This window comes from Herpailurus yagouaroundi, unplaced genomic scaffold (genome assembly GCF_014898765.1).
Source record: "Herpailurus yagouaroundi ecotype Mexico unplaced genomic scaffold, PumYag 77, whole genome shotgun sequence".
Taxonomy (NCBI): Eukaryota; Metazoa; Chordata; class Mammalia; order Carnivora; family Felidae; genus Herpailurus; species Herpailurus yagouaroundi.
In genome coordinates, this window is record NW_024412388.1 from 93,108,799 (window position 1) to 93,180,887 (window position 72,089).

The 72,089-nt window shown below is 36.8% G+C and overlaps 1 protein-coding gene across 1 annotated transcript; it reads right to left on the bottom strand.

Annotated features, from left to right (window-relative positions):
• Positions 1–10,016: 10,016 nt before the first annotated feature.
• Positions 10,017–50,843, bottom strand: LOC121017919 (calcium-binding mitochondrial carrier protein SCaMC-1-like). The gene is given in 7 exon segments (XM_040456413.1): positions 10,017–10,180; positions 14,517–14,634; positions 17,256–17,414; positions 24,694–24,805; positions 26,056–26,143; positions 32,089–32,221; positions 50,610–50,843. Coding segments are annotated over 7 exon segments (957 nt in total). The 5' UTR covers positions 50,793–50,843.
• Between the last annotated feature and the right edge of the window lie 21,246 nt (positions 50,844–72,089).

The window sequence follows — 72,089 nt, forward strand, 5'->3', positions numbered from 1 at the left end:
AAGTGGGACTTCTCTGATGTTTTTCTCATGATTATGGGATTATGGGTTTTTGGAAGGAAGAAACAGAGGTAAAGAGCCATTCTCATAACATTATGTCAATAGTATATATTATCAATATAACTTGGCCCATATTGACTTGACCTGGCTGGGGCATGTTTGTTATATTTCTCCAATAAACCTACTCCTTTTCCAAACCCTTTCCATATTGTACTCTTTGGAAGTTACTATGCCTACACCACACTTAGTGAGTGGAGAGTTGAAGGAGAAGTATCTACATTATTATTTAGAATTCTGCACAGGATATCTGTCTATTCTCTCACATTGATTTATTTATTCAATCATTTGTTTACATCGGTACAGACTTACAGATATTTATTTTATATGTTGGGTTATAATTCAACACTCCTTCATTAATTTAATTGCTCAAATTGTTCCACTTTTGCCGATCGGGAGCTCTTTCAGCTAACTCCTGTGTCCCTTTTACATATCACCATTAATGTGTGTATGTGTGTGGGTTTTGGTTTTGAATTTATGATCACTTCCTTACTTTCTGGCACTACAAGATGCTTCAAGCTCATCATATATATATTTACTTCCTCAGTCCTAGAATCAATTATTTCTCCAAGGAGTCTTTTATTAGAGAATATCACAAACCAAGATCTGGGCATTAGGTGTGCTGGTTGCCACTGGAGTGTTTTCTTTTAGGTGTTATTCTCTCAACTGACCAAAGAAATATGTGTATAATAACCTGTGTAAAATACACCTAACTACAAAAAATCCCCTATATGTGACCATCTATATCTATATTTTAAGATAAACATGAGTTCTTATTGATGTCTCCAACACTAATCCTCACCACATGGATCATTCCAGCCTCCTGCTCTTATCTGTAACCACCCCCACCCCTAGCAGTGAGAAACCTGGCTCCCACCATCTGCCATCATTCGTGTAATTTAGCTCTTATTTCAAAATCTCAATTACAAAGAAAATCATCTAAATATTCAATTGGATATATTTTGTCTTACTTAGAGTTCTGGGTTCCATTGGAATGAGGTAGAAACTAAATTCTGAATTGCACTATTTCTTCTAGAAACCAGAGAAATGGGAGGAGAAAGAAAAATCCCTCAAACTACATTTCAGTGAATACAGGAGACAGGGAAAATCTGAAAACTCAAAACTGGGCATAAGCACTACCAAAGGTAGGGTCGCTAAGAAGCCTGCATAGGAGTTTGTGATGCATGTCTTAGAGAAGAACAGAGGGCCCGGCAGTGGAAGATCTCAGAGATTTCCACAAATGTTACATTCTATAAAGAGAGGATCCTATGTGGAAAAGAAACCATTGTGAACAAGACTGAAGTCTGACAGGATACCAGTGGAGAGGGGCAAAGAGAAATGCTCAGAAAATGCTGGAAGATGGAATGCTGAAGGGGCAGATTTCACAAAGTTCCCACCAACTTTGAAAAGTACATCCTCTTGGAAGGTGATTACTGTGTTTCTTGGTAATGGCAACATACAAAGAATCTGTGGAAGTCCAGGGTCCCTAAACTAGGCTGGGTCCCGAGAACCATGGGAGATAGGACTATATCCACAAAGGCAGCTGTTTTGTTTCCCTGAACTATGAAGCTTGGAAAGCTATCCTGGCTTCCCAACAAACTCCACAGAAACTTCTAATTCTAATCCAGAAATTTCCCTCTCATTCAACTATGATTAATAAAAATGAATATGCTCAGCATCTAGACTAAGGCAGTATAAGAAAAAAATAGAGTACCAATTTTTCCTATAAATAAAAACTCCCACACACAAAATGCCTACTGCAGGTAGATGAAAATTCCAAGCTAATATTCCTATATATATATTTTAAAAAGAAAAAATATAACAGAGCAATTACAACTGTGGAGGAAGACCATAAAACAGACATAAAAAAATGGAAAAGGGATAGCCAAACAATGAAGATTATGACTAGATAACATGAAAATGTGAAGTGGGAAATGACATAACTCAAGAAAGCAACAAAAGAGAAAAACAGTTTGGAGTTTTAATTTCAAGCCAGTGTTAAATCAATGAAGAGTTTTATGAATGCTTTCAAGATTTATCTTTGGTTTTTGGTGATTTCGCTGTTATGTGCTCAGGTATGGTTTGTATTTATCTTGCTTAAAGTTCCCTGACCTTCAGTCTACCTCTATTTTTCATGACCATTGTTCCTTCAAATATTTTTTTTTATATCCTACTTTCTCTCTCCTCTTCTCCTGGGCTTTAATTGCATGTATGTTAGACCTTTCAATATCATGTCACAGACCACTGAAGCTCATCTGTCCACCAATTATTTTTTCTGTTCTTCAAAGTAGATCATGGCTACTGACCTATCTTTAGCTCTTCCTTCAGTCATCTCTAATTTGCCATTAACTGCATCCAGTTCATTTTTTCCCAGACATTTTTCAGTGCTATAATTTCAATTTAGTTCTTTCATAGTTTTCATTTCTCTGCCAAAATTCTCCATCTTTGACGTCCTTAAATCCTTTAACTTATTTATAGTAGCTGTCCTCCGCTAATTCCAACACTTATGTCGCCTGTGAGTCTGCTTCTATACTCAAGTTTTTCCTCTTGATTATGAGTAATCCTTTCCTGCTTCTTTACCTGCAGTGTTTTTTTGTTTTTGTTTTTTTTTGTATTTTGTTTTTTGGTATACTGGTCATTACTGATAATACATTGATGCAATTCTGGATTTTGTTCTGTCTGCTAAAAAATGATGTGTTTTTGGGGTGCCTGGGTGGCTCAGTAGGTTAAGCGTCTGGCTTCAGCTCAGGTCATGATCTCACAGTCCGTGAGTTCGAGACCCACGTCAGGCTTTTAGCCCCACGACAGCTCAGAGGCTGGAGCCTGCTTTGGATTCTGTGTCTCCCTCTCTCTCTGCACCTCCCCTGCTCATGCTCTGTCTCTCTCTGTCTCAAAAATAAATAAAACTATTTTAAAAAATGATGCATTTTGTTCTGGTGATTTAAAATTATTGTCAGATAACCTTGATCCTGTCTATGGGGACCAGTCTTTACATTTTGTTAGGGGAGGTTTATTTTAGCCCTTAGTCCTAAAGTTCCAGACTTACTTTTAAGGCACAGCTCTTTGGGGATTTTAATATGAAGTCCAAGGAGTTTATCCAAACCCTGTCAACTTGGCAAGATTTGAATTTCAAACTCCTAGACTTTCTTCAAACTTTACAGATTTCCTGACTGGAAATGTTATAAACAAAAAATTGTCTTGGAACAAATGATAAGCTGCTTAGCCTCATTCTGTCTCATGTAGTATTGTTCTAAGAGGCTGAGACAGTCCCCCAAGACTTAAGATCATTATACTATTGGGGAAAAAGCATTAATTTTTTTATCAGAAGAACTCAATTTGAATTACTGTGTCCTCTTGGATAAATTACCTGAGTCTGTCTCATCTGTAAAACAGTGGTGATCTATTTTATAGAAATCTTCAGAGAATTAAATGAGACAAAGTATATAAAAAACCTGGTGGGGCTGCAATAAATTGCAATGACCTTACAGTTTACAAAGAAGCAAAAATTACAAAGAAACATGTTTAGTCTATTTAGAGTCAAAACTTAGTTATTTGTGATAAGTGAGCTCAGACTAACAATTTATTTCCCTCAGTCTTTGGGACATTTTAGGACCTCTGTCCAAACTAACTGCTGTCTTGATACATGAGAAGAAACAAAAGAAAAACAGGGGGCCCCTAAGCCCAAGCCTTAGACCTCAGCTGGAAAGAACCTTGAAGAAGCTGAAAGAGACACAAAGGTCAGGCTTGAATACTCTGCCGGCAGAGCAGTCCTGATGACACTGGGACCTTCAGAGTGCTCTGACTCCAGTACAGGTCTCCCCTGGGAACACCAGACTCCTTCCTTGCTAGACAACAGCATACCAGGGGGAGACCACCTTTGTACATTATATAAATGATCTGGATTGTAACCAACATTACAGTTTCCTATTTTTGAAGTCTAAGCATATCTTACAAAGTCCACATGTATTCTCTCCAAACTGAATGGATTAATAAACTAAGGCTATTTATAATGGCTATTCATATATTATGAAGCAGTTTCATATCCCTTATCTCATTTGGTTCTGACAACAATCTTGTAAATAAGGTTTACAAAAGGCAAGATTATTGTCCCCACTTTAAAAATACAGAAACTGAGACTCCAAGATTAACTGACCGTCCACAAATTTCAAATACAATGAACGCTAAAGACAGAACTGGAAGTCTTTCTGAATCAAAGTACCCTTACTCTCTACCTTACCACAAACATACTATTTACCCTAAAAATTATAATATTCTCACATAAAGCTTGTGGTTTTTAGAATACTTTCACATCCATCATCTCATTTGAGCTTCATAATAGCAGGCAATGGTCACACAGGAAAAGGATATGAGACCTTGGATCTAGATTGGGTAAAGGGCTAGAACTGTGACTTGTGCATAAAACTGTAAACCTCACAGGACTGTATTTGAAGATGCAGAGACAGGTTCAACTTATACCTATCTCTCTGAAATAAAGTCACAAGTTTAAGAGGAGAAAGAAAGGCTATCAGATTTTCTACAAGCACAGTAGGTCCCAGGTAGTTAGCTGAAGCACAGGACTGGTCTCTTCCCAGCTGCCAGAGCAGAGGGGAGCTACATAGGCAGACTACTCCCTCATGTTGCACCACTCCCATAGTGGTACATGGTGGATAGCTGTCAGCTTAGAGAGCTATTGTGTAAACGCTAAGACTTCTGTTGCTCTTTAGACACCTGGCTTAGCATAGTACCTGGCACATACATGTTGAACTATAAACCGAATGTGAGCCCTGGTGAGAGCCTGGTGTTATTGGGGAAAATATTTTAGTTGTTCTGCTAGTCATTCTGCCAGTCTGGACTCCTTTTGTTCTGGGGCACAGTGAGACCACTCATACAAGGCCAGTGATCACTTGACAACATGTAAGGTGGGATTAGAACATGGCAGAGATGGACACTCTAAGAACAGCTTCAGGGAAAGTTCACTACTCCATTTCTATCAGTCCACCATGATCATCCTTAAGGATACCCATTCCTATATGAAAAATGGAGGTAAAGAAGTGTGCACTGATTAGTGGATTCATTAGTTCCCTCTACAATTAAAGTGCTTTATTCAAGATTTTTTCTACACACCTGCAACAGATTAATATCTGAAAATTGATCATTGAGAAAATTATACACTAATCTAGAAATGAGAGGAATAGAAATAGTCTGTTTCCTGAAATATTATGAACCCTGAGAACCCACAGATGCTTGTTGGTTTTTGCAAGGATTATAACCAGCCTTCAGCATGTTATGATTAACATGCTGGGATTTTCTCAACTGCTCTCTCCAAAGTGAATAGATTAATAAACTGGTTTTTGAATATGCAGTCTGGGCAATAAGAATATCCAGAAATTCTGCACTGCCCTCAGGAACACAGGGTTTGCATGCAGCTAGAGAAATGAGTGCTCTACAAGAGGCCTCTGGAGATCTGAGGGCTTACTGTTTTGCTCCAGTGGACTGCCAACTTAATTCCTGAAAGGCCTCTGTGATTTCTGGAGAGTCCTTTACCTTTCTGTGTGAAGTCCAGAGATTTCTTGGGGTCAAAAATTCAATAGGCACTTAATCCCAAGTGTCTCCAGATCATCACTTCTGCTATGGTCCTTCTTTATCTTTAATTCATCACACTAAGTGTTTTCTATAACCCACTCTAACCTATCCAAAAATCTTAGTTATATGGTGTAACATGCTACTAACCCTCTGGAGACCATGAATTTCACTAGTTTGTATCACAGTTCTGCAAGGTAACCCACAAAGGGTGTGATCTTTAAGCTCTAACGGTATCTGAAAAACTACGCAGAGGGTGCCTTGGTGTTAAATTGAACTTCTGATACCACAGATCTTATAATATTGTCCAGTTATTTATCCTATGGCATTCAGACAGGGTCTCTGGTGTTTCTTCAAGATTAACTCCAGCTCCCAAGTTTCAATGTTCAAGTAACATTATGATAACCACTTCTAAATAAAAGTTACCATTCAGACATCTCAGTACCTAAGAGCAGGCTTAGATCCAATCTCAGAAAATTGAGAGGCTGTACCCCAAGGACAGAGAGCTAAGTTATCACTTTAAGATATTTTACAAAATATCCGTCACTTCTCCAAGGATCTGGCTGAAGGTAGGCCTTCATGTAGAATGGAGGCCCTGAAGGTCAGGGATGAGCACAATCTTTACTGAGAGAGGAAAGTGTTAGATCTGTTCAAGGCGCTTCTCTCTATAAACTTAATTTCCTCATTTGGAAATTGGGAAAATCTCAACCTTCTAACTCCAAATAGCCGAAGCAATCTTGAGAAAGAAGAACAAAGTTAGAGGCATCACACTCCCTGATTTCAAACTATATTACAAAGCTTTTATAATTAAAGCACTGTGGTATTTGGTATAAAAACAGACATATAACGAAACAGATTAGACAGCCCAGAAATAAATCCATGCATATATGGTCAATTAACGTACAACACAGGAGCCAACAATATACAACAGGGAAAGGACAGTCTCTTCAATAAATGGTGTTGGAGGGGTGCCTGAGTAGCTCAGTTGGTTAAGTATCCGATTTTGGTTCAGGTCATGATCTCACAGTTCATGGGTTCGAGCCCCACATCAGGCTCTGTGCTGACAGCTTAGAGCCTGGAGCCGACTTCAGATTCTGTGTCTCTGTCTCTCTCTGCCCCTCCCCCACTCGTTCTGTTTCTCTCTGTCTCTCAAGAATAAATAAACAACATTAAAATTTTTAAAAATAAATAAATGGTGTTGGAAAAACTAGACAGCTACATTCAAAAGAGTGAAACTGGACCACTACCTTACACCATACATAAAAATTAACTCAAACTGTATTAAAGACTTGAATGTAAGACCAGAAACCATAAAACAGAAGCAGTAAGCTCCCTGACACAGGTCTTGGCAATTATTTTTTTAAATCTGACACCAAAAGCAAAACCAACAAAAGCGAAAACAAACAAGTAAGATTATATCAAACCAAAAGTTTCTACACAGATACATGAAAAGATGTTCAACATTAATCATCATCAGGGAAACGCAAATCAAAACTACAATAAGATATCACTTCACACCTGTCAGAATGACTAAAATCAGCAACACAAGAAACAACAATACAAGGTGTTGATGGGGATAAGGAGAAAGGGGAACTTTCTTGCACTGTTGGTGGAAATGCAAACAGGTGTAGCCACTGTGGAAACCAGTATAGAGATTCCTCAAAAACATAAAAACAGAACTACCCTATGATCCAGCAGTAGCACTACCAGGTATTTACCCAAAGAATACAAAAATACTCATTCAAAGGGATACAAGCACCCTGGTGTTTATAGCAGCATTATCTACAATAACCAATGGAAATAGCCCAAGTGTCCACTGATTAATGAATGGATAAAGAAGATGTGGGTATATGTACACAATGAAATATTACTCAGCTGTAAAAAATGATAAAATTGCAACAATACAGATGGAGATGGAGAGTATTACAGTAAGTGAACGAAGTCAGAGAAAGACAAATACCATATGATTTCACTCATATGTGGAATTTAAGAAACAAAAGAACGGAGTAAAGGGGAAGAAGAGAGAGAGAGAGGGAAGAGACAAACCAAGAAACAGACTCTTAACTATAGAGAACAAACTGATGGTTACCAGAGGGGAGATAGGTAGGGGGATGGGTGAAATAGGTGATGGGGATTAAGGAATGCACTAGTGATGAGGACCAGGTGTTGCCTGTAAGTGCTGAATCACTAAATTGTACACCTGATATGGGGGGGGGGGGGGAAAGAGGGAAGCAAACCATGAGACTCTTAAATATAGATGAGGGTTGATGGAGGGAGGTGGGTTGGAGATGGGCTAGAGGGGTGATGGATATTAAGGAGGGCACTTGTTATGATGAGCACTAGGTGTTGTACCTAAGTGATGAATCACTGAATTATTCTCCTGACACCAATACTGCACTGTATATTAACTAGAATTTAAATACAAATTTGAAAAAAAGAAAATAAATAAAATAAAATAAATTGTACGTCAAAACTAGTATTAAACTGTATGTTAACTAACTGGAATTTAAATAAAAACTTTAAAAAAATTTTTAAGTTTCTGCACAGCAAAGAAATCATCAACAAAAAGACAACTTACGTAATGTGAAAAAATAATTGTAAATAATTTCCATGTATCTGAAAATGGACTAATATCCAAAACATATAAAGAAGTCATACAACTCAACAGAATAAAAAAAGTCCAATTAAAAAAGGGGCAGAAGATCTGAATAGACATTTTTCCAAAGAAGACATGCAGATGCCCAACAAGTATGTGAAAGATGCTCAACATCATTAATCATCAGGGAAATGTAAATCAAAACCACAATGAGATACCACCTCACAGCTGTCAGAATGGCTAGTATCAAAAAGATAAGAGATAGCAAGTTTTGCTGAGGTTTGGAGAAAAGGGAACTATTATGCACTGTTAGTGGGACTGTAAATTGGTGTAACCTCTGTGGAAAGTTCCTCAAAAAATTAAAAGTAGAACTGCCATATAATTTAGCAATTCCACTTCTGGCTATTTATCCAAATAAAACAAAAACACTAATTCAAAAAGATATATACTCCCCATGCTTATTGCAGCCTTATTTAAAATATTCAAGATATGGAAACAACCTAAGTGTATGGAAACAACAATCAGTGCATGAATGGATAAAAAAAATTGTGGTCTATATACAATGGAATATTATTCAGCTGTAAAAGAGAAGGAAATCTGGCTGTGACAACACTGATGGACCTCGAGGGCATTATGCTAAGTGTAATAAGTAAGACAAAGACCAATACTGTATGATCTCTTTTATATGTGGAATTTAAAACACACATAAGCTTACAGATACAGAAAATAGATTGGGGGTTGCAAGAGGCAGGATATGGGGGTGGGAGAAAGGGATGAACCGTTTTGTTCTATTTACATAAATTGAATAAAAATTTTAAAAAATAATCTCAACTTCCTGTTAGAATTAAGAGAACCTTTAAAAGTGTCCTGAAATAATTCCTAGCACATAACAGGAACTTGATAAAATAAATCATACTTTGACTTGTATACCTATTCTGAAGAAAAGCTTACTCAGAAGCCAGCATTTAATAATTATGGCTATGGGAAAAACCCTAATTGGTCTCACTGGCTCTACTACCTCCTCTTTCAATGGTTTCTTCTTTTGTCAAAGTTGCCTTCTTATACCAGACAGAGCATGTCAGCATCACATATAATTCAAAGCTCTCCATGACCCATCACGAACCTACAGCAGTAGCCTTATATTTCACTGTATCTTCCTATTCACCACACATTTCCAAATGACCAGGCTACTTGTGATTTCCCTAATGCTCCACAAACCCTCTCCCCACAACCCCACCACCATTTCCATGTTACCACTCAAGCTATCTCATCGATTTGGAATGCTTTGTAAAAGTCTATCTACACAATTATCACCATTACTTGCTGTTCACACACCCTCCTGGACTTCAGATGAGATTTGCCTTCCTCCCCTCTGGTGATCTGTGGTTTTAGTCTAGCTAAAGTTTCACAATCCTCTCCTCTCTCCCACTCCTCAACTACTCTTCCTTGTTCACAAGCTCCTACCTCTTCCCACCTTAACTGGGATAGGTCTGAGTAAAACAGTCCTCTCTTTGTTCTCATTCTACATCAATCTTCTCATGATTTATTTGTGGTTTCCCAGATACCCTGATACCAGGAGACTGTGCCCAGGAGAAGGGATGAAAGTATTCTGGTCAGTGGAAAGTATAAAGTCCACTACACACTAATACTTTTGCATTGTGATACCTCTAGATCTCGTGAGTAATTTTAATTAATCTATCACCAAGGAACTGATCACCTTGACGAAATTAATAAAGTCAAATTTTGGAATCAGCAAGGCCAGGTCTCCAAGCCTGGATCAGTCAGTCTAGTGAGGCAGTTCTTCATTCGAAGCTTGTTGTGGCCAACCGGCCCCTTGCCATTGTCTTGCCACACTCTCATTCAGTTTCAGCAGGGAACAGGATTCGTTGTTCCATAAAAGCAAGGAGAAGTATTCAGGATTTTCCACGGTTGACTCAATCAACTCATAAGCTAAAATAAGAATTGCTTCAACAAGTATGAAATAATGGATTTAATCTTTAAAATTCTTCCTCTCAAATGTTTTTCAACCAGAAGGTAAAAAGAAAATTTGTCCAATGCCAACCGGTTCTCAATACTGACCTCCTTATAACAGCTGAAAATATCAAGAATAAAAATGAACGAAGAGTGTTTGTATTTACAAATAAAATAGCTGGAGAAATCAGAAATATGTTGTTGTGTTATTATTCCATCTACCATCTGATAGAAGGAACTATGAAGGAATTAGGAAACCAATGTTCCATTTTGGCTTAAAAAAGAGAAATAAACCATGATCATTTGCTGCAACATTAATTCTAAATGCAGTGATTTTTGTTAAAGTGTATAAAATATTTTCAAGCTCAGATTTGCAAACAATTGTTTAAATAGAAAAAGGTTAACACAAGCTTCTACCAAATGTAGAACATATAAACATATAAATGTTAAAACCAAATACCATGGTATGTATACCCAAACCCAATAAAAACAAGTTTAAAGTTAGGATTCAATGGAGAGTAGTAGAAAACACAAATAGATTTCTGTGGATATTGAGGATTTTAAATTATTAAAGAACTTTACCAAAATGATTATTTAATTTATAGATTTTATAATAAAAAAATGTTTTAACAATTATTTGGTATGTGTTTCCTTTTAGAAAAGGACAGATTTCTCTTTACCACCCAGGTATTATCTTACAATTAAGTGATTCTGGTTATGACAATAATTTGACATTTCACTTTTAAATTAATCCCATATGTTGTATCACTTTTTCATAAGCTGCACAGCTGATGATTACTGCAGGAAGCACCTTTATGATGTTTGGGGTGAGACCCCTGAAAAATCCCTTTTTTCCTTCATTGTTATGTATCTCTTGATTGAGGTGAATCATAGAAGTTGTTGTTCCTTTTTCCTCCAGTGCTGTAAATTGAAAAAAAAAATCAGTGTAATTCAATATTTAGTCTTTATACATTAAGATAGTCCAATGATTAATGAGAATTTACAGAAGCTAAAATTACTCTAGAATTTACACAAGCTAAAATAGAACTCTCTCCCTACCTCTAGAATAATCTTGTGCTATCCAGTACAGTAGACCCCAGAAACCTGTGTCTATTTAAACTTAAATTAATTAAAATTAATTAAAACTAAAAATCCAGTTTCTTAGTTGCATTAGCAATATTTCAAGTGCCTGACTAGTGGCTTTCATACTGGACAACACAGAGATAAAATATTTCTATCACTGCAGAAAGTTCTTTTGGGCAGCACTTGAATGTCTTTCATAAGGGACCTCAACAACGCATTTGGAATTGGGTATGACACAGTTTGATAGGGCAATGGATGGGTGATTGGATGGATAGAGAGATTCCCCACCTGGATTGCAATCTAAATTAAATCTGAAAATCTTACCAACAAGAGGAGAAAACAAATGTAAAAGAATATCACTTGCCACATGACTCCTTAAATAATTTACTGAGGAATATAAAAATAGAATTAGATAAGGTTTCTTTTTCTTTTTGTAAAGTGATAAAGGTATTTTCTTAAAATCTAAATTGCTAACATTTCACTTGAGAGGAAAAAACCAGACAACCTCCCTTCCACCCAATCTCTCCTTGCTAAGGGGATTATAATTACTTAGTAATTATAATTATTACTTAGTAATTATAATTACTAAGATTCATAGTCATGGTGGGTTGGGATGAGATATTCATAGGCAGCAAGGCATTATATTATGCAGTTGCCCTAATACTTGAACAGCACAGGGAAAATTACAAGATTGTAGAGGTGGCTGGCTCTAATTCACTGTCTTAGAAACTTTGTTTTTTGGGGTTTTTGTGTTTTTTCTTATTTTCTTTTTCCTTCCAAGATTTTACTTAAATTCAAGTTAGCTAACATATAGTGTGGTATTATTTTCAGGTGTAGAGTTTAGTGATTCATCATGTCTTAGATCCTTTTTTTTTTAATTATTTATTTTTGAGAGAGAGACAGAGAGAGAGAGAGTGCAAGTGTGAGAAGGGCAGAGAGAGAGGGCAACACAGAATCCAGCACAGAGCCTGATATGGGGCTCAAACCCACAAACCATGAGATCATGACCTGAGCTGAAGTCGGATGCTTAATCGTCTGAGCCACCCAGGCACCCCATGTCTTAGATACTTTGAAGGAAGATAATGTCAAGGTTAGATCAGCTGATTGTCACCTTAAATCATATTATGAACACCGTAAGGCCTTCATATAAGCATTTAAAGAGAGTCTCATGGATAACTACAAATCAGGCCCAGGATATAAATGTAAAGGTAACAGTTACTAAGGAAACCATGTAGAGTCTCAAAAGGTCTCCTATGGTAAAGTGAAGACCCTCGCTGGGGAGGAGTAAGACCCTGACACATGGGATGGGGACATTTGGATGTATATGCCTAGAAAATGTAGTCTCTAGCACCCTCCAATTTGGCAAAAAGTTGCCTCCTTCCTAATTCTAGAGCAGAGAAGCTTCTCTTTGTCCAGAGGCAATGTAAAGGCCTCAAAAAGGCAGATACCTAACAAGAGGATGTTTGCTTTTCCCACAGTCTGTCCCACCTATGATTGCCTCTTACTGCCTCTCAACCAATAACTTATATAGGGTCAGTCCTCAGACAGCCCAAGGACCTGGCTACTATGGGCTGGAAGGAACCAAGGGAATGGTGTGAGAGTGGATCACAAGACTACTGACCGGGGGGATATGAGAGGTGGGATGTAATGCTGGATAGAGAAGACTTTACTGATGTGGAACACTCTCTCATGACACAGGACTCCTAAAGCCGGTTGGAATATGCTACTGGGACTGCTCTTTAAAGCTTGGACACAACTACAGCTGGCAGAAAATGAGATAGAGATGTTAAAGTCTTGACAGATTGTTGAGGAAGGGGTCAGTAGACTCAGGAAGGTAGAAATATTACAATGAATTTTATCATGGCTGGAGAACCTACCAGTAGACTATGTTTCTAAGAGAAGAAGGGAGTCCTTGTTGAAAGACCCAAAGATGACTGTCTCAGTGTTGACAGCAGGGGGCTATAGCTGCCATAGATTCCTCTGACAGATCTACAGAAAGTAAACAGAAAACCTTCGGGAAATGATTCACCTTTCCAGATGTCATTAAGAATTTTCATGATTCATGGGAAGAGGTCAAAATATAAATTAATCAATTAATAGGAGTTTGGAAGAAGGGGCTCCAGACTTCAGTGCAGGAAGTAACTGCAGATGTGATGGAAACAGCAAGAAAACTAGAATCAGAAGTGGAGCCTGAAGATGGGACTGAACTGCTGTAATTTCATTAGAAAACTTTCACAGATAAAGTTTCTTCTGATAGAAGAACAAAAAAAAGTGTTTCCTTGCGATGGAATCTACTCCTGGTGAAGATGCTGTGAAGTCTGTTAAAATGACAACAAAGGATTTAGACTATTATATAAAGTTAGTTGATAAAGCAGTGGCAAGTTTGACAGGATTGACTCTAACTTCAAAAAAAGTTCTACTGTGGGTAAAATGCTAATAAACAGCATCACATGCTACATAGAAAATGTTCATGAAAAGAAGAGTTCATCAATGGGGCAAACTTCATTGCTGTCTTATTTCAAGAAATTGCCACAGCCACCCCAACCTTCAGCAACCACCACCCTAATCAGTTAGCAACCATACCCATAAAAGCAAGACCTTCCATTTGCAAAAAGATTAGAACTCACTAAAAGTTCAGATGATGCTTATAAAGTACTTTTACTTAGAGTAAATACATAGTTGTTTTTTTTTGTTTGTTTTTGTTTTTTATTTTTGTTTTAGATACAATGCTATTGCACACTAAATAGACCACATAACTTTCATATGCACCGGGAAACCAAAAACATATTTGACTCCCTTTATTGCAGTGATCCAGAACCAAACCCACAATATCTTCAAGGTATCATTTACACAATGATATCTACTGCTTGTGCACATGCCACTTTTCTCTCTCATGAAAGTCTAAATTTTTTAATTAAATTTAAAACCTGATCTTTATCATAAAATTCCACAAGAAGTAACATTTTACCTGTTCATAGGCCCCAATCTTGAGTGTTGTCTCAGGTGCAATTTTAATTTTTTTTTTCAACATTTATTTATTTTTGCGACAGAGAGAGACAGAGCATGAACGGGGGAGGGGCAGAGAGAGAGGGAGACACAGAATCGGAAACAGGCTCCAGGCTCTGAGCCATCAGCCCAGAGCCTGACGCGGGGCTCGAACTCCCGGACCGCGAGATCGTGACCTGGCTGAAGTCGGACGCTTAACTGACTGCGCCACCCAGGCGCCCCTCAGGTGCAATTTTAAAAACATTTACACCATTCCCCCGCCAAAGAGAATGAATTCCTCCTTCTTTTGCCATCTGCTCAAACCCACCAATCAATCTCAGTCTCCTTGACTTTAAACTATGAACCTAGAAATGAACAGGAAATTTATTTTTTAATTGATTTTGTTGGTAATATGACAATGATGTTATTATTGCTAATAAAATAATGATACATAAATATAAATATCAATATGATATTCAATACCATTTTCATTTTTGTTTGGAGACATACAAAATTGATATATTAATTCTTTTGTTTTACCAAATACATACTTTAATCTCATATATCAAAGAAAAGAACAACTTAAAGAAAACAGGAATGACTTACCAGAAAATTTTTACACACACAAAATGTGTTGCTGCTAATATATCACAAGATTATTAAAAAGTACACTGAAATATGCACTGAAAAAGGAATGGATGAGAATATGTCAAACTTTCAAAAGTGGATACTTCTGGGTAGCAAGGTATTGTGGGATGAACTGCGTCCCCCTAAAATTTATATGTTGAAGTCCTAATGCCCATTACCTCAGAATGTGACCTTATTTGAAGACAGGGTCTTTACACAGATAATCAAATTAAAGTAAGGTCTTAAAGCGGGCTCTAAAATCTAATATGATTAGTATCCTTATAAAATGAGGAAATTTGGACACAGAAATATGTAGGGAGGGAAGACAATGTGAAGAGACACAGAGAAAAGACAGTCATCTCCAAGCCAAGGAGAAAGGCCTGGAACAGATCCTTTCCTCAGTGCCCTCAGAAGGTGCCAACACCTTGATCTCAGATTTCTAGCCTCCAAAACTGTGAGACAATAAAATTTGGTTGTGTAAGCCAGTCAGTATGTGATATTTTGTTACAGCATCCCTGGCAGACTAATACACAAGGATTACAGGTCATTTTAATGTCCCCCTTTATACTTTTCTTTATTTTCCCATTTTCCTAATGTTTTATTTTATAATAAGAAAAATGTTATTTTTAATAGAGTGAAAACTAAAACAGTAAAATACCCTCCTGGCTCTGATATAAGAGAATAATAATGGGAGAGCAGGGTGAAATGGGTATTCTCACCTCCTATGGGAAGAAGTCTGGAAAAGAATTTAACATTAAGCATATGCACCCACACAGCTTCAAATCATTACTTAATTTCCAGGAACTATTTCTAAATAAATAATCCTAAATATGATAAAAATATTCATAAACAATGATGTTAATCATTATGAACTATTATGAATTATAATTTTAAAAGAATTTTAAAACCACCTACATGTCCAAGAATAGGAAAAAAAACAAAAATAATAGGACATATCCACTTGAAATAATACAGTCATTAAAACCTGTATTTGAAGAATACACAAATATTTGAAATATTTGAAGAATATATGAAATAACATGAAAACATGCTCACATTATTCTGTTCATTACAAGAACAAAAAACAGTATATAAATTATTCATATATACTGCTACTTAGTAAGAGGCATTCCTGCTATAGATGCAGAAGAGCTGGAGAAAGAAAGTGCAAATATGTTCAGGGTTGCATTGTGGATACAGATCTGAGTGTTCTAAACTTGGTTATTGTGAAAAAATGGGAGAAGGATATTCCTAGGCTGCTACTACTGTGCCTCTTCACCTAGCACCCATAAGAGGTAGCAGGATCTGCAAACTTTTCATTCTCTCTGTAGAAGATGATGTCCCCCAACATGTTGTCAGAAAGCCCCTGAACCTTTGTTCAGGGCTGGCATGAAACCCAGGACCCAAGTGCCTGAGATTCAGTTATCTCATTGTTCCATGTGTCCTGCAACACAAATGATGGCTCTGAAGAGATAGCATACTAAGAAAAATAAGGAAGAGGCCATAGAATATGGTAAACATTTGGCAAGAGAAGGAAGGAAGCCAAAGGAAAATAGCAGGAATAGATTGTCAGGAGATGGGAGCTATCCCCTCTGAGAGCTCCCAACGTGTACATCTGAGTCTGTCAGAAATAAGATTTTCTAAGAGTAACAAGATCAGCCATCAACCAAAAAACACTATTCATAATCCATTACCAAATGTCACCAATGTTACCAAAAAAACAAAAGACAAAACAACATCCAGTATGTAAGTTTAATTACAAATTTAAACTCACTAGACTGTGAATTATAAATTTTTATATCCTTGCAAAGAAAGTATTCTGCAAATATTAAATTTGAATTATGATAGTTAACAGACTAAACTATGCACTACTTTAAAACTATCATTGACAATCCCTACTCGGTAAAATAAAAATAATTTGACATTACCTCTAGTGAAGTATCAGCCACTAGTAAACTTTAAGTAACTTATTTTCCAGTTCTTAGAAATATGCCTAACACTTCATTAGTAGAATACAACCGTGTTATTATGTAGGTGCTAGAGTCTAAAGATAACCAATAAATAAGACTAGTGGTGTCTTATCACTTCTTTGGTAGATTTAGTTATATTTCTGGGGAAAAAAAAACCTCTAACAGAGTGTTCTATTATTATTTCCAATAAAAACTAATTCAAATAGCACACAAGCATCTGTAAGAAAATTAAGAAATCTTTTAATATTGAAATAAGAAAATTTACATTTTCAGAAAAAGTAAAACTTTAATGGGAAATAGGATGAAATGTGCCAAAATATTTCCTTTTGAAAATTAAGGAGGGTTTTTCAAGTTATGTTAATGCTTAAGGGGTAAAGTGTGCAATCTACCTGCATCATGACTTTCAAGCGGTCAAAAGGTGCCGTGCATGTCCTTGCAACTGTCCCGGCTATACCTGCTGCCACCAAATGCCTCCACCAATCTCCAGAACGCTTCTCTTGCTCAGTAAATTCATCTGGAATAGATATACTCTCCCCTATGTCAATTATCTGATACGATATAAATATGAATTACATAATAAGGAAATGATAAATTAAAAAGATAACTTTTTACAAAGACCAAAAACCCAAAGTTTTTTTTTCATATCTCACCACCTGTTAATGAAGACTGACAATTTTCTCAGCGCTTGTACTAGACCAAATGATTTTTAATAATACATTCACATATAGGTTTAAAATCTGTAAAATCAATTACCATTACAGTTATTAATTTTAAATTATCAAACTATTCCATGAAAAATGTAAATAATCAGTGCAGTGACCACGTCCTAGTAACACACCACAGTGCCTGCCACACAATAGGTAAGGAATAAATGCTTAATTAAGTTTCTTTACTTTATTTAAAATTCTCTCAAATTCCACTGTGTACTTACCTAAGTCAGAATTCAAGAGCAGCATTTTATATGCTTTAATTTCTTTATTACTGACATCAATTCTTTCCTCAAATGACAATTTTCTTTTTAAAAATCTGAACTCTGACAAGTTTTGCATTTCACTTTCTTTTCAGTAATCATACATGCTTTTGCTAAGCTTGTCCGTTTCTGCTAAATGTTGAGGCAGTGTGACTCTCTGGAAAGAGCATCACACTGGACTCAGGGGATCTAGGTTCCATTACTTGTCAATCACGGTGGACAAGTCACTTCTCTGGTTCTTAGTTTTCCCACCTTCAGTTTATTCATTCATTGAATGCCCCCTTTACAAACACCATTCCACCTCAAAACCATTGTACTTGATCTCCCCTCTACCTAGAACAATCCTCTGTCGCTCTTTCCATGAATTCTTCTCTAACACTTACTATTTTTAATTAGTTCATTTCTATCTATTGGTTGCTTCCTCCTTTAGAAATTAATCCTGATAAGAGCTGCAAACTAGTCTTTCTTGCTCACTGTTGTCAACCTTGCACCTTGGTCTATGTAGATAAGTATGCTCAGTAAATAGGTGTTGAATTAATAAATTAACATGCCACGTGCTGGGCTGTGCATTCATAATATTATGGTTCAAAAGTTACTTTCTTCCCTCTGGGAGTTTATAGTATAATGAGAAAAACAGGAAAGGAAACAAGCAATTATAATACAGAGGAATAAGTACAATAATAAGAGTAGCAAAAAAAAATGTCTTAAGAACATAATACAGGGGTGCCTGGGTGGCTCAGTCAGTTAAGTGTCCAACTTTAGCTCAGGTCATGATCTCACAGTTTGTGGGTTTAAGCCCCATGTTGGGCTCTGTGCTGACAGCTCAGAGCCTGAAGCCTGCTTCAGATTCTGTGTCTCTCTCTCTGTCTGCCACTCCCCTGCTCACACACACACTCTCTCTCAAAATAAATAAATAAACATTAAAAAAATAACATAATATAGAGACACTGAATAGAGTATAGAATTTTTTTTTGGCAGGGGGGAGAGATGAGTGGAACTGTCAGGGAACATTTTCCACACAAAGTGACTTAGAAGTAGCAAAGCAATATGAATCCAGGTATTCTGACCTCAAAGGTTAACTTCTTGTCTATCACACTCTACTATCTCCCTATAGAAGTAGGCATTAACCTAGGGAATGTTCTAGGCAAAGGAAATAATTTCTTCAAAGATACTGCATATTCTAAGAACTGCAAGACTGTATACAGGGATGGAAGGAGGATAAAGAAAAGCTCAAGACCTCAGAATAATGTTGACATTTCTGGTTTGGGCAACTAGGAAGTTAATGACACCATTCAGCGAAATGGAAAAAGAAGGTCTAGGGAACAGATGATGTTGTGTTTATGTTTGAGGTGTCTCAATTGATGTCCAATGAATGCTTGTACATGCAGAAGGAAGGTATGCTCTAGATGGAAGAGTAAGTGGGACTGCCTAGGAAAGAAAATGTACAGAATGAGACGTAAAGAAAGCTTAAAATAGAATATAGAAGAAAACATATAAGAAACAAACTGTGGAAGAAGATCCTCAAGAGATATGGAAAAGTAACGATAGAGAAGTGGGAAGAAAACCAGGAGAATGCAGTGTCAAGGAAGCCAGCTGAAGAGAACATTTAAAAAGAGAGAGTGGTAAGATCTAGAAAATATACATTGAACTAACATTTGGGAGACTGGCTTGGTAAAATAATTTTTATAAAGCGTTAAAAGCAAAGCCAGTTAGTTGAGAAGTAAATGGAAAGTATAGCCATGAAGACTGTAAAAAAGATAAGGTAGCTAGAGGGAACATCAGTAGGATTATACTTTTTTTTAAATGATACTGACTTAAATATGTTAAATGTTTAAATGCAGGATATTTAAATACAAAAAATAAAGGAGATAAGGAAGAGAATAAGGCCTCTGAATGGGTCAAAGATTAAATCAAAGGGGAAATCAAAACAATATCTTGAGACAAATGAAAATGGAAACACAACATACCAAAACTTATGGCATGCAACAGAAGCAGTTCTTAGAGGGAAGTTCATAGTGATACAGGCCTACCTCAAGAAACAGGAAAAACCTCAATGTAAATTTATACCTTAAGGAACTAGAAAAAGAAAAACAAACTAAGACAAAAGTTATAAGAAGGAAAGAAATAATAAAGACCATAGCAGAAATGAAGGAAATAGAGACCAAAAACAAAGCAAAAAAAAAAAAAAAAAAAAATCACCAAAACTAATAGCTGGTTATTTTGAAAAGATAAACAAAATTGGGAAACCTTTAGCTAAACTAAAAAAAGAGAGAAAACCCAAATAAAATCAGAAGCAAAAGAGGAGATAATATAAAGGATACCACAGAAATACAATGGGTCGTAAGACACTACTCTGCACAATTATACACCTATAAATTGCATAATCTAGCAGAAATGGATAAATCTCTAGGTACATACAATGTACCACACACGACTGAATCATGAAGAAAAAGAAAATGTAAACAGACCAATGAGAAAGCAGACTGAATCAGTAATCAAAAATCTCCCAACAAATAAAAGCCCATGATCAGATGGTATCCCTAGTGAATTCTACGAACATTTAAAGAAAAATTACTACCAATCATTTTCAAACTCTACTAAAAATCTGAAGAGTATAGAACCTTCCAAACTAATTTTTACAATACCAGCATTACCCTGATACCAAAGCCAGACAAGGACACTACAAAAAAAGAACACTATAGGCCAATATTCCTGATGAATATAAATTCAAAAATCCCAACAAAATATTAGCAAATAAAATTCAATAGCACATTAAAAGGATCATGATAAATGGGATTTATTTCTGGGATGCAAAGATGTTTCAACATACACAAATCAAAAAATGTGACATCATATTAATAGAATTAGGGATAAAAATCATATGATCATATCAATAGATGCAGAAAAAGCATTTCACAAAATTCAACATCCTTTCATGATCAAAAAAAACTATCAAAAAATTGGGTAGAGAATGAATATAACTCAACATATTAAAGACCATATATGACAAGCCCACAGCTAACATAATACTTGATGGTTAAAGGTTGAAAGCTTTTCCTTGAAGATCAGGAACAAGACAATGTTGACCATTCTTCCCACCAATCCTATTCAACACAGTACTGAAAGTTCTAGCTATAGCAGTTGAGCAAGAAAGAGGAAAAATAAGGCATCCAAATCAGAAAGAAAGAAGTATAATTGTCTCTGCTGCAAATGACATGATCTTATATATAGAAAATCCCAAAGACTCCACAAAAAAACCTGTTAGAGTTAATCAATGAAATCAGTAAAATTGCAAGATACAAAATTAATATATAAAAATCAGCTGCATTTCTATACATTAACAACAAAATATATGAAAAAGAAATATAGAAAACAAACTCATTCATAATAGCATCAAAAACAATAAAATACTTAGGAACAAATTTAACCAAGGAAGTAAGAGACCTACAGATTGAGGACTAGATGACATTGATGAAATAAAATGAAAATGTGGGGCACCCGGGTGGCTCAGTGGGTTAAGTGGACGACTTCGGCTCAGGTCATGATCTTGTGGTTTGTCAGTTAGAGCCCCACATCAGGCTCTGTACTGACAGCTCAGAGCCTGAAGCCTGCTTCCAATTCTGTGTCTCCCTCTCTCTCTGCCCCTCCCCTGTTCACGCTCTGTCTGTCAATAATAAATAAACATTAAAAATTTTTTAAAAACAAATTGAATATGACACAAATATATGGAAAGATATACCATGGTCATGGTTTGGAAGAACTAATATTGTTAAATGTCCATATACCCAAAGCCATCTACAGATGCAACACAATCCCTATCAAAATTCCAATTGCATTCTTCACAGAATAGAAAAAAAATCCTAGAACGCATATGGAAACACAAACTCCAAATAGCCAAAGTAATCCTGAAAGAGAACAAAGCTAGAGGCATCATACTCTTTGGTTTCAAGCAATACTACAAAGCTCATAATGAAAATGTATGCTACTGGCAGAAAAAGAGACACATAAACCAATGAAACAGAATTGGGAGCCCAGAAATAAATCCTTACATGTAAATTCATATTTGACAAAGAAGCCAAGAATATTCAATGGGCAAGATAGCCTCTTCAAAGAATGGTGTTGGCAAAACTGGATAATCACATGCAGCAAAATGAAATTGGACCTCTACCTTAAACCACTCATAAAAATGAACTCAAAATGGATTAAAAACTTAAAATAAGACCTCAGACTATAAAACTCCTTAAAGCAGACAAGGAAAAATCTTCTTGACATGGGTACCATCAAGGACCTTTTGGATATGACACCAAGAGTATAAATAACAAAAGCAAAAATTAATTAGTGGGTCTACATCAAACTTCAAAGTTTCTACACAGTAAAAGAAACAATCATATATCTTATTTAGGGTTAATATCCAAAATATATAAGGGACTCATACAACTCAAGAACAATCTAATGAAAACAAATGAGCAAAAGAACAAAACAGACATTTTTCAAAAAAAAAAAAAGACCTATAAATGGCCAATGTGTATATGAAAAGATGGTCTACATCAGGGAAACACAAATCAAAATCACAATATTACCTCACACTTGTTAGAATGGCTACTACCTACAAAACAAGAGACAAGTGTCGGTGAGGATGTAGACAGAAGGGAACCTTTTCTGCAATGTCGGTGGGAATTTAATTGGTGCAGCCACTATGGAAATCAGTATGAGGCTCCTCAAAATATTAAAGACAGAACTATCATATAATCCAGAAATTCCACTTCTTGGTATAAAGCCAAAGAAAATGAAATCAGGATCTCAAAAAGATATCTGTACCTCCATGTTCATTGCAGCATTATTCACAATGGTGAAGTTACGTAAACAACCTAAGTGTAAGATGTGATATATATACATTATACACAATAGATTATTACTCAGCCACTAGAAAGGAGAAAATCCTGCTATTTGCAACAATATAGATGGACTTTGAGGGCATTATGCTAAATATGAAATAAGTCAGATAGAGAAAGGCAAATACTGTATGGTCTCACTCATATACAGAATCTAAAAAAAGCCAAATTCATATAAACAGACAGTAGAATGGTGGTTGTTAGGGGCTGGGGAATTAGGGAAATGAGAAGACGTTGGTCAAAGGACAAAACCACCAGTTATGAGGTGAACAAATTCTGTGGGGATCTAATTACAGCATGGTGCTTATAGTTAATACTGTATTATATACTTGCAAGTTGCTATGAGTGTTCTCACTGCAAAAAAGAAATGATAATTATGTGAGGTAACAGAAGTGCTAACTAACTAACCCTACTGTGGCAGTCATTTCACAATACATAAGTGTATCAAATATTATGTGGTACACCCTAACTTACACAATGTCATATATCAATTATATCTCAACAAATCTTATAAGGATATAAATAGATAATTCATAGAAAAAGAACACGTGAATCTCTAGTATTTCTATGAAGAGATGTTTAAAATGGACTAAAATCAAAGAAGTGCACATTAAAAGAAGATACCACTTTGTACCCAACAGAGTGGAAAGTATTAGAAAACTGGACAATACCAAGCAATACGTAGAGAAACAGGAACTTTCAGGCATTGCTGGTGGGAATGTAAGCTACCATAGCAAGTTATCCTGGGAAATAACATGGATATATTTTATAAAATTAAGACTGGATAACCTACTAAAATTTGCAAATGCATATTACTTCTGACTCAGAAATTCAGGTGAAATTCCCTAAGCTACAGTAGAGGAAGGCATTTTGCTTGAAGTTGGAGGAAACTATTTATCAGTTCCTATTACTAGGAAAATGGATAAAGAAGATGTGTTAAATGTATAGCATGCAGTAGTTAGAAGCAATAAACTAGATGAATGCATAAAAACAAGGACAAATCTTAAAATCATAATATTGAGTGAACAAAGCAAAAAATCAGCTGTAGCCTTTAGCAGAATACCATCTATGTAAAATAAAAGCACACACATGAAACACTACATGATTCCTAAGATCATATACATATCCAAGACACAGAGGAAACATATTAGAATAAGTGCCTATCATAATAAGTAACCTTTACTGAAGACATGTATTACCTGCTCCGCCCTTTTCTACATTTATTAACTAATATACTAATTTAATTCTCAAAACTCTTACCATTATTATACCCAGTATATAATTGAGAAAACCTGAGGCACAGAGGGGTTATATAGCTAGTGGATGGCAGAAGCGAAGTTCAAACCTAAGCATCTGACTCCGAAGCCTATGCTCTTGGCCCTCCCTTATATTGTCTATGGAGAGGAGGATTTGCAAATAGTATACCATGAATAAATGATTAACTTAACCCCCTGCATCAGAGATCTAAAAAAGAAAAAAAAATGTTTTCAATTATAAAACCTCATTTCCTCCTCACAACTGAGTCAAGTGCTTATATAAAACGAATAGGTAGATTACACAGTTGATCCTTTCTGATTCTGAAATTTTGCATTTTAATGTTTGACTTTGCATTTCCTATGATAGAAACCTAACTGAGTATATCATTTCTGTGAAAAGAATTAAAGTATATTATTTTTCCACTTTCCTAAGACAGTTAACTATATCGGAATAACTTATTCTCAATGCAAAGAAGGCCCTTGCAGCAGATAAGTATCTACTTTAAGTTCTAGATTTTACCAAATTGTGGTAGCTGTCTTTGTACATATAATACTAACACTCCTTGCTAAATTAGTAGAACACTATTAGGAGAGAATTTTGCTATTTTAGCCACTGAGGCTGGAAGTAGTATAGGGATTATGTGATCATAATAACAGCTATGGCATTTGTGACAAAATAAAAATATAGTAAAATACAAAGTAATCTTACGGTAGAGCGCCTCCAGAAATGAGCAATTTCATCAATATTTTTTGCAGGATGAAGTAAAAAGTAGTACTTCCATTCATCCCAGTCTATTGTCATTGTTCCATCACTATCGATGCTGAAATTTACAACAAAAATAGTGCTTATAACATTTATAATAAATCCTCTAAGAATAAGTACTAAGTGTAAGAATACTCTGTTGGATATTTAAAAATTTGCTAAGACAGCAGATTTATGTTAGTTGTTCTTACATGGAGACAACCTAAGTGTCTACCAATGGATGAATGGATAAAGAAAATGTGGTATGTGTGTGTACACATACACACACGTGTGTGTGGAATATGGAATATCATTCAGCCATAAAAAAGAAGGAAATCTACCTATTTGAGACAACATTGATGGACCTTGAGGGAATTTTGCTAAGTTAAACAAGTCAGACAAGGACAAATACCATATGATCTCACCTATAAGTGAAATATTAAAATAATAATAATAATAAGGCTCATAGATACAGAGAACAGATTAGGGTTGTCCAAAGTGGGGGTTTAGGGAATGAGTGAAATGGGTGAAAGAGGCCAAAAGGTACAAACTTTAGTTATAAAATAGGTAAGTCATGGGAATGTAATGTACAGCATAATAACTAGAGTTAATTATCGTATACTGCATAATTTTGAAACTTGCTAAGAGAGTAAATCTTAGAAGTTCTCATTGTAGGAAAAAAAAATTTAACTATATATGGTGACAGATGCTAACTGGACTTACAGTGATGATCATTTCCCAATATATGCAAATATCAAAACATTACATTATATGCCTGAAACTAGTGTTTCATGTCAGTTACACCTCAGTAAAAAAATAAATAAGTTGAAGTTTTAACTACAAAAAGTATTCTTATCAGAAAAAATAATAGTAGTAAATAAGAGGGTAGGAGGAAACTTTTGGAAGGGATGGATAGATTTATGACACAGATGTGGTAATGATTTCCTAGGTGTTCACTTATCTCCAAACTCACCAAGTTGTGTATATTAATTATGTACAGTATTTTGTATGTCAAAAAAATTAAAAAGAAACGTGTTAAGTCAATTGCTTAAGAGAATTACATCTGTTCTTTGAACTAGAAGCAGGAAGGATTTTATCCTAGGGACTTTGTGAAGTGTAAACACTTCATGATTTAGTCAACAGCATTCTCACAGTTCAATAAATTTCTCAGGGACTCTTCTTATAACACTGTCAATAAAAGCTGATGTTATAAAGGCAGGCAGGCAGGAAATGAGGAAGGCAGGGAGGAAGGAAGGCGCTACATATATAGCAATTAGTTTCTAACATGGAACTAAATAAAAACTGTTAAAAATAAGGATGAGGACTGACCTTTGTAGAATTTTTTTTGCCCGAGCTTCAGAAATATTCATACCCAGTGATTTCAAAGCAGCAATTATTTCTGAAGTTTCTATTATTCCTTTAAAAAGTGAAAAAAATATCAAATTAAAGTATCTGAAAAGATAAGGCAATATACTTAGAACATAATAGTCTTTAAAAAGTCCATGTTTTTTAGGCCAATAATTCCATATTCACAACACAAAGCTTAAAAGCTCTGAAAACTAAAAGACTTCTTGTATATTTGTCATCAAAATTCATTTGGTAGTCAATTATTTATGATTCTATATAATTATTCATTTGTTTCTTTGAAGAAATACATATATAATTGCACAGTGGTACCTCAAATCTCACTTGTAGTATCACATAATATATCATACAGGAACTGTATTGCTTGTCTAAAACCCAAATTCTAAATTTCTGAACACATCTGACCCTAAGGATTTCCAGTAAGAGATTGCAGATCTACAACAGATTTAGATTATGATACCTACTTGGAAAAAATTTAAAAGCTAACTCTGAAGATCTGATTCAGGCACATGAAAATAAGGCAACCCAACATTTTATAAGGTAAACTAAAAAAATAATAACATACCTAAATTATAATACAACACAAAATCTTTTTTTAAGGTGCATTTTTTAAAGTTTATTTCCTTTTGAGAGAGAGAATGAGAGCAGGGGAGGGGCAGAGAGAGAGAGAGGGATAGAGAATCCCAAGCAGGCTCCATGCTGTCAGCACAAAGCCCAACATGTGGCTTGATCCCACATACTACAAGACCATGACCTGAGCTGAAACCAAGAGTCTGACATTTACCCAACTGAGCCACCCAGACACCCCCAACACAAATTCTTTTTAGCACAACCATATCCTATGCTATAACTCTAATCAACTGATACATTGAATACAAGCCTACTATGCATCTCAATCTCATGTTGCAGGATGTTATAAAGGAAAAATTAAGTATTCCATTTTCTCCTCAAACTCTAAAACACATAACTCATCACGGCACTGTCCAAGTCCAAAGAATCTTTGATTCCTCCTCTGTGTAAAACAAAGAGTTGAGGATACTCAGTCTTTTAAAATATGAGGACATTTCAATATTAAAAAAATCAACTTAATGTCACCTAGTTGAAAATATGTAACATCAAAAATATATGAATTCAGTCACATCTTTAGTTCATATTTTATGAGCCATAGCTGCATCTGTATACATTTATAAATAGTGCACATATGTATGAGATATATTATTTATTTAGCCTATAGATAAAGCCCAGTATTCATGCATAGAATTTCAGACTCTTTGCAATCATTCCAAGGCCCCTAGCGTTCCAAGCTTCACAGGTGGAATTTACTGGTCTATTCCTCAGCCTAGAAATCAAACTTTTCTTCAACTGGGAAAACTGAATCCTCTGCCTTATATCCCATTACAATCTCTGAACACTATGCTCATTAATTCAATAGTTTAAAAAATATATTTTGAAAGCGTACTATTAAAATCACTATGCTAAATGTGAGAGAAGCCAGAGATTAATAAAACAACCACCCCTGAGAAGCTTGCCAGCTTGTATGGATGAACTACTTATTTCAAAATTATATCACACTGTGCCAAATGTATGTTATAGGATAGTTATAAATAAAGTGTAATGGAGGCATAAATAAAGGAGTGAAAAACAAAAGTCACAAATGAAGTACAATAAAGGATAAACAATATACCACCAAAGAAACAAAAAAGCATTTCAGCAAGAGATACAGTATGAGCACGGTACACTTACTTGTTTAACAAAGATTGATTGAGGACTTACATACAGTACTAGAAAGCAGGATAACAGCTACTTTAGTGGGCGATAGTGATTTGGCAGGGATATAAAAGGGCTGCTTCTGAGATACCACTAATATTTTGCTTCTTAATCTGGATGCTGTTTTCATATTGTGTGTTTGCCTCGGGAAAATTTGTAGAGCTTTTAACTTAGAATGTGTGCACATTGATATATATGTTATATGTCAGTGAAATTTCCCCCCAAAAATAGTAAGTTAGGGCCAAACTTGAAAAGCCATATTAACCAGTTCTTACCTTGACTGACAATTTCCTAATTTTGCCTTTGTTCAAACTACTTACTCTCTTTGCTCAAGAAACCCTTTCTTTTCCATTCTATTTACATATTGATCCAGCACAAATCTGAAGTGTCCCTTGGCACAATTAAGCTCTCCTTATATCGCTTCTAGAGCAATGATCATAGTCTGTCTTCTGTATGTTTATTCTTAATTCACCCCAAATGGTGTGCTTCTGAAGACCTTTGTTCACACAGTTCCTAGTGCAATAACTCACATACAGTGCTCAAAAACTGTTTGCTTCATTTAACTAAAATACATTAAGTAATTTTTACCCTGAAGAAGCTAAAAATCCAAGCTAAGATGTAGAAAAAATTAGGTAATGTGTTCCAGAATATAATCAAGGCATATGACCTGAAAAAGAGATTCAAACTTGTCTTTAATTATATGCAGCAAGCATATAATGGACTTGAAATAAATTCAATGGAATAACAATAGTTAGATGGATGGAGAGGAGGAACACAACCATTCTAGCATTGCAATTCCAGGGAGAAATACAAAATATTCCATTCCTGTACCAGTGATTTATTGCTAAGTAACAAACTATTCCAAAATTTAGTGGTTTAAAAAGGATATATTTGACTATGAGTATGCAATCTGAGCTTGATTCAACTCATTGGTTCTTCTTGTGTTGCCTGGGCCACTCCTGTGAATTCAATCATCTGGAGGTTCAACCACAGCTAGAAATCCAAGATGGCTTCACTCATATCTATTACCTCAGATGGAAATGTAAAATAATTTATTACTAAATGAGCATTTCTCTCCATGCAATCTCTCCAACTGGGTAGCTAAGACCTCTTTTCTGGTGGCTCAGGATGTTCAAGAAAGAGTATTCCAAGAGGACAAGTTCCAATGTACAAATACTTATTAAGCCTTGCTAATGTGCTAATGGCTGAAGCAAGTCAAATGGCCAAACACAGGTCTGTGTGGTATATGGCTACACCAAGGCATAAGTGCTGGGAGATGTGGTTCACTGGGAAAGCCAATGGAAGGCAAAATTATTTAACCTTCCTTAGCCTCAGTGTTCTCATCTGTGAAAAACAGCTGCTACGAAGACTTGTGTGAGACAAAAATAAGATATAGAAGATAAAGTCCAATAAATGTTAATTTCTTTCCGACCATTTCCTCAGCCTCCAAAAAACTCCATCTAAAAAATAATCTTAATGATAAAATTATGTTCAATAGTTACTTCATTCACATTTTTACAACAGCATTCCATGGACATTTTGGCTGAACTGAGCAGGAGCTCAGATACTACTTGGTGAAACGAAGTTAAATAGATGAGATTACACTGGGGTTTGAGCACTTCCTGCTAATGAGTTTGATAGTACACAGCCCACATGCATCCTCTTGCCTCCACTGATTGGCATAAGGCCTGGAAAGCCTCCTGGGGGACAGAAAGCAGGTGGTAAACATTGAATCCGGTATACTATTAATGTTTAACAAATATAATGTGTGATGAGCTGGGAGAGTCCCATCAGGAACAATGATGTCAGGAAGGAAAAGCGTGGGAAGGTATGATGCAGTGAGCCAGATCCAGTAATAGAATTCAGAAGGAAATGTCAGCTCCAGGGTCAATGATACACACCTGACAGCAGAAACTACCCTATCGCAGCCAATCTGGAAGCATTTGTACACTCTGGAAGAAAGTGACTGCATATTCACATGAATCGAGAAAGCTGTACTTTGAGGCCCAAAACATTCTGGTATTGTCAGACACTTGATAAAGCATAACAGAAGGGAGGAGTTTCCTGGGGCTGCTGTAACAAAGTACCACAATCTGGGTAGTTTAGAACAACAGGAATTTACTGTTTCACAATTCTGGAGGCCAGAAGTCTGGTCGTTTCACATCATCTTCCTCTGTGCACATGTGCCTCTGTGTCCACGATTCCCCTTGATGTGACACCAGTCATATTAGATATTGGGCATTACCCTAATGACATAATTTTAACTTGATTACTTCTGTAAAGAACTGTTTCCAAATAAGGTCACAGTCTGAGGTACAGGAGGCTAGGACTTCAACGTATCTTTTTTAAGCTGCACACCCCTCAACCCATAACAGAGGATGTGCTCCCTTTTTCACACACAAAAAGCATGCTGGCCAAAGTAAACTGGCTGAGCTCTGCAAGGTGGTCACTGAAGTGGCAACAATGATGACACAGGGAGCAGGCAGCTCCGCCAGACCTGGTGCTCCTGCAGGGCTCCTGGGGCCTGAGCTCTGCAGGCAAGGTGGGCAGTAGCCCTGGTGCCCACAGCAGAGCCTCACACCAACTGTTGCAGCTCAGGTGTTCGAGACACGTGAAGCCCGTGAGAACTGGGACTGTGGCTCTCAGGACTCTGGGGGCTGACTCCTGGCAGTTTGACTAGACAAGGCAGAAATTAAAAGATGTATATTGCCAATCACTATATTACTTTCGGATATCCATCTTTCCTCAGAAAAAGTATTCTCTATTATTACCAAGAGCTACAAGCAGTGATTTACAGCTTTACCAGAGATAGTGATAGCCATTATATTTTACTAATGGCATTCTAATTTCGCTGATTATCTGACACGGTGGATTTTCAGCTTACAAATGATGATCATGGCGGTAAGCAGTAGTAAGAGAGTGAAATTCCAGAATAGCACAAGAACAGAACTACTGGTCCAAGATCAGCAGCAACCGATGACCAGGTCTAATTTACATAAATTAGTAAGTGGTACCTTTAAAGCTTCTGGGTACTATTTCAGTAGCAGAACCCAGAAAGGCCTAAACTTCTTTCTGGAAAGTGAATGGAAGCATAGAGCGCTGCAGTATGGATATCACAGGTCACTAAGCCTGTGACATTCAGGTTACATTTTGTTTTACCCAAGAATCTTTCAGTACAATCCTTTAAATAGCTTTTCTGGTACAGTTAGAATTTTTCAATTAACAAAAACTAGATTTCACAAAACTTAAAAAATCAACACATATGTTTCTTGAATAGCATATAATTAGGTTCTAATTACCTATGATGGATTAGCCACATATGGATGCAGAAATGGTACTCTACTTTTACCTATAGTCTTTCTGATTTAAAGGTTTGTAACAAAATATACCTTTTCTCTGTAAATCAGCATGGATATTGATTGCAGCACTATGAATAAAAGATTGGAAACATTCTAAATGTCTAACAATATAGGAATGATTTATCTACTCATAAATAGAATATTTCAGAGTCATTAAAAACTATGTGAAGAATACTAAATGAAATGAAAACGCTTACATTGTAACATTCAGAGAAAAAAATAGGACACCAAACTATATATACAGCGTGACTACAATTTCATTTAAAGAAAGAAAGAGAAACAAAGAAAGAAACAGAAATAAAAAGTCTAGAGGGAAATATAAAAATATATCAAGGGACACCTGGGTGGCTCAGTCAGCTGTGTCCGACTCTTCATTTCAACTCAGGTCACAATCTCACAGTCTCCGGATCGAACCCCACACCAGGCTCTGTGCTGTGTGTGGAGCCTGCTTGAGATTCTCTCTCTCCCTCTCCCTATGCCCCTCCCCATTGCTTGCGCACACATGAGCGTGCTCTCTCTCTCTCAGGTAAAAACAAACAACTACATATTTGTGTGTGTGTGTGTGTGTGTGTGTGTGTGTGTGTTAAACCTGACATCTACACAGCAGAGTTACAAGTAACTGTTACTTTATTTTAGGATCTTTTCTGTGTTATCTAACTTTCCTGCAACCAAAATATTTTCAAAATCACACAAAAATTATAACACTAATAAATATAGTTTATATATTATTTTTATAAATAAAAATTACTGCTAGACAATAGAAATAACTGAATCTTTGATGACAGGGGTAAGTAAAAGCTAGTAAAAAAAATCCCTTTAATACTGACAATTATTATTCATGTTAAGCTAATTGTGAATAAAACACAAACACACACATCATCATTATTTTTGTCCAGGCTATTAAATGCCAGCCTCATTTTTATCTCGTGGTCTTTAAGGTACTGCATAAATTCTTCAAAGTCCAATCCTGAATCATCATTGGTATTTCCAGCTTCAAAAATGTGCTACAAAAAAGTAGAAACTCATCTCAGAGATGTATTACAAATAAAGCCACTGTAGCATGCTAAAATTACACATTTCATATTAATTATCATTTTCATCAGCATCCATTGTCCTAGTTTTTCAGTCACAGCTACAAGGCTAAGTACATTTGTGATTTTTAAACTTGTGCAATACTAGAGTCAATAGCCACCATGTCATTCCAAATAATTCTGAATCTTATAAGTTGGTAAGTATTTACCAGAGGTAAACAATGAATGCCAAGTACCTTGAGGGAAGAAAGGTACTGAGATACATAGTCTTTGCCATCAGAGACCTCACACTCTATTAACCAGATGAGATAAAATACTTAAAATTTTAGTATGACTCACAGCTTAATGGTTTGAGACTGAGCCTTATGGAGTAAGAGTGTATGTTCAAATCTCACTAGGTTGTTACAGTTTTTTAAATAAAAAATTAATAATCATAATTCTTAAATATACATCATATGTATTTCCAACAGACTCCTACCTCAAAGAGATAGGCCATGTCTTGTTCATCTTTGTACCATCCATGCATAGCATAAGGTATGGCATACTAAGGCTCTTAATCCATATTTACTGAATTAAAAAATACTGTGAGGGGCGCCTGGGTGGCTCAGTCAGTTAAGCATCCGACTTCAGCTCAGGTCATGATCTTGCGGTGCGTGAGTTTGAGCCCCGCGTCGGGCTCTGTGCTGACAGCTCAGAGCCTGGAGCCTGTTTCAGATTCTGTGTCTCCCTCTCTCTCTGACCCTCCCCCGTTCATGCTGTCTCTCCCTGTCTCAAAAATAAATAAACGTTAAAAAAATTTTTTTTTAAATACTGTGAGCTGGACACTGGTCTAGGTGCTAGGGTTAAAAGACAAGAAGATGCAGTGCCTTCCCTGAAGAAAGTTACAGACCACTCACATAACCAAAGAGAATATTTCAGGTGTTATACTGGGAATGTATTCAAGGTACAGTAGAGTTGGGGGGGGGTGGGAATTCAGAAGAGGAAGACTGTATGAGCTTAGACTTGCAGAAAAAAAAAAAAAACAGGCATTAGCTGAGCAGACAAATGTGAAAAAACATCCCAAGAATACGTCACAGTGTCTGCAAGCAGGCAGAACACATGTTAATTAGAAAAAACACAATAATAATGACAGTGATAACGACAGTTAATATTTATGGAGCACTTACTTCTAAGCACCTTGTACATATAAACTCATTTAATCTTCATAACAACCCTACATTGTTCTAATTTGCTAAGGATAAAATGCAAGGGAGAAAAGTAGGAGACACCATAAGCACAGGGAGATTGTGAGAGAACTTATGTGCCACAAAAAGGATTTCAAATGAATTCTATAGTTAGTATTTCCAAATGAGTGGAATACATGTAGTGCTTATGTTGAAGTAGTATTAAATAACACTAAATCACAGTGTGAGAAAATTATTCTCATTTCAATTATCTTTCAGTCCTTCTGCCAACTTAAAAAAAAGGGGGGATAAGTAACAGGATAATTTTATCAAATGATACAATATTTAGCCAGCAATTCACAACACTAATTTGTTTTTATTTTATTTATCTATTTGTTTTATTTGTTTTTATTTTATTTGCTTAATTTTATTTTTTATTTTTTTAATGTTTATTTATTTATTTTGAGAGAGAAAGAAAGCACAAACTGGGGAGGAGCAGAGAGAGAGGGGGAGAGAGAGAATCCCAAGCAGGATCTGTGCTATTAGCACGGAGCACATAGGACTTGATCCCACAAACCATGAGATCATGACCTGGGCCAAAATTAAGAGTAGATGCTTAACCAACTGAGCCACCCGGGCAACCTGTATTTTATGTTTACTTTTAATCAACTAGCTTTCTGTTTATGGTAGTATTACAAAATTTTATTTTAAAGTAAATTTCTTGACATATAAATGAATCCACTCTTAAAATAATTAGAGTACAGTCAATTCTTGATTATAGCAAACTCATGAAGTTGGGAAATACTGATATAAATAATGGTTCTCTGCTGACAAATTTTGGGGTTTTTAAAAAAATTTTTGAGTGTAGTTGACACACAACATTACATCAGTTGCAGGTATACAACATAGTGATTTGGTAACTTTATATGTTATGCTGTACTCACAAGACCAGCTACCATCTATTGCCATACAATGCTAGTACAATAGAATTGACTATATTCTCTACGTTGTACCTTTTATTCCCAAGACTTCTTCATTCCATAACTAGAAGCCTGTATCTCCCACTCCTTTTTTTTTTCCTACTGATGAATTTTGAGCAGAGAAGTGACATGATCGGTGTTAGAAAAAGGTTACTCCAGTGATAAACTTTGGTGAGAAGGAGAGAGAAAATATTAAAAATAGAAAGAACAATAAGAGGGTTATTACAAAAATCCAGAAGAGAAATGAATCTCCGAACTAGGGGGAAGGTGGTAGGAATGGCAATGCGGAGCAAAATACAAAAGATCTTTAGCAAGTGGGAGGTAACTTGATCACTGACACAATATTGAAGGTAAGGGAAAGAGAGGAATCTAGAACTCTGAAGGTGTTATTTGGGTTGCCATGTGTATAGGGAGGGTCTTACTCTGACAGTCATCAGGTTTGCGAGAAAAAGAGTTTGGGGCATTCTGAGTTAAGCAATAGGCAAAGAAGCAAAGAGATAACGCAAGACTGAGTTCTAGAGTTTAAGCTTCAGTGACTATAAAATGGTGAGAACCCCAAAATAGGAAGTTGGAAGGAACACTGTGATGAGGGGGCAGTCAGGAAAACATGTTGACTTCGAAGTGCTAGTGAGGTATCTTCATAATGTCTAGCAGACAGTAGACAGTATTTGCAGATCCTCACATACAGGTCTTGGAGATGTGAACTTCAACAACATCAGTAGAGGGACAGGGCAGAAGCTATGGGAGTAGATAAAATCACTGAGAGATATTGAGAATGAGAAAAGGGCTGGTGTTGACCCTGGTAATACCTACCCTTGAGGAAGTGGTTTTTTTAGACATTTATGTCATCTTCAAAATTTTTGCCACAACAAAATGATAAGTGATAATCTTTTCTTTAATATATTTCACTTAATTGATATACTTTTTAAAAACCAACTATTTTTAAAATAAACTTTGTATCACTACCATACTAGAAAAGCAGTTTAAGTTGCCAGAAATTAAAAGTAACTACAAATAAAAATTAACCCAACCAAAAAAATGGACAAAAGATTTAAACAGACAATTCAGCAAAGAATATCAAAGAAAAGTTATAACCACATAAAAAGATGCTCAGAAACATCAGTCATTAATGAAATGCAAATTAAAAACACCGTGAGACAGCACCACTCATCCACTAGAATGGCTATAGTCAAAAAAGTCAAGTATTGACAAGGATGTAGAGAAATTGGAATCATCACTGATGGTGGGAATATAAAATGGTATAGCCACTTTGCAAAACCGTGGCAGTTTCTCAAAAAGTTAAACATATACTTAGCAAATGACCCAGCAATTCCACTCCTAGGCATCTAACCAAGAGAGATTAAAGCAGCTATACAAAAACTTACGCACATATATTCATGGCAGTATAATTCCCAATAGCTAAAAACTGGATACAATCCAAATGCCCATCAACAAAGTCGGACAACCAAGAATCACCACCAGCATGGAAAAAGCACCATAGTCTGTAAATGGAAGAACTACTCCCAAGAAAACCCTCAGTAGTGGAGATATGTATAAGATTTGAGGGAATATTATATCCATTAGGAAAAACAAAAACCAACAGTTCTTATAAGTAAAAAATTACAGTAATAAATTATTCAGCAATGTTTTATTAACAAAATGCACATAGCTGAACAGCTGAAGACTAAGCCAAGAAGGTCTCCTAGAATGCAATGCAAAAAGAGAGGTGAAAAGGATAAAAAAAGTAGAATTGGGAGAAAGATCCAAGAGATCTAATATTCATTTATTAGAAGTTCTATAAAGAGTTTGAAAGAAAATGATTAGAAGAAAGACAAAAGTCTTCAAACAGAAGTTGTATTATGATCTAGACATATCTGAGTAAAGAGAAAAACCCTAAGGCCTGAGAGAGAGGAGAAAAGAAGGAATGATTAGCATCAAACTTAATTATCTGCAACACTGAATATTAACAATTGAGCAAGCATAACATAACTTATACACTTGTCAAATCATTATGTTATACACTGAAACTAATACAACACTGTGTGTGTCAACTGTACCTTAATTTAAAAAAAAACCTGAGCAATATCTTCAAAGTTCTCTTGGAAAATGATTCAGAAGCTAAAAGCTGACACCTAGCCAAACTAGCATTCAAATATGATCAAAGTAAACCCAGTTTGGGATATACTCCGTTTGTTACCCTTAAACTCTGGAGAGGCTTCTTGAGGATGCAGTTGCAATAAAATGAAAAAAAAAAATCCAAGAAAGAGGAAAACATGGGATAAAAGGAACTTGATGAGAAATGGAAGACTACAGAGTATAATTTAAAGGTAAGCAACTGTTTATAACATGGCCAGAAAACTTAATGCTAATGTTAAGAATTCAATTCAGCAGTAAATCCTGGTCAACATGTGCCCATGGAGAGAGGCTGAGGTGACTGAATTTTAGCCCCAGGAACCCTGGCGCCAGGACGGGGAGGATGTTGGCTTCATTATCCTAGGTCACCTTCCGGGCTGTGAGCAAGAGAAAGCACATCCAGGTACCCTCGCCCTGACACCTTCAGCAGTAAATGAAATAAAGCAATTTTTTCTTTTTTTGAGAGAGAGCACAGGCACACAGGGGGGAGGGGCAGAGGGAGAGAGAAAGAATCTTAAGCAGGCCCCATGACCGAAGATCATGACTTGAGTCGAAATCAAGAGTCGGACATTTAACCAACTGAGCCACTCGGGCACCCCAAGATAAAACAAATTCTTAAAGATAAGCCTGAACATCATGTGCAAACCAAGGGTTGTAATGGCCTTTCTTATACTTTTAGAACACACAAAAACAAAAGGAAATTCCTCACGGAGTCAGAGTGTTCCCTCAAAAGAAAATACACACATACACAAAAACAAATAATCCAATTTAAAAATGGGCAGAAGACATGAACAGACATTTCTCTGAAAAAGACATAACAGATGGCCAATAGACACATGAAAAGATGCTCAGTATCACTGATCATCAGGGAAATGCAAATCAGAACTACAAGGAGATATCATCTCACACCTGTCAGAATGGCTAAAATCAACAACACAAGAAACAACAAGTGTTGGCGAGGATGTGGTGAAAAAGAAACCCTCTTGCACTGTTGGTAGGAATGCAAATTGGTGCAGCCACTGTGTACCATGGCCAGAACAAGAAGGAATGATTAGCCTCATAGAGGTTCCTCAAAAAAATTATATAGAGGTTCCTCAAAAAAAATTATATAGAGGTTCCTCAAAAAAATTAAAAATAGAACTATCTTATGATCCAGGAATCAGACTACCAGGTATTTACCCAAAGAATACACAAACACTAATTCAAAGGGACACATGTAACCCTGTGTTTATTGCAGCATTATTTACTATAGCCAAACTATGGAAGCAGCTCAAGTATCTATCAATAGAAAAATGGATAAGGAAGATGTAGTACTTTTTGCAATGGAATATTACTCATCCATAAAAAAGAATGAAATCTTGCTATCTGCAATGACGTGGATAGAGCTAGAGACTAACAATAGTCAAATAGTCTGACTAAGCAAAATAAGTCAGTCAGAGAAAGACAAATACCAGATGATTCCACTCATATGTAGAATTTAAGAAACAAAACAAAACAAAACAAAACAAAAAAAGAGACGAACCAAAAAACAGACTCTTAAATATAGAGAACAAACTAATGGTTGCCAGGGAAGGGGATGGGTGAAATAGGTGATGGGGATTAAGGAGTGCTCGTGTAGGGATAAGCACCAGGTGTTACAAGGAAGTGTTGAAACACTATACTGTATACCTGAAACTAATATTACACTGTATGTTAACTAACTGAAATTTAAATAAAAGCTTAAAAAGGCAAAACAAAAGAAAACGATAGAAACCGGCAAACCAAGAATTAGAGAATGAAGATGATGAGATCCTTCTATAGTTACAATCACTTGTGTGATTTGAAAGTGACATTGGATGATCAATTAAAATTATTTTTAAAAAGCTTCTTAAAAAAGGGAAAAAACCGTCTATGAGTGAGTAGAGATTAATCCCTTCTTCTTCAGGATCACCACTGTGCTGGATAAAGCTACTTAAAAGTGAATTTTGTCACCTTGTAAAGACAAGTTCTTCAGTACCCTAAGTGTCTTTCAAAGTATGATTTATTACCTCCAATAATGCTTAAATATAAGATGAAATTATCCAATAAGTTTTCAAATAAATTTATCAAGAAAATATAAATCATAGCTCAATGAAAGACAAGGAAATTCATAATATCCTGTTCCGTATCCATTCAGAGTATGAATCAGTCAATCATGCTCAGGATGAAATGAACAACTTACGTTCCCACATGCTATTTAAAATAACTTTAGTTTGTGGGGGAAAAAAGAATGAAATCTTGCCATTTGCAACAACATGGATAGAACCAGACACTATAATGCTAAGCAAAATAAGTCAGTCAGAGAAAGACAAATACCATATGATCTCACTCATATGTGGAATTTAAGAAACAAAACAAATGAGCAAAGAAAAAAGAGAGAGACAAACCAAGAATAGATTCTTAACTATAGAGAATAAACTGATGGTTACCAGAGGGGAGATGGATGGGGGGATGAGGATTAAAGAGTCACTTATGATGAAGATGAAATAAAACAATAAAAGAAAAGGAAGAAAAAGGAAGAAAACATAGCTAACACTTTAATGCACAATGCCGAAGACAAGTTATCCAGTGAGTTTGTGTTCAATAACCCAAACATCAAAGGAATGTATGGCTGTGAAGAAAGTTTTAATCTTTGACTCCCTGGACTACTCTGGCTCTAAGCTCCAGAAAAGCTTGTGGAAGCCCTAGGCTTACTGAAGAAATCATGTAACTATCACATGCTTAAAGTTTATAATTTATGGCTGCATTTGAGGAAAATAAAATGATTCTCTTTGAAAATGAAGCCAGTGTTAGATTCCAGAAGAAGTGATATGTGTATTCTTTTTACGGCACAAAAAATGAGAAACTACTGTTCTTTGGGACATTTTTCTGTTCTGTAAAGAAAAAATATCCTACCCTGCACTTAACTCTCTTGCATCCTTTCTGTTAAAAACAGTTTCTTTCAAGTTCCCTTCCTGGGAAGATTTCAGGAAACGTATTCTTCCCAATTTTAGTTTATGTGCTGCTGAAGCAAGTACCAGGAAGCATATTTTTAATCGATGTGCACTCGTTTGATCTTGGTGAATGGCTTGAATGCACGTCTCCTGACCAAGTTGATGGCTCTTAAAATTCAGAGGCAGGAAGTCCTAACTGCTGGTGTGATGTGGTGGTGTGTCATTTTTCTAACCAAACTTGGCACAGCCTCTATATTTTTATTAAAAATTTCATTGTCAGATGCTTCATTTATTTGCTTACCCTTTAGCAGTACCAGCCATTAGATGAAAGTATCTGACACAGATTCCTTGAACTGTAATGTGAAATAGTTCTGAATGATGGGATCAAAAGGCAAAAAATACTTCACCCACCATTTTTAATCTATTTCTTTTGCCACTCTAAATGTCTGCTCAAATACAGGGATCTCGAACTGACCTGGATCCTTTTAGTTGAAAGGTCTCTTAAAAGCCACCTAGTCTGCTCCCCTCAATCCTACACCTGAGGAAACAAAACCTCAGGAAAGCTGAAGGGCTTTTTTGTCCACCCTCACACTATGGGGATGCAGAGATACAGGCAGGACTCTGTTCATGCTAGCTCTGCACTCTGAGGCAGCCAGCGAAGGTAACTGGTTTCTTTGTCTGGTCAACATTTTGATAAGATTTCTTTCTGACCTGACACACATCATATTTAGTTTCATTGTATTTTGAGTAAGAAGGATCTTATAACCCCCTTTTATGTGAATTACCATCTAGTTTCTTTAGAACTATGAAAGAGTTGTTTATATTAGCAGGGAAGACATTGCAGCAACGCAGAATTATTTTTTTGGTTTGTGGTAGTAATTACGAAGCAGACCATGGGGTCTTTTCTTAGAATTCCTAATTTGCACACACTTTTTGGAGCCAAAGTCAAATTGCTAAAGTTGTGAAATCTGATATTTTAACCTAGTATTTTTATTACCAACTTTTCTTTAGCAGTATTCTTTTTGTCACTTAGTTACTGATTTTTCTGCGTTTGATATTTTAAGTGTTCTATGAGTGATATACACCTTTTTATGAAAGCTGAGTCTCATGAATTGAAGTAGCTGAGGTCCTTGATGTCTGTCATCCTTACCAAAGTACCTGACACAAAATTCACCAGAACCTAGAGCTGTAGCTTTATGTAAATGTTCACGAGAGCCTGCCTAGGATGTGTCTGGAAACGGCAAGAATGGCAACAATGCTGGAGCAATTACAGCTCACTGTAATACAATGAGCAAAGGAGAGAGGGAGTGAGAAATGGAAGCAAACAAGAGACAAGGCCAGAGAGGTGTATGTAGTCAGGGAATATCATAAAATTATCTTGTTTGTCTTTTTACTGCCTGCCTCTGCTACTAAAACATAAGCTCCAAGAAATAAGGACTTTGTCTAGTTCATCACTACACCCCAAGCACATAGAACAGCTTCTGACATACAATGGGTAATCAATTAACACTTGTTGAATAAAGCTTAAAAATGACATAATATAAAGAAAACATATTCTGTGAATTTTACTTAATCATTCTATGGCCTACTTAAGAATATAAGTTCACCTAGAAGTTTTATAGTTTCAACTTAAGTTGGTCCCAAGTTTTAACTATTTACAAGACATGCCACAATGAATAATCTTGTAAAATTATAATTTTTGAATCACAACTGTTTGTAACATAGATTCCTAGAGAGAGAATTGCTGAATTAAAGGACATGTAGATTTTCTAAATTTTATACACCGCCAAATTATCTTCCAAAAAGGGAATGTCAAAAAACTAAGATTGTCAAAAAAGGGGGGGGGGGGTAGGGGAAGTAATGTCAAAAACTGATAGCTATTCTTCTAAGATCAAGAACAAGACAAGGATGTCCACTCAAGCCACTTTTATTCAATATATTACTGGAAAGTCCGATCCATGGCAATCAGACAAGAAAAAGAAATAAAAGGCATACGATTGGTAAGTTAGAAATTAAACTGTCAGATGACATGATACTATACATAGAAAATTCTAAAAGCTCCACCAAAAAACTATTACAAGTAATAAATGAATTCAGTAAAGTTGCACAATATAAAATTAACACCCAGAAATTGGTTGTTTTTCTATACACCAATAACAAAGTAACAGAAAGAGAAATTAAGAAAACAATTCCATTTACAACTGCACCAAAAAGAATAAAATACCTAGGAATAAACTTACCTAAGGAGGTGAAAGACCTATACTCTGAACACTATAAAATAATGACAAAAGAAATTGAAGGCAACACAAATGAAAAGATATCCCATGGAATATTAATATTCTTGGAAAAATTAATATTGTTAAAATGTCCATACTACCCAAAGTAATCTACAGACTCATTGCAATCCCTAATAAAATAACAACAGTATTTTTCACAGAACTAGAACAAATAATTCTAAAATTTCTGTGGAACTACAAAGGACCCTGAATAGTCAAAGCAATCCCGAGAAAAAATAAAGCTGGTGGTGCCACAATACCAGATTTCAAGATATACTACAAAGCTGTAGTTATTAAAACAGTATGGTACTGGCATAAAAAACAGACACATAGATCAATGGAACAAAACAGAGAGTCCAGAAATAAACACACACTTATGTGGTCAATTAATCTATGAAAAAGGGGGCAAGAATGTACAGTGGAGAAAAGACACTATCTTCAATAAATACCCCCTGGGAAAACCGGACAGCTACATGCAAAAGAATGAAAATGGACCACTTTTTTACACTACACACAAAAACAAACTCAAAATGGGTTAAAGATCCAAATGTGAGACCTAAAACTATAAAACTCCTAGAACATAGGCAGCAATTTCTATGACATTACGATAGCCATATTTTTCTAGATTTATATCCAGAGGCAAGGGAAACAAACCAAAAATAAACTATTGGGACTACACCAAAATAAAAAGCTTTTTGCACAGTGAAGGAAACCATCAACAAAACAAAAAGGCAACCTACTGAATGGGAGAAGATACTTGCAAATGATACAAAAAGGTGTTAACATCCAAAATATATATAGAACTAATACAACTCAATACCAGCAAACAAATAGTATAATTAGAAAATGGGCAGAGGACCCAAATAGACATTTTTCCAAAGAAGACACAGAGATGGCCAACAGACACATGAAAAGGTGCTCAACATCATTAATCCTCGGGGAAATGCAAATCAAAACCACAATGAGATACCACCTTACACCTGCCAAAATGGATAGAAGCAAAAAAGACAGAAATAACAAGTGTTGGGATGGATGTAGAGAAAAAGGAACTTTTGTGCACTGTTGATGGAAATGTAAATTGGTGCAGATGCTATGGAAAATAGTATGGAATTTCCTCAAAAATTACAAATAGAACATACCATATGATCCAATAACTGAACTACTGGGTATTTGCCTCCCGCCAAATGAAAACACTCATTTGAAAAGATATACACCTCCCTATGTCTACTGCAGCATTATTTACAATAGCCATGATACAGAAACAATCCAAGTGTGCACTGACAGATGAATGGGTAAAGATGTGGTAGATATAGACAATCAACATTACTGTCATAAAAAAAGGATGAGATCATGCCATCTGTGACAACATGGATGACCCTAGAGGGTATTATGCTAAGTGAAATAAGTCAGACGGGGAATGAATAATACCATTCGATTTCCACTTACAAGTGGAATCTAAGAAACCAAACAAACAAACAAAAAGCAGAATCAGACCTACAAATACAGAGAACTGATGGTTGCCAGAGGGGACAGAGGTAGGAAGATGAACAAAATGGGTGAAGGAGAGTGAAAGATAAAGGCTTCTAGTGATGAAATAAATAAGTCACAGGAATAAAAGGTACAGCATAGGGAATACAGTGAATGGCATTGTATGGTAATAGATGGTAGCTACACTTGTGGTGAGCATAGCATAACATATACAGAAGTTGAATCATATGTTGTACACCTGAAACTAATGTAACATTGTATGTCAACTATACTAAAATAAATAATTATTTAAAAGGGAATGTCAGGGACACCTGGGTGGCTGAGTCGTTTAAGTGTCGAACTCTTGATTTCTGCTCAGGTCATAATCTCACAGTTTGTGAGATGGAGCCCCGTGTCGGGATCTACACTGTCATCAGCACAGAGTATGCTTAGGATTCTCTCTCCCTCTCTCTCTGCCCTTGCCCTGGTCATCTGTGCTCTCTCTCTCAAAATAAATAAATATTTTTTTAAAGGGAATGTCAATTTATATTCTCATCAAAAATATTACAGTGTGCCTACTTCCCCACATTATGACAAATACTAAATACTATCAAACTTTTCAAATGTTTGCCAATCTCACTGATAAGGAAGGAAGGGAAAAAGAAAAGAAGGGAGAGAGAAAGGGCACCTGGGTGGCTCAGTCAGTTGAACAGTCAACACTGATTTCAGCTCAGGTAATATCCCAGAGTCATGGGATCAGGCCCCACGTTGGGATTCTCTCTTGAGACTCTCTTTCTCTCCCTCTGCCCCTCCCCCCTGCTCATACTCTCTCTCTAAAATTAAAAAATAAATCTTTAAAAAAAAATAAGGGAAAAAGGAAGGAAAGAAATATTAAATTATATTTTTGTTTCAATTTGCATTATTAATGAAATTAAACATCAAGTTTGTTGGCTTAAATATTATTTCCCATATCTGAACCTAACAATCTGTGCTGGTAGAAATTGGATACAAATCACTAAGGGACACAAGAAGATTAAAAATTACTACTGACATTACATTAACTATTTAGAATCAAACTCAGACAAAAGAAACCAAAAAACAGAAGACTGATTACATATAAAAGAAAAGGGAAAAAAAGTACAGGTCAAAAAACATTGCAAGTAAAAATTAACCTCTGCTATTGAGACCAGATGGCATGATAAAATAAAATTTATCATTTTAAATTATTAACATGCTGGTTGTCACACTGAATTGGAAGTAATTTTTTTTTTTTACTTACCTATTGTTGCTGACCATGTAGGGAAACAAGCACTCTCATTTATGGCAGTAAATGAGACAATCTACTTAGATAATAGTACAATCTAACTACATAATAATTTTGCAGTATGTATTAAGATCCTTATTCATACCTTTTGACCCTGAAATTACTCACCTAGAATTTTATTCTAAGGAAGATGAAAATATAAGGGGAAAAAAATTGCACACATCACTTACATTGCAGGAAAGTTTGTTAAAATGATGCTTTGTTCTCATAAGAGGATAACTAAGTCTTTATACCTTTAAGAAGTGATGGGGGTAGTTTTAATTTATGTCTTTCTTTGATTCCTTATCTATATAATACTGACATTAATTTTAAAGAGGTGAAATACTCTCTTATCATCATATGGCATAACATCTATTCACTGCTAAGTGAAACAAAACACATTTCAACTAGATTTTTCCTCTACTTTAATATTGGAAAACCTACTAGAAATCTAAAACATCTAGAAATGTGAATATAAATTGGCAAAATTACCATTATTTATCATTATAAAGTTCTCTAATTTTTAAATTTCATGATAAAACCTAGGATATCACAGCCAAATTTTAAAGTTCCTCCCTAAATTTTTCCATACTTTATAAATGTATGCTTGATATATTTATAATACTGAAAGAAAACAATACTATATAAGATTGAAAAAATCTCTTCCATCTATTCACTTTCCTGAAATTTTTAGTCCTTCTCTACCAATTTCACTTATTCCTCTTCCATTCCCTTTGCAGGACAAGTCTTCCAAAGCAATTTACAATTTCTTATTGGAACATTTGTTTAATGAAGCTCCAAGATGTATATATTTTGCTCCTTTGGAAAGCAAGCCAACTTGTAGTATTCCTAAGATGTTATATTGTGTGTACAGCACGGAATTCAAATAGGCATTGAGGTTATTGGTAGACATATCAGAAAATAACTTCTTTTCCTTCAGAACCTTTTAAACACTTTTATATCAGAATCATTACAAAGCATTTTCTACCAACTGGCTTCAAAGACTAATTTTTCCTCTTTTGCCAATAAAGACACTTTCTCCTACTACAGTTAAATTTATAGAAATTATTCCAATTATTGCATAAGTTTTTTGCCATACTTTATTTGCATTCCATCATTAATCACACCTGCTCACTCAATACATTTTAATTGTACATTAAAATCAATTTAAAGTCATATGCCAATTTCAAGAAAAAAATGTAGGAATCATATGCTTTCCTATGCATGACATTTGCTAGTAAGTCACAAAACAACTGGAGGCTAAAATGAAGAAAGTTTTTGAAGTAGCATAAGGAAAGCTCACAGTGAAGGACAACAGTTTTATTTTTATAAAGCATATAAAAATGCAGAAATATGTTGTTTTTAAAAATAAGAGTTTGCTCATTTTCCCAAGGGTCAATGAGGTTCATTTCTCCAGGTGATTTACTTATGTAAATCCTGAGAATTCAAATGAGAATCAGAATTTTGCTTTTTTTTTTTTTAAACACAGGCTTGAACTCTCGATCCTGAGATCAAGACCTGAGCTGAGATCAAGAGTCGGACATTTAACCCAGTGAGCCACCCGGATGTCCCTAGAATCAGAATTTTGAAACTTAGAACTCTCTTGTTTTTTATACATAAGAAAACACAAGTTTAAAATGAAATGGAAAATGTAAACTACCTAAGGCAGTACTTAACACATGGTAAATAAGCAATAAATAGTTCTGTCACTCTTCTGCTTGCCTTGTCAATGGTCAAATGACTAGCCAGTGGCTTATCTGTATGGTTTGTAACATTACTGAACAAGAGGTAGCCTAATTCAATATTTTATATCAAGTATGCCATTTCACAAAGTTGTGGGTAAACTTTTCAATTCACCTATTTTTAATTAAAGTCAGTGTGTATGTATATGCCCTGTGGGCTCAGTCAGGACCACTGCCTGGGAGAGAGCCGCTCATATCATTGGGCCTTCTCAGACACTCCCAGCCATACTCCCATTCTAGTGTTTCAGAATCTCCCACATTCCTAGTGAAATCTGTAGAAATGGAAATCTTTTTTGCTCTGTTTTCACCACCCTCCAACCCTATGGATATAAATTAGTGCAAAAACAGCTAACATCTGCTAAATGACAATTATGTGTCCTCGCTGTGCTAAACTAAAGCCTTACCCAGTTTAATCCTAACAGCTACCCTATAAGGTGAGTTCTAGTCCTATTAGGAAAATTTACCCAAGTGGGGCCCAGAGAGTGAGATGCTGAAGTGTTGTGAGGTGAAGGTCACTGGACATATATAGCCAAGGAAGTAGGAAGCCTGGATGTTGTATGGATCATATGCAGAAGTGGATGAGGAAGTCACTCGGGATGATATAAAGATCTGCAGTAGAGATGGAGACCATGAGCAGGTGGTAAGTCTTCAGTGACCAAGAGGCTTATACAGAAGTTCAGTGAGTAGCAAAGAATAAAATGGTTGGGTCAGAGGGTAGATGGCATGGACCTCAATGAAGCGGTTAATTAGAAAGGAGAAAGAGGAGGGACTTCAGCCCTGAGAGGGCTGCAAGGAGGCTCTTCAGAGGATAGCTGCTTCAGTAAGAAGCAAGGCTCTATGAAGAGGTTTAAGTGCTGAGAAAGGTTGTTAACCACAGAATAAAAGTTCCAGAGGTGACAGAGGGTTCAGGGAGAAGGAAACCTTTCTTCCTGCTACTTTACTATTCTTCCTCAAAGAATAAGAGCACTGATATAGATAAAAAACGATTAGTTCCAGTGCTAAAACAGGGGAGTTTTGCTGGGAGGAGTAAAAGGATTATAACTCCAACAAATGCACATTTCTTTCTGCTTGGTAAACTCCAAACCGGTTTTCTAGGCCCTGTCCCCCACCCTTGCCCTTAGAAGGTCCTGTAGGAAACAGGGTGGAGTCCAGAGGAAAAGAGACAGGGCTGTGGCAGCTTAAATCTGCCTATAATCTAGGTAAGTATTTCTTATCCTGAAATCCATAAACTCCTACAGGTCTGAGTATCTTTTGTGAGAATTTCCTAATTTTGTGTTTTCCTTTTAAAGATAATCTGAAGACAAATAGCATAAGCAACCAGACAGCCACCTTATAACTAAGGCCTAATATTTATTTCAATGTCCCTGTGTAATCCAGTAATCAAGCATCAAAATGATACCACTTTGTTGAAGGCTACTGAAAAACAAAAAACAGAGGTTCACCTCATAGGCAATAATGTATTTTTTGTTAAGTAAAATCCAGTGACATCAGAGCCCACATATATATAACAGTTTTCACAGTATTCATACAAAATAGAAAGTGGGGGAGAACTGGGCAAACACGTGATAATTTCAGAATGTTTAACTCAAACAAATGTACCTATCAGTAGAATATTCATAAGAAAATGAAAATTTAGTTTTAGCCAAACACTATTAGTTATCTCATTAAATAAATGTTATTAATTAGAATTTTGGTGGTTTTTATAATCTTTAATTTACATACCTGTTAGGATCTATGGTTGTATAAGAGCTATAAGCATAATGATTTTATACTTTCTTTATATTTATAAATATATCTAAGTAACTATGACAAAAATGATTTAACTCAATCCTTAGGAGTACAAGAATTGTTTTTCTTTAAAAGATAATATATAGGCCTATATTTTCAAGTTTTGAGATCCACTAGTCTGGATTGTGTTCAAGGCAACAAGACCAAGACTCACCTGTAGTTCAGCACAACTTCCCTCATCACAGAAGGGAATAAGATGGGGATCTAGGACCAAAGCCCCAGGTCAAGTGTAATCTGTGTTGTATACCTTCTACGTCTATAACATGTATCACTAGCAGAGGAAGGTGGTAAAGTATTGAGCAATTCAGGATCCTAGCCCTCTCACTTTCCTCAGAGACACAACCAACAACAAGGTACATGCATACATGGAATTACTCAAGGTTAGAAATTTCCTCCATTGTGACAAACCCCACAGTTAAATTCAGTCTTCATCTTACAAGATCTCTCAGCAGATATCTCAGTTCTATATGATAACTACCTCCTTGAAATACTTGACTCAAATTGGCTCCCAAGAGACCTTACTCTTCTGATTTCCCTTCTACTTCATTAACTGCTTCCTTTTAGTCTCCTATGTTGGCTCTTTCCTGACCTCAAAATGTTGCAATGATTCACAACTCAGTCCTCAGACCAACTCAGTCCTCAGACCCCTCTACCTAGGGGATTTTGCCCAATAAAAAGCTTTACCGATACAATGCTGATGATGTACATCTCTAACCCTTGAGATTTAGATTTATCTAAATTTAGATTTAGATTATCTCCTTGAGATTTAGACTCAAATACAAAACTACTACTTGCTATATCCACCTGGATGTCTCTAAGGAACCTCAAATGTCCAAACCAAGAACTCTCGATAATCACTCACCCCACTTCACTACTCTCCAATTCTGCCTGATCTTAGCAAATGGCACCACCAACCAACCAGTTGTTCAAACCAAAATTCCTGGAATCATTCTTGAATTCTTCCTTTACCTCACACTCCAGATCGAATTAATCAATTTGTCCTGTCAGCACTATTTTCCAAATGCTTCTCTGCAGTAGATGCTGTGGTGCATTGCCCACATTCTCAGGACTGACAGTAGCTGGGAGTACTGGTGACTAACAGTTCTCAGTTGAGCTCCTCCTTCATGCTTCTCTAGGCTGAAAAGACTCACCTTGCCTAAAGTCACTCCCTGGAGGCAGCCAATGTTCAATAAGTAGGGGAGGGGGCATAAGAGACGGGTAGGTAATAAAGCCCTGGCGCTCTTGCCTCAAGGAAGGACAACTCTTAAAGAACTACCCCAGATGCAAAGCTCCTTTTGAATTGTCTGAAGCTTCTGTTGCAATTCTATCACAGCTCAACTTCCCCCTCTGTCCAATCCTGCTGTCCAATCCTGATATAGTGACAGAAAATAAGTGGTTTTCTTCCAAGTGGCAGGTTGGAGATGATACCTTTTGAGAATGAGATACCATTCTCTAAGACATAGTGTATACCTTAAATCAGTACTCATGCTAATATACCTATATCCCTACCATTCTTCTCTGATTCCTACCCTACTCTCTCAGGTTTCTTCTCTGATATCCCTTCTCAAGTAAGCAGGAGCCAGAGATACTTGATAGGCTGAGGTCCAGTGTCGTGGAGTTCTGGACTAAGTAGAAGGAAGTAAAGCAGAGCAGGAAGACAGAGGTATGAGATAAAGAGATAATAATCAAATCAGAGCAATTGGTTCTGGAGCACAGACCCTTAAGGAATTTCCTGACCCATGGGAATATTCTGGACTTCTAACACACATCTCACCAGAGAGCTGAAACAAGTGGGGAGATCATCTGAGGACTGGTTAGCACTAATAGAGGGGAAACATGATTGTTTTCTCTTGGTATTTTGAAACTTTCACCTAACCAGTATTTAAATAATCAAGACTGGTCCAGAGAAGGAAGACATCCCTAATCTAGGCAAGGCACTAAATCAGTCAGCTGAAGCGTAAACCCACGGATCTAGGTCTGATTTCCCCCAAGACATTTGGTGTCGATTTAAGAATGAGAAGAGGGACGCCCGAATGGTTCAGTCGGTTAAGCAACGCAACGCTGGGATTCTCTCTCTCCCCCTCTCTCTCTGCCCCGGCCTCGCAAAATAAATAAACTTTAAGACAAAGAGAGAGCAGCTCTGGGGACCTATCTGCTCTTGTCTTTTATGCAAGACCCTGAAGCGTGAACCTAGGCTGTGAACATCCTGGGAAAGGAGAAAGTCTCTTCTACGAATTCACAAAGGCTAACACAGCCCCTGAAATTCTGTGCGGGTTCAGTAAATGTTGAGTCACTAGACACCCACTCAGCATCTCCCAAAAAGTCCAGGAGAAGGCTCTGGTCATTGTGGAAAGTGACTGTTGTAAGGAAGCCTAGAACGTGTTTAGCTGGGCTGGGCTCCGTTATTCTGCGTTGCGGGTGAGAGGGGGCGCTCACGGAAGAGAATCCCACCCTTCCAACATGGTTCCTGGAAAGAAGTTTTGCAAAGAGCAAGTGTGACTTTAACCTCCGCCCAACGTCTCCCACACTCCTGGTGCCACGTTCCCTTGGTCACTCACCTCCTCCGAGTTCTGGCCGGACGATAAACCCCAGTTTTTCAGCCCCTCCTGGAGCTCGACGATGTCCACCAACCCGTCCCCGTCGCTGTCCAGGGCTTGGAAAAGCATCTCGTACCTTAAGTCATCTTCGCCTTTCTGCCAGGCCACCCCCGGCAGCACGAAGCCCCGAAGCCAGCGCAGCATGGCCCGGGCGGGAAGGCGGGGGCCGTTCGGCCGCCTCTCCTCCCGGCCGGATGAGGGCCACCGGCCCGCCCCGCCCCCACCCCCGCTTCCGGCTGCGCCACCTGCCGCCGCCTCGACGACGCCCGCCTGCGTGGGGCTTCGGAGACAACGGCTCGACGGGGCCTCCGGGGCGAGCCCGCCCACACCGCTGGGCTCTCGGGCGCCGCTGGGAGCAAGTTCGGAGGACCACCTCGTGGGAAACCGGGCCCAGGCGCCTCGCGAGGGTCGCTACGCCCCAAAAGTTGCAGGTTGAGGCACCAAACGTGGCGGCAACCTGCACCCAGGACTTCCCCGGGCCCACGAGCGACCCGGGAGCCCAGGAAAGTTTAAGCAGAAGCAGAGAGGGCGCGCGTTCCCCTTGCGGCGTCGAAAGAGCTTCCGGGTGTTTCCTAGCTCAAACTGAGCGGCTCCTCAGGTGAGTGCTCCGACCTGCGCCTCGCCTCTGACGGGAGCATCTCGTGCCCCCGCGCCACCCCTCCTTCTGGGGGCGTCTGAAGAGGGCAGCCCTCCCAGAGGGGCCTCCACGCTTGGTTCCAGTCTCCCTCCTCCCAGCCCACTCCCAGGGACGTTGGGGTTGCTTCCGGGAGCCCCCTCTTCCTCACCTCCAGCTTTCTCCCAGACACCCCCCCCCCCGCAGCCTTGCAGCCTCACCGCAGCTCCCACCACCTACCTCTACAGAACTCCCTTCACACAGAAGCCGAAGGACACTTTCAAATCCTTGTCCTATTTAATGTTGGTCCTGTTCAGACACTGCTGACCACACCCTTTTCCTTTGTTTTGTGGGACGCCACACATTTCTGCCCCTCCTCAGCCTCTTTTACAGGCTCCCAAAAAGGAGCCTGAGATCTTCTAAAATTGAGGCACTAGACAATGGCAGTAGACAGGGTTGAGGGATTATGTAAAAACCGAGTTCATTGCATTGTGCATTGCACAATTCATTGCACTGAAGCTTTGTGTCCTCAATCTCTGGTCACATCTTTTGAAAGTCAGTGGTACAGTCTCACGACAGGCCCAGACCAGTGTTTTAAAAAGTAATTTTTCATGTAAAATCCTAAATCTTGGACCACAGAATAAAGTTCACTTATTTCTTTAAATAATGCTATTAGATATACTTTACGATGTCATTTATTTCATATAAATTTTATACTATTTTGTTAAATGCTAGATAAAAATAAGAACATTGGGGCGCCCGGGTGGCTCAATGGGTTGAGCGTCCAACTTTGGCTCAGGTCATGATCTCACAGTTCTCAAGCCCCACGTGGGGCTCTGTGCTGACAGCTCGGACCTGGGGCCTGCTTCAGATTCTGTGCCTCCCTCTCTCTCTCTGTCCCATCCCCACTCATGCTCTGTCTCTCTCTCTCTTAAAAATAAATAAGACATTAAAAAAATTTTTTTAAAAAAACAAAACAATATTGGACCTGCTAACATAGAAGCTCACCATCTAGTGTGCTCTGGGTCTGTAAACAAATAAAGTCAACTTAAGTGCTATAATAAAAATGTGACCAAATGTCATGAAATATGTATTATTTAAATGAATGGGTTTTAGGAATTAATAATAAACAGAAAGCTATTTATACAACTTATACAAAATATTGTAAGTGCTGACATTTATAAATATAAAAGACTTCTTTAAAAGATCATTAACTGTCAAAAGCAAATATACTAATATATTGTGAAGCTTATAACATGTAAAAGTAAAATGTATGACAGCAATTGTAAAAAGGATGGGAGAGAGGACGTGGAAGTCTACTGCTAATAAGTTCTTGCATTATATGTGAAGTAGTATAAATTTAAAAATGTATGTGGGAAAGGGGACCTGAGTGGCTCAGTCGGTTAAGCATCCAGCTCTTGTTTTAGGCTCAGGTCATGATCTCACGGTTCCTGGATTGGAGCGCCTACATGGGGCTCCACACTATCCATGCATGGCCTGCTTGGAATTCTCTCTTGCTCCCTCTCTCTGCCCCTCCCCCACTCGGTCTCTCGGTCTCTCGGTCTCTCTCTCTCTCTCTCTCCCTCAGAATGCTTTTTTTTTTTTAACTTTAAAAAGTAAAATAAAATAGTATAAAAATGTATGCAGGAAACCCCAAGGCAACCATTAAAACAAAACAAAACAAAAAACCATGGAATTATAGCTAACAAAACAATAAAAAGAGATAAAATAGAATACTAAAAAGTACTGTATTAGTCCAAAAGAATGTAAGAGGAAAAGAGAAAAAAGAATAGTTGGTACAAACAAAACAAATAAGATACCCTTAAAGTTAACTGATATATAATTACATTAAACATAATATTCTATACACTCCAAGTAAAAGGCAGAACAAGCAAGACCTGTATATATACTTTTTACAAAAGTGAAATATAATATACGTATAGGCTTAAAGTAAAAGGGTAGATAAGGAAATCCCATGTGAACATTAATTATGAGGAAGCTGGCATAGCTATATTAATATCAGCCAAGGAAGACTTCAAGACAAGGAAGATATTTTATAATGTTAGGAGGATTGTTTCAAGATGGCATAACAACCATACTGTATATGCGCCTAATAACAAAGCTTTAAAATATATGAAGCAAAAATGGATGGACTGCAAAGAGAAATAGACAGATCCACAATTGGAGTCAGAAATGTCAGTAGCCTTCTCACAGCAGTTGATAAAATAGGAAACAAAGTCAATAATGGTATAAAGACTTCAATAACATGATTAACTAATTGATATTAATAGAGCAATATACCCAGCAACAGCAGAATACCCATTATTTTTACCTACACGTGTAGAGTTTGCTGACAAAGACCATATGTCAACAGATTTGACAGCCTAGATAAAATGAGAACATTCCTTCAAAAACATATTATGAAAGTTGACAAAAGAATAAATAGTAAATCTGAATAGCCATCTACATAAAACTAACATGAACATTCGTACTTAATGTTGAAAGACTAAATATTTTCTCCCACTAAGATGGGAAATAAGGCAAGAATGACCATTCTTACCCCTTCTAGTCAGTATTGTACTAGATGTCTTAGCAAATGCAATAAGAAAAGAAAAAGGAAAAACATACATATTGGAAAGAGGCAAGTCAAACTTTATTTGTTCTCAGATGACATGATCATTTACATAAAAAATCCTAAGGAATCTACAAAAAAAGCTACTTGTATTGATAAGTGAATTTAGCAAGGTTGCCAGATACAAGGTCAATATAAAAAGAGGAAGTAAGACAGCTTCCTTTTGCTGTTTCAGCTGGCACGCAGGGTTATGAATAATAGGGTTTAGACCAGTTTTTGTGCCTGGACTCAGCATTCCAATACTTACTAATTTCACTCATGTCTTGAAGCCGATTTGATGGTAGTGGTAGCTATACCCACTTTCTGATCTCTGAATTGCAGCTATGTTCAATTCATTAGTCTAGTTCAGGGATCATCTTTATTTTTTCTACATAGGACTAGATGGTAAATATTTGAGGCTTTATAGACCACATATGGTCTCTGTTTATTATTTTTGGTTTGTTTTTACTGCACTAACCACGAAAGGAAACTGAGAAATTGGGCCTCATCAACCTTTAAAACATCTGTTCATCAAAAGACACAATTAAGATACTTGATATTCAATGCCCAGACTGAAAAAGTTATTCGTAATACACACAGCTAACAAATAACTCCTATACAGAATTTTTAAGAACTCCTACAAATCAGTAAGAAAAAGGGAAACAATCAAATTAAAAGTTTAGCAATTAGAAAAAAGACTTGAACAGGCATTTCACAAGAAAGAATATCCAATGGCTTCTTAATTTATGTGTTAACAATGGTGGGGTTTAACTGGATTCCAGTTAACTTAAAACAGGCTTTTGCTATGTTTTTAACTCTTGAAAGTCTGTGGTTATGATAAATCTTAAATAGTAATTTATTGCCCTAATAACAGATTGACTTCTCTGTTTTCTGAAATGTAAAGTACTTGTTCAAGCTTCCTTGTTTCTTTAATAATTCAGAAGAGACCTTTGGAAGTCCCTCCATCCTTTCTTCATAAAGATATAAAAATCTCTAACATGATAGAATATTTATTAAAATAAGTTTAAGAATCTATTTCCCATTTGAATTAACTGCCCACCAGAAGATTAAATAAATATACTTACTTACATTTATGTATGTGATAGAATACCACATAGGAGTAAACATGAATGAAATAGTTATGTCAATAAATGTAACAGTGTTAAATTAAAAGCAAGCTTTAGAAAATATATACAAAATATAGTTATGAAAAATATTTATGAATATACTTACATAGAAAAAATTTTAAATGTGCATAAGAATGAAACACACCAGGGGTGCCTGGATGGCTCAGTTGGTTAAGCGTCTGACTTCAGCTCAGGTCATGATCTTACAATTCGGTACGTGAGTTTGTCTGGTTCTGTGCTGACAATCAGAGCCTGGAGCCTGCTTCAGATTCTTTGTTTCCTTCTTTCTATGCTCCTTCCCCACTCATGCTCTGTCTCTCAAAAATAAATAAACGTTAAAAAAAATTAACAATGAAACACACCAACTTCAGGATAGAGATTACTTCTCAGGAGGGAAGAAAAGAAAGGTAGTGTTTGAAGCACAAAGGTAGTATCTGAAGTCAAACAGTATGGGGAGTGCATACCTGATTTATTTCTTTGTGAAATGCTACATATTTAATTTTTAAATATATTTATATATCTGTATATGTATATATGTTTAATGACATATATAAAGACAGAACCAGTTTACTCTTTTTTTAGTCAAACTGACAAAAACTGGTCACGGAAGCATTTAATAAATGATAGAGATTAATTCAGTTATAATTGTTCCCTTCCCAAATATCCATGTTTTTATATTACTTTCAGAAATGCTCCACAATTTAAAATGATGTTTGAGGGGTTCCTGGGTGGCTCAGCTAATTAAGCATCGGACTCTTGATTTCAGCTCAGGTCATGATCTAAGTTTGTGGGTTTGAGCCCGTGTTGGGCTCTGTGCTGATGCTGAGGGGCCCCCTTGGGATTCTCTCTCTTTCCCTCTCTGTTTGCCCCTTCCCTGCTGGCACACTTGCTCTCTCCTTCTCAAAATAAATAAACTTTTAAAAACTTAAAAAACAAACAAACATAAAATGATGTTTGGCTACAAGTGTCCAGGACAAAGAAAGTAAGCCAAAATTCTACTATTTAACAGAGACCTAGTCCTAAAATTCAAGGAAATTCATAGACGCAAGTCAAGATTTCTGAGGGCTTTGTAGCTATGGTATTCTTTAATTAATTGACAGGTTTGGAGGTGTTTCTAATTTATCTTATTAGGAATAAGAGAAAGAGGAGTTATCTTCTATATATTAATTAGGAAGACAGCATGTGTGTTATATAACACCTGTCACATTGTGGGTACTTGAATATTTAACTACAATTAAGATTTTACATCTCTATCTACACCTCTCCTACAACTCGATGCTTAAAAAATTGTGATTATACGTGTGTATATATGTATGTGTGTGTATCATGTTTATGCATGTATGTGTGTGTATGTGTGTGTGTGTATGGCAGGTTGGTATATAAATACATATATATATTTAAATATTTATTGTCTTTATGATTGAGTGGAATAAAACACATGACTGCCTGTGGAGCATTTATTGTGCAGAGAGGAGAGTTTAAAATTGTTTCCCCTTACTCCCTTAGCTTATTAGAAGCTTAGTCAAGGATTTGTTGAATCCTAGGAAAGGTAGAGCCACACATCTAATTCACAGGCCCTTTTCTCCATTACTGCTTCTTCCCTTCACAGACAATTTGGCCCATAGAATCAAACCTATTTGGATTAGACTTTTCATGTTCGTAGATAAACTTTGGTATATTAATTGAATTGTATATATAAATAGTTCTGTCTTTATTAACAAACAAAATAAATGGAAAATACATAAACTCACAGGTTAGAGTCACAACATTTCTCCAAATCTAGGAGTATTCAAAGCACATAACAACAATTCCAATTTACATACCACACTGCTATTCATAAATTGTATTCTAAAACATAGAGAAAAAAATAAATGGCAGAAGACTTTAAATGGGTTCAATGGATCTGATCCACTGAAGCATTTAAAGTATTTGGCCAGTATGTAGTTATTCTAAATCAATACCTGATCTTTATAATCTGTAGAATTATTGAGGGGTCTAGCTTGCCATTTATTTTTCCCTCTCTAATTTTGGAATGAAAGTTTATGTAAAAAAATTAATTTCTAATTGTTTTTAATAACAAAGAATGGTAACATACTAATTTTACATGAGGCATTTGCTTTATTTTAATCTCTTTTTTATGTGATCTTTAGAAGTTGAGTTATAAATTAATTAGAATCCTTCTATTAATGAATCCTACTAAGAAAAAAATGGGACTCCAACTAGAAATTTGGTTTGGTTTTGTCACTCAAACTTATGTTAGTTGTATGTTCATATTATTTTGAATTTTAGGAAATTTAACTTAACAATTTAATTCCATCATTAATAGTTTAAGTACCCTACCCTAAGGATCCTATCCTTATCCTATCTTAAGGAAATTAAATTCAGCTAATTTCACAGTGAATTAAATCATGCCATTTAACAAGAGAGAAAAAGACTAGATGAATTATTCTTTTGAGTTTCAACATTTTTTACAGTGAGCGTAAATTTTCACTAAAAAAACTTGGTAAGTAAGACATAACTCCAAATATTAGAGTAACTGAAAACTCCATAATTTATAAAATGGCAGAAATATCTGTGTCCTAAAAAACACTTGAAAAGAAAGCTGGTCCAATCCAGTTACTCGTTGTTGTCTATAATATAAATTATATAATTTGTTTTATTTTATTTTTTTTTATTTTTAGGTTTTCAAACTGGTTTATCATCTCTCTTCTTTTTTGAATTAAAGAATTCATAAATTTTTATTGAAGTATAATTTACATGTAACATTGTATGAGTTAAAGGTATACAACATGTTGATTTGATACATTTATATATTGCAGTATGATTACCACTGTATTATTACCTAACACCTCTATCACATCATATAATTATCACTTCTTTTTTTGTGATGAGTACAAGTAAGATCTAGTCTCTTAGAAACTTTGAAGTTTATAATACAACATTGTTGACTATAATCTCTGTAAGAGATTGAGTCTTCAGGATAAATTATATAATTTATATCTCATTAAATCACAATATTAGAGCCAATACAATTTTTAAATGCTTATTTATTTATTTTGAGAGAGGTGGGGAAGGAGGGGCAGAGAGAGAGGGAGAGAGAGAGAATCCCAAGCAGGTTCCAGTTCAGCACAGAGAATGATGGGGCTCAATCTCATGACCATGAGATCGTGACCTGAGCTGAAATTAAAAGTCAGATGTCTGACTGAGCCACCCAGATACCCATACAATTTTTAAAATGTAGTTTTAAAGGGGCGCCTGGGTGGCGCAGTCGGTTGAGCGGCCGACTTCAGCCAGGTCACGATCTCGTGGTCCGTGAGTTCGAGCCCGCATCAGGCTCTGGGCCGATGGCTCAGAGCCTGGAGCCTGTTTCCGATTCTGTGTCTCCCTCTCTCTCTGCCCCTCCCCCGTTCATGCTCTGTCTCTCTCTGTCCCAAAAATAAATAAATAAACGTTGAAAAAAAAAATTAAAAAAAAAAAGTTAAAAAAAAATAAATAAATAAAATGTAGTTATATATATATATATATATATATATATATATATATATATATATATAATCTTAAATATCTTTGACCTATTCTCTCTCAACATAGATTGAAAAGATAGAGGCAAATTTGCAACATGGGTGGACCCATGTGTATTATGCTAAGTGAAATAAGTCAGATAGAGAAAGACAAATACCATCTGATTTCTCTATATGTGGAATCTGGAAAACAAATGAAAAGGCAAATAAACAAAAAGCAGAAACAGACCCATAAATACAGAGAATAAACTGATGGCAGCCAGTGGGGAGATGGTGAGTGGATGAGCAAAATGGTTGGTAGGGAGCAGTAGATATAGGCTTCCAGTTATGGAATGAATAAGTCACAGGAATAAAAGGTACAGTATAGGGAATATAGTCAACGATATTGTAATAACATCGTGTGGTAATAGATGGTAGCTACACTTGTGGTAAGCAGAATATAAGAGTGTATGTCAACTATACATCAACAAAAAATAAATTAGGATGATGAGATCTAGGCCCATGTCGCTCTGCACTGAGCGTGGAGCCTGCTTACGATCCTCTCTCCCTCTCCCTCTACTCCTCTCCTACTCATGCTTTCTTTTTCTCAAAAATTAAGAATTAAAAATTAATTTTGGGGGACGACTGGGTGGCTCAGTCGGTTAAGCATCGGACTTTGGCTCAGGTCATGATCTCGAGGCTTATGAGTTCAAGCCCCATGTGGGGCTCTGTGCTGGAAGCTTGGAACCTGGAGCCTGCTTCAGAGTCTGTCTCTGGCTGTCTCTGCCCTTCCCCCACTTGCATGCATGTGAGCTCTCTCTCTCTCTCTCTCTCAAATATAAATAAACATTTAAAATTTTTTAATTAAAAATAAAATTTTAAATAATGAATTAATTTTTTTGAGAGAGAGAGAGTGCACATGTGCATGAGCAGGGGAGAGAGGCAGAGAGAGGGAGGGGGAGAGAGAGAGTCTCAAGCAGTCTCTATGCTCAGCCCAATGTGGGGCTCCATCCCACAACCCTGGGATCATGACCTGAGCCCAATTTAAGAGTCTGATGCTCAACCATCTGAGCCACCCAGGCACTCCTTAATTTTTTAAAAAGAGGCAAAATATAAAAATTTCCAAAGGGAAAATAAGAATACTATTCATCCTTCATATAAGTTTAAGATTTCAAAGCAAAGTTCTAATCAGCCTTTATTTATTCTTAAAGAATGGAGTTTAAAAGCACAGTTATAAAGGATAGAAAATATATATATATAAACTCAGTATAAAAGATAGAAAAACTATAGGAACACTTTGTTTTAACAGATTTAAAAACAAGGGTTCTCAATTTTGTGTCTTTGTTCACATTAGTGACTTTCTTGCAATTTTTGGCAATGTTAAGAACTAAGAGTAAGTTAAAAAGGTCTGTATCCACAAATGAGAGTGCTCAGGAAGTGAACAATAAGTCACCAGTATTCCATTAACAACACTGGTAGGAGACTGCAGTGTTCTGATGCCATGTAATTCTGTTTAAGATGTAACTGTTTTGTTTATTTAGACAAATAAAAGGGGTTCAAACACCACTGTTTCGCTCTTATATTTATAATTTTTTTTAATTTATATATGAAATTTATTGTCAAATTGGTTTCCATACAACACCCAGTGCTCATCCCAAAAGGTGCCCTCCTCAATACCTATCACCCACCCTCTCCTCCCTCCCACCCCCCCATCAACCCTCAGTTTGCTCTCAGTTCTCAATAGTCTCTTATGCTTTCGCTCTCTCCCACTCTAACCTCTTTTTGTTTTTTTTCCTTCCCCTCCCCCATGGGTTCCTGTTAAATTTCTCAGTATCCACATAAGAGTGAAACCATATGGTATCTGTCTTTCTCTGTATGGCTTATTTCACTTAGCATCACACTCTCCAGTTCCATCCACGTTGCTACAAAAGGCCATATTTCATTTTTTCTCATTGCCACGTAGTATTCCATAGTGTATATAAACCACAATTTCTTTATCCATTCATCAGTTGATGGACATTTAGGCTCTTTCCATAATTTGGCTATTGTTGAGAGTGCTGCTATGAACATTGGGGTACAAGTACCCCTATGCATCAGTACTCCTGTGTCCCTTGGATAAATTCCTAGCAGTGCTATTGCTGGGTCATAGGGTAGGTCTATTTTTAATTTTCTGAGGAACCTCCACACTGCTTTCCAGAGCGGCTGCACCAATTTGCATTCCCACCAACAGTGCAAGAGGGTTCCCGTTTCTCCACATCCTCTCCAGCATCTATAGTCTCCTGATTTGTTCATTTTGGCCACTCTGACTGGCGTGAGGTGATATCTGAGTGTGGTTTTGCTTTGTATTTCCCTGATAAGGAGCGACGCTGAACATCTTTTCATGTGCCTGTTGGCCATCAGGATGTCTTCTTTAGAGAAGTGTCTATTCATGTTTTCTGCCCATTTCTTCACTGGGTTATTTGCTTTTCGGGTGTGGAGTTTGGTGAGCTCTTTATAGATTTTGGATACTAGCCCTGTGTCCGATATGTCATTTGCAAATAGCTTTTCCCATTCCGTTGGTTGCCTTTTAGTTTTGTTGGTTGTTTCCTTGGCTGTGCAGAAGCTTTTTATCTTCATAAGGTCCCAGTAATTCACTTTTGCTTTTAATTCCCTTGCCTTTGGGGATGTGTCAAGTAAGAGATTGCTACGGCTGAGGTCAGAGAGGTCTTTTCCTGCTTTCTCCTCTAGGGTTTTGATGGTTTCCTGTCTCACATTCAGGTCCTTGATCCATTTTGAGTTTATTTTTGTGAATGGTGTGAGAAAGTGGTCTAGTTTCAACCTTCTGCATGTTGCTGTCCAGTTCTCCCAGCACCATTTGTTAAAGAGACTGTCTTTTTTCCATTGGATGTTCTTTCCTGCTTTGTCAAAGATGAGTTGGCCATACGTTTGTGGGTCTAGTTCTGGGGTTTCTATTCTATTCAATTGGTCTATGTGTCTGTTTTTGTGCCAATACCATGCTGTCTTGATGATGACAGCTTTGTAGTAGAGGCTAAAGTCTGGGATTGTGATGCCTCCTGCTTTGGTCTTCTTCTTCAAAATTACTTTGGCTATTCGGGGCCTTTTGTGGTTCCATATGAATTTTAGGATTGCTTGTTCTAGTTTCGAGAAGAATGCTGGTGCAATTTTGATTGGGATTGCATTGAATGTGTAGATAGCTTTGGGTAGTATTGACATTTTGACAATATTTATTCTTCCAATCCATGAGCAGGGAATGTCTTTCCATTTCTTTAAATCTTCTTCAATTACCTTCATAAGCTTTCTATAGTTTTCAGCATACAGATCCTTTACATCTTTAGTTAGATTTAGTCCTAGGTATTTTATGCTTCTTGGTGCAATTGTGAATGGGATCAGTTTCCTTATCTGTCTTTCTGTTGCTTCATTGTTAGTGTATAAGAATGCAACTGATTTCTGTACATTGATTTTGTATCCTGCAACTTTGCTGACTTCATGTATCAGTTCTAGCAGACTTTTGGTGGAGTCTGTCGGATTTTCCATGTATAATATCATGTCATCTGCAAAAAGCGAAAGCTTGACTTCATCTTTGCCAATTTTGATGCCTTTGATTTCCTTTTGTTGTCTGATTGCTGATGCTAGAACTTCCAGCACTATGTTGAACAACAGCGGTGAGAGTGGGCATCCCTGTCGTGTTCCTGATCTCAGGGAAAAAGCTCTCAGTTTTTCCCCGTTGAGGACGATGTTAGCTGTGGGCTTTTCATAAATGGCTTTTATGATCTTTAAGTATGTTCCTTCTATCCCGACTTTCTCAACGGTTTTTATTAAGAAAGGGTGCTGGATTTTGTCAAAGGCCTTTTCTGCATCGATTGACAGGATCATATGGTTTTTCTCTTTTTTTTTGTTAATGTGATGTATCACGTTGATTGATTTGCGAATGTTGAACCAGCCCTGCATCCCAGGAATGAATCCCACTTGATCATGGTGAATAACTCTTTTTATATGCCGTTGAATTCGATTTGCTAGTATCTTATTGAGAATTTTGGCATCCATATTCATCAGGGATATTGGCCTGTAGTTCTCTTTTTTTACTGGGTCTCTGTCTGGTTTAGGAATCAAAGTAATGCTGGCTTCATAGAATGAGTCTGGAAGTTTTCCTTCCCTTTCTATTTCTTGGAATAGCTTGAGAAGGATAGGTATTATCTCTGCTTTAAACGTCTGGTAGAACTCCCCTGGGAAGCCATCTGGTCCTGGACTCTTATTTGTTGGGAGATTTTTTTTTTTTAATTTTTTTTTTAATTTTTTTTTTCAACGTTTATTTATTTTTGGGACAGGGAGAGACAGAGCATGAACGGGGGAGGGTCAGAGAGAGAGGGAGACAGAGAATCGGAAACAGGCTCCAGGCTCTGAGCCATCAGCCCAGAGCCTGACACGGGGCTCGAACTCACGGACCGCGAGATCGTGACCTGGCTGAAGTCGGACGCTTAACCGACTGCGCCACCCAGGCGCCCCAGGAGATTTTTGATAACCGATTCAATTTCTTCGCTGGTTATGGGTCTGTTCAAGCTTTCTATTTCCTCCTGATTGAGTTTTGGAAGAGTGTGGGTGTTCAGGAATTTGTCCATTTCTTCCAGGTTGTCCAATTTGTTGGCATATAATTTTTCATAGTATTCCCTGATAATTGTTTGTATCTCTGAGGGATTGGTTGTAATCATTCCATTTTCATTCATGATTTTATCTATTTGGGTCCTCTCCCTTTTCTTTTTGAGAAGCCTGGCTAGAGGTTTGTCAATTTTGTTTATTTTTTCAAAAAACCAACTCTTGGTTTCGTTGATCTGCTCTACAGTTTTTTTAGATTCTATATTGTTTATTTCTGCTCCGATCTTTGTTATTTCTCTTCTTCTGCTGGGTTTAGGCTGCCTTTGCTGTTCTGCTTCTATTTCCTTTAGGTGTGCTGTTAGATTTTGTATTTGGGATTTTTCTTGTTTCTTGAGATAGGCCTGGATTGCAATGTATTTTCCTCTCAGGACTGCCTTCGCTGCGTCCCAAAGCGTTTGGATTGTTGTATTTTCATTTTCGTTTGTTTCCATATATTTTTTCATTTCTTCTCGAATTGCCTGGTTGACCCACTCATTTGTTAGTAGGGTGTTCTTTAACTTCCATGCTTTTGGACGTTTTCCAGACTTTTTTCTGTGGTTGATTTCAAGCTTCATAGCGTTGTGGTCTGAAAGTATGCATGGTATGATTTCAATTCTTGTAAACTTATGAAGGGCTGTTTTGTGACCCAGTATATGATCTATCTTGGAGAATGTTCCATGTGCACTCGAGAAGAAAGTATAGTCTGTTGCTTTGGGATGCAGAGTTCTAAATATATCTGTCAAGTCCATCTGATCCAATGTCTCATTCAGGGCCCTTGTTTCTTTATTGACCGTGTGTCTAGATGATCTATCCATTTCTGTAAGTGGGGTGTTAAAGTCCCCTGCAATTACCACATTCTTATCAATAAGGTTGCTTATGTTTATGAGTAATTGTTTTATATATTTGGGGGCTCCGGTATTCGGCGCATAGACATTTATAATTGTTAGCTCTTCCTGATGGATAGACCCTGTCACTATTATATAATGTCCTTCTTCATCTCTTGTTACAGCCTTTAATTTAAAGTCTAGTTTGTCTGATATAAGTATGGCTACTCCAGCTTTCTTTTGGCTTCCAGTAGCATGATAAATAGTTCTCCATCCCCTCACTCTCAACCTACAGGTGTCCTCAGGTCTAAAATGAGTCTCTTGTAGACAACAAATAGATGGGTCTTGTTTTTTTATCCATTCTGATACCCTATGTCTTTTGGTTGGCGCATTTAATCCATTTACATTCAGTGTTATTCTAGAAAGATATGGGTTTAGAGTCATTGTGATGTCTGTATGTTTTATGCTTGTAGTGATGTCTCTGATACTTTGTCTCACAGGGTCCCCCTTAGGATCTCTTGTAGGGCTGGTTTAGTGGTGACAAATTCCTTCAGTTTTTGTTTGTTTGGGAAGGCCTTTATCTCTCCTTCTATTCTAAATGACAGCCTTGCTGGATAAAGGATTCTCGGCTGCATATTTTTTCTGTCTAGCACACTGAAAATCTCGTGCCAACTCTTTCTGGCCTGCCAAGTTTCTAAAGAGAGATCAGTCACGAGTCTTATAGGTCTCCCTTTATATGTGAGGGCACGTTTACCCCTTGCTGCTTTCAGAATTTTCTCTTTATCCTTGTATTTTGCCAGTTTCACTATGATATGTCGTGCAGAAGATCGATTCAAGTTATGTCTGAAGGGAGTTCTCTGTGCCTCTTGGATTTCAATGCCTTTTTCCTTCCCCACTTCAGGGAAGTTCTCAGCTATTATTTCTTCAAGTACCCCTTCAGCACCTTTCCCTCTCTCTTCCTCCTCTGGGATACCAATTATGCGTATATTATTTCTTTTTAGTGTATCACTTAGTTCTCTAATTTTCCCCTCATACTCCTGGATTTTTTTATCTCTCTTTTTCTCAGCTTCCTCTTTTTCCAGAACTTTATCTTCTAGTTCACCTATTCTCTCCTCTGCCTCTTCAATCCGAGCTGTGGTGGTTTCCATTTTGTTATGCATTTCATTTAAAGCGTTTTTCAGCTCCTCGTGACTGTTCCTTAGTCCCTTGATCTCTGTAGCAAGAGATTCTCTGCTGTCAGCTATACTGTTTTCAAGCCCAGCGATTAATTTTATGACTATTATTCTAAATTCACTTTCTGTTATATCATTTAAATCCTTTTTGATCAGCTCATTAGCTGTTGTTATTTCCTGGAGATTCTTCTGAGGGGAATTCTTCCGCTTGGTCATTTTGGATAGTCCCTGGCGTGGTGAGGACCTGCAGGGCACTTCCCCTGTGCTGTGGTGTATAACTGGAGTTGGTGGGCGGAGCCGCAGTCAGACCTGATGTCTGCCCCCAGCCCACCGCTGTGTCCACAGTCAGACTGGTGTGTGCCTTCTCTTCCCCTCTCCTAGGGGCGGGATTCACTGTGGGGTGGGGTGGCCTGTCTGGGCTACTTGCACACTGCCAGGCTTGTGATGCTGGGGATCTGGCGTCTTAGCTGGGGTGGGTAGGCAAGGTGCACAGGGGCAGGAGGGGCAGGCTTAGCTTGCTTCTCCTTAGGTGATCCACTTCAGGAGGGGCCCTGTGGCAGCAGGAGGGAGTCAGATCCGCTGCCGGAGGTTTGGCTCTGCAGAAGCGCAGAGTTGGGTGTTTGCGCGGAGCGAGCAAGTTCCCTGGCAGGAACTGGTTCTCTTTGGGATTTTGGCTGGGGGATGGGCGGGGGAGATGGCGCTGGCGAGCGCCTTTGTTCCCCACCAAACTGAGCTCTGTCGTCCGGGGGCTCAGCAGCTTTCCTTCCCTTTGTCCTCCAGCCTTACCGCTTTCTGAGCAGAGCTGTTAACTTATGACCTCCCAGCCGCTAAGTCGCGCTTGCTGTCGGAACACAGTCCGTCAGGCCCCTCCGCTTTTTGCAAGCCAGACTTGGGGGCTCTGCTTGGCCGGCGTGCCGCCCCTCCGCCCCAGCTCCCTCCCGCCAGTCCGTGGAGCGTGCACCGCCTCGCCACCCTTCCTACCCTCTTCCGTGGGCCTCTCGTCTGCGCTTGGCTCCGGCGACTCCGTTCTGCTAATCCTCTGGTGGTTTTCTGGGTTATGTAGGCAGGTGTAGGTGGAATCTAAGTGATCAGCAGGACGTGCGGTGAGCCCAGCGTCCTCCTACGCCGCCATCTTCCTGACCTAAGTCTTATATTTATAATTTTAAATCCGTAGGTTTTCTTTTAATGCTTTCAGATTTAAAATATGTATGCAAGGCAACATTAGGTTTTTAAAATAGAAAATGCTGAAAAACTTCAAAATATTCCAATTTTGTTCTCTAACATAACAATTTATTAGGTTAATAATATAATTAGGTTATATTAGCTAATAGAAATTGCATTTTAACCCACTTTAATACAAATTCCTGGTGAGTTTCGTTAAAATTTAGAGAAGCTTAAATAGATTTTATGAATATTAAAGATTTTGGTTCATAAAGAACTTAATAAACTGTAATTCTGGCTTACAAAAAAATTAGAATTCAGTAAGTCTGATTTGTATGTTTATCTGTTTGGAGGATGGGTATAGCATCTTTTCATGCAGACCTCTAGCAATTTAAGAAGAAAGCCAAGACATTTCCATGCTTATAAATGAATGTACATAAAGTGGCAGTTCATGATTTCATTTCTACTCTATTTTCAAGAGTGGTTTTATTGTTTCATAAACCATACAGTTTATGCATACTGAAGGAAGCAGCTTTAAGAAATTTGGAGTCATGCCTCTGAAAAATATTATCACTCCACTGCTTTTATAAATTTGATTAAAGACACCAATCATATTTAGCTGTGGGACTCCCATTATGCCTAGAAAATGAAAGAGAAGGAAAAAGCCTAATTCATTTGATATTTGGCTTTTTTCAAACAGTAACTAAAGTAAAACATGTTAAAACAGATAATAAAATATAATTACTTAAAAATTCTTTCACAAGTAGTCCCAAGGGAACATCTCTGGTTCATCATAGTATATAATCAGGGACTCTGTTGGAACTATTTGATGTTCATCTCTATTTAATTTTCTTTGCTTTAGGAACAAATTCTGTCCACTAGTGGTGAATTTCTTTATAATTATTGTAAACATAATTTTTAAAACTATTTAGACATATATAGGTACCTTTATGCAACATCTTATGTCTTAAGAAACTCAAACTCAGAAACAAATTCAAATATGTTTCATTCAGTATTTCTTTTCTCAGGGAATGGCTCCACCATTCACCTAGCTGTTGAAACTGGAAACCTGAAAGGCATCCATAATATTTCCTTCATCTTACATATCCAAACCATTACCCATCAGTTTTACTGATATCTCTCAAATCCATGCATTTACCTCCAAGTCCACTGCCATGCCTCCATTCTCCCAACTACCTAGACTGTGTAACAGCCTTTTACCATAATCACCACTTTCATTTTCTTCTCCATAACTTTAACCAGAGAGAACTTTTAATAATGCAACTCTGATTATGTTACTCTTCTGTTTCAATAATTCCCCATTAGACTTAAATACAGTCTGGTCTGGCCTCTGTTTCCTCCTGCCACCTCACTTGTACTATTCCCCTGCTTTCTGCACTGTAGTCATATGGGCTACTTTTCAGTTTCTCAGATGTCCCCAAACTTCTTCCCTCTTAAGCTAGTTGATATGTTTTTCCCTTTGCCTGAAAGTCACTCCCCCCAACCTTGGCTATTTAACCCCATCTCAGCCTTCAGTTCTCAGGTCAAGCAACACTTCCCCAAGAAAGTCTTCCAGAACTGCCTAAGCAACTCCTGTGATATAGTATTTAGAGACGTCCACTTTTCCTTTGTACCTCTCATCACAGTTTATGTATTTGTGTAAATATTTAATTAATAACTATCTTCCCTACTGGACTACCAGTTCCAGGAGAGCAGGGACCAATGTCTTTTTGCTTACTCAAACCCCACATGCTCAGATCATTGCGTAGTGCCTGGCAACATTCTCAAATTCTTAAGCTAATCCCTAATCACTATATCATGTTCCCAAAATTGACATAGCTAAACTTAGTACAAAGCAGTAGAAAATTGAAAAGTTTCTGTTGCTATTTATTTTAATCTAAACATTTCCTCCCTCCATCCTTCCCCATTCAAAATAAAATAATTCCTTTGAAATTTAGATAAATTCCCTTGAAATTTTAGAAAATATTTAGTCACCATGCAACTTCTTGGGGAATGTTCTATTACTACGTTCATTTTTTTTTTTTTTTTTGCCTTTTATTTTTTGGTAGAAGCTAATAACATTGCTCTTAATTTCTATAATTTTATAAAAGAATGTGGAACATGCTTACTTTTTTTTCTAATGTTGAACCTACATTCCCCATTGATTGCCCCCACCTCATTATTGTGAAAATTGTAAACTACAAAAAGAATAGTACAATGAACATTTTTATACTCACTACCTGGTTTCAAATTTTGACATTTTGCTATACTTAGTTTTTGTTTTTTTCCTCTTTTCTCTATACTTACATATAATTATGTGTTCATATATGTGTGTGAATGTATGCACTCTAAAGGTAATTACAAACACCATGAACCTTGCAGCCTTAAATATGTCAACATATCCTAAAAATAAGGAGATTAATCTATGTAATGCAAATCATAATTATGCCTTACAAAATTAAAAATAATTCTCTATCTTACCACATACCTCCTTATTAAAATTAAAATTGCCCCAGTTGTCCCAAAAATGTCACTTAGAGTTGGTTGTTTTTTTTTTTTTTTTTTACAAACTAAAATCTAAACAAAATTTACTCATTGTACTAGTTTTGTTACTTTAGTTTCCTAATCAGGACTACTACCAGTCATTCCCCCACAACCACCATTTTTTCTGTGACAATGGCTGTTTGAATAGCCCAGGCCAATTGTCTTATAGAATAGCCTACATTCTATATTTGTCTGGTTGATTCTTAATAGTATCATTAAACGTGTCCCTTGATCCCCTATATTTCCTTTAGGTCTAAAAGCATTCCCAGATGCCACTAAAACATTTTGGGAAAGAGTACTTCATAGCAGATGCTATGCACTTCATTTTACATTACATCAAGAGGCACATTACGTCTGAAGTTTTTTTTTAACTTTATTTTACTGTTACTAATGCTGAATTTGGTCAATTGGTTGCAATAGTGACCACCCATTCTCTCCATCCTAATTGTATGTTTTCCTCTTTGCAGTTAGTGAGAAATCCAATGGATGATACTTTGGCATCATGTGACCCTCTTATTTCCTGACTCCCTTTAACTCAATAGCTTCAATATCTGCTGATGATCCTAGGGCTCAGATAACTGATTTTGAAATATCACTATCCTATGTACTAAAAGGAGAAATAGGGGTACCTAAGTGGCTCAGTCTGTTAAGCATCCTACATCAGCTCAGGTCATGATCTCACAGTTCGTGGATTCAAGCCCCGCATCAGGCTCTGTGCTGACAACTCAGAGCCTGGAACCTGCTTCTGATTCTGTGTCTCCCTCTCTCTCTGTCCTTTCCCCACTTGCTCTCTTTCTCTCTCTCTCAAAAATAAATAAACATTAAAAAATTTTAAAGGAAAAATAGTTGACTACATATTTGAAGGCAAGGGAAGGATAAGTGACCATGAGACATCATTTTAAAAAAACAAGAGTTCGGAAATAAATGTGGAGATGCCAAAAAAACAAAAGAGGATTTTCATTTTTTGTTATGGCAGAGTAGTTTGTGTCACACTAATCCTACAAATAAAAATATTAAAATATGAAAAAAAAGTATATGAAGCTATTGTTTGAGAGTAATCAATGCAAGCAAAACTAGGATCTCTGAGAGAAAGAAAGTACAGAGGTAAGCACTACATTTCACTCTGTTTGTTTATTGTTTTTGTTTTGTTTACCTTAGGCCATTTGACAATTTTCAGCATGAGAGAATAGGATCCAAGCAGACAAGAGGAGTGTTACTGAACTGAGGACAGACATTGGAATTTAAAGATGCCAATTTGCTGGATACTTGAGCAAAATCCTGAAATGGAGGTGATATTAGTGAAGTGAGTCCAAAAGTCTCTGTGAAATTTTCCCTTGAGGCATTGCCATCTCTAAAACTACACCAAATGAGATTTCAAGAACACCAGAAGAAAAGAGCAGGTGGAAGACTAACAATCTAGAAAAGATTTTAGCAATAACACAACGCTTGGTCATCAAGGTTGGAGTTCAAGCCCAAGAAGGTGAGGTAACCACTTAAGCTTTCAGATAATACAAAAGCTTAGGCTTTCAGATAATACTCATAAAAGCTTACTGTCTAGGGGTAAGGACCATACTCTAAGAGTAAGTACCTTGGATAGAGGCCAAATGAAATACATCATTCTTAACAAATCTAAAACCAACCTTCAATAGATTTAGGTTGCTCTGCCTATAGAGTAACTACCTACCAGAAGAAAGGTTAGCCCTGTTTGTATAAAAATAACATCATCCAGAGTCTACAGTTTTTCATACAAAATGCTCATTTTCCATCTAAAATAATGAAGCATGGTGAAAAAAAAACCAGGATCAAATAACTGAAACCTAGAGAGAAAAATAGACAACAAAACAGGTATTCATACATTAAATTTAAAATAATTGTGATTAATATGTTTAAAGAAATTAGAGAAAAATATGGAGACTTTCACAAGACACCTAGAATCTGTTTTTTTCTAAGAATAAAAATGTAAAGTCAAACTGTAAAAAATACTAAAGACATCAATGTATGGGTTCAACAGCAAGTTAGATAAAACATGATTAGTGAACTCTAGAAGGCAGATGCAGTAAGAAAAAAACATCCAGATTGAAGCATGGGGGCGGCGGGGGGGAAGGAACATAAACTAGAGAAAACAACATAATAGGTAAATAGGACATGAAGAAAAGATCTAACATACATGTAAATGGAATGTCAGAAGAAGAGAGAAACAATGGGACACAGCAGTATTTGAAGAAATTTTGGCTGGGAAGTTTCCCAAAAATGACAAAAGCCATCAAACCACAGATTTTAAAACCAGGAGAAGGAAAAGCAGAAAGCAAACCTTTTAGGTATATTCAAACTGCCTAAATTCAAAGACAGAAAGAAAAATCTTAAAAAGCATGGGGGTTTGGCGGGGTGGGGGGGGGGAGACAATACCTTAAGACAGCACAATAAAACTGTTGGCTAACTTTTCAACAAAAATTGTATAACTCATAGGACACTGAAATAATAGCTTTTACTGTGCCATAAAAAGAAACAAAAGCTGAGAGAATCTGTTGGTAGTAGACCTTCCACTGAAGAAAGAATCCTAAAGGGAATTATTTAACTAGAGAAACAATGATCCCAAGTTGAAAGCAAGGAAATTCTGGAAGTAAAACAGACAAAAAGAATAAAATATAATTTAACATTGATTTTAAAAACAATAATATCTTGTGGGGTTTAAAATACATGCTAAAATAAAATATATGGCAATAGTAGCACAAAAGGGGGTGCAATGTGAATGAAGTAAAACTATTGTATTAGAAACTAGTAAAGAGGGGCATCTGGGTGGCTCAGTCAGTTAGTTAAGCATCTGACTCTTGATTTCGGCTCAGGTCAAGATCTCACAGTTCATGAGTTTGAATCCCGCATCAGGCTCTGCGCTGAGTGTGGAACCTGCTTGGGATTCTCTCTCTCTCTCTGTCTCTGTCTACTCCTTCCCACTCTCAAAGTAAATAAATAAACTTTAAAAAAGAAATTAAAAAAAGAAATTGGGAAAGAAAGAAAGAAATTGGTAAAAATACTAATTTAAGGTAGGCTGTAATTAACAAAGGATTCACATTGGAATCTAAAGGGTAACAAAAGAAAAAAAATATATAACTAATGAGCTAATAGAGGAGAAATAATGAAATAATGAATATACCTAATTAATTCAAAAGGAGACTCCCCCAAAAAGAGAGAGAGAAAGGAAAATTAAAAATGTAATAGGGGAGCACCTGGGTGGCTCAGTCAATTAAGTGTCCGACTTCACC